The following is a 72,089-nucleotide window of genomic DNA, read 5'->3' as shown; positions in this document are numbered from 1 at the left end:
TGTGACCGCCCCATGACTAAATACTTCAACAAGCTTAAATGGCCCAATCCACCTTGATCTTAGCTTGCCGGGAAACAACTTTAATTTGGAGTTGAAAAGAAGTACAAGTTTCCCAACCTCCAAGTGCTTGGTTTTGATCCTTTGGTCGTGGAATGCCTTAGTTTTCTCTTTATAAATCTTTGCATTCTCATAGGCATCCATCCGAAGCTCCTCTAGCTCACAAAGCTCTAACTTCCGCTCCTCACCACACTTTTCTATGTCAAAATTGAGGGTCTTCAATGCCCAATAAGCCTTATGCTCCAACTCAACCGGTAAATGACAAGCCTTTCCATAAACAAGGCGATATGGAGACATTCCGATAGGTGTTTTGAATGCGGTACGGTAAGCCCATAGAGCATCATCAAGCTTCATTGCCCAATCTTTTCTAGTTGTAGACACCACCTTTTCAAGGATGCTCTTTATCTCCCGGTTAGATATTTCAACTTGGCCATTTGTTTGGGGGTGGTATGGTGTCGAGACTTTGTGCTTAACCCCATACTTCTTCAATAAGGCCGCAAATGACTTGTTCATAAAATGGGAGCCTCCATCACTAATTATTGCTCTAGGTGTGCCAAATCTTGTGAAGATGTGCTCTTTAAGGAACTTGAGCACGACCTTATGGTCATTTACCTTGGTGGCCACGGCCTCAACCCATTTGCTTACATAATCAACTCCCACAAGGATATAGAGATAGCCATATGAACTTGGGAAAGGTCCCATAAAGTCTATGCCCCATACATCAAATATCTCCACTTCAAGCATATAGTTCAAAGGCATTTGGTCTCTTGAGGAAATATTGCCTACCCTTTGACAACGATCACAAGAGCTCACATAAGAATGTGCATCTTTAAATAATGACGGCCACCAAAACCCAGAATTAAGTACTTTTTGGGCCGTTTTCTTTCCTCCATGGTGACCGCCACAAGCTTGATCGTGGCAAAAAGATAAGACACTTTGTATTTCTTCCTCCGGAATGCATCTTCTCACCAATTGATCCTTGCATTGCTTGAATAAGTATGGATCATCCCAAAAGTAGTGTCTTGCTTCTTTAATGAGTCTCCTTCTTGAATGGAAATCAAATGTCTTAGGAAAGCATTTCCCCCCACTTGCCAAGAAGTTAACCAAATGTGCAAACCATGGTAGCTTCTTCTCAACAATGGAAAACAACCTCTCATCCGGAAATGATTCATCCAAAGGCACCCCATTATCTTCACTTTGATGAGTAAGTCGAGAGAGATGATCCGCTACCAAGTTAACCTTGCCGGGCTTGTCGACAATTTCAATGTCAAACTCTTGAAGAAGTAAAATCCACCTCAAAAGTCTTGGCTTGGCATCACTCTTAGACAATAAATACTTGAGTGCGGAATGATCCGTGTGGATAATGACTTTAGACCCCAAGAGATAGCTTCGAAACTTTTCTAAGGCAAATACCACCGCCAATAACTCTTTCTCGGTGGTAGTATAGTTTACTTGGGCATCATTCAAGGTCTTGCTTGCATAGTAGATGGCATGTAAGAGTTTCTCCTTGCGTTGTCCCAACACTGCTCCCAAGGCATAATCACTTGCATCACACATAATTTCAAATGGGAGAGTCCAATCTGGTGAGCAAATAATAGGAGCATTGGTAAGTAACTCCTTTATCCTCTCAAATGCCTTCAAACATGCTTCATCAAATATAAATTGAGTCTCCTTGGCCAATAGATCACAAAGAGGCTTCACTATCTTGGAGAAATCTTTTATAAACCTTCGGTAAAAACCGGCATGCCCAAGAAAGCTTCTTACACCTTTTACATTCACGGGAGGGGGCAACTTCTCAATGATTTCAACCTTTGCTTTATCTACTTCAATCCCCTTCGATGATATTTTGTGGCCAAGAACAATCCCTTCTTGCACCATGAGCTGACATTTCTCCCAATTAAGCACTAGATTCGTCTCTTCACACCTCTTAAGGACAAGGGAGAGATGATCAAGACATTTTTCAAATGAGTTTCCATACACAGAAAAGTCATCCATGAAGACTTCTACAAACTCAAGCAACTCGGCAAGAATGGCCATGACACACCGTTGGAAGGTGGCGGGTGCATTACATAATCCGAAAGGCATTCTTCGGTAAGCAAAAGTTCCATATGGGCATGTGAAAGTTGTCTTCTCTTGATCTTCGGGGGCAATTGGGACTTGATTATATCCACTATAGCCATCAAGGAAACAATAGAATGCTTGTCCTGCAAGCCTTTCCAACATTTGATCAATGAAAGGGAGTGGAAAGTGATCCTTCCTTGTTGCAGCATTCAACTTGCGGTAGTCGACACAAACCCTCCATGTGTTTGCAATTCTTTGTGGAACCATCTCACCCTTGTCATTCTTCACTACCGTCATTCCTCCTTTCTTAGGCACCACTTGTATTGGAGACACCCATTTGGAATCGGAGATAGAATAGATGATTCCATTATCAAGGAGCTTAATAATCTCATTCTTCACCACCTCTAACATGTTGGGGTTCAATCTTCTTTGAGCTTCCCTTCTTGGTTTTGCTTCATCCTCCATGTAAATATGGTGCATGCAAAGAGTGGGACTCAACCCCTTTATGTCACTAATCTTCCATCCAAAAGCACCCTTATGCCTCCGAAGAACATCAAGAAGTAAAGTCTCTTGTTCATGTGACAAGCTTGAAGAGATAATGAGGGGCAAGGTGCGGGAATCATCAACATACTTCAAATGTACGGGAAGAGGCTTCAATTCAATAGGGGCCGAACTCAAAACCGAAGGATTAACATTCATTGAGAGATAATTGATAGTGGCATGCACCTCACAAGTCTCATCTCTTGAATAGTAACCATCTTCTTTTGTGGGCAAAGGCAAAGCAAGATAAGTGTCAAGGTGATCCCCGGCTTCCAAAGTTTTATCCTCACAAAAATCCAACCCAAAGTGTGCTAGTGCCGACTCAAATGCATCATTTGTTGAAGTCTCATGAAAAGTGTGCTCCACCAAGTCATCAATCTTGTCTTCCACTTCAATAGAGTAAACTTTTTGCAACCTCATGGGCTTCTTTAATTCATCAAAGATCTTGAACCCAATTGTGGTGTCATACACGGTCATGGTGAGCAAACCCAATTTCACATCAATCTTTGTCCCCGCTGTGGCCATAAAAGCTCTACCAAAGATAATAGGGAGATCATCTTGGTAAACATCCTCCATGTCAAGAATAACGAAATCGGCTGGTATGACCAACTCGTCAACTTGCACTAACACATCTTCCACAACTCCTCTTGGATACCTCACACTTCTATCGGCTAGTTGGAGAGAAATTTGTATAGGCTTGATGTCGCTCAACCCAAGATCTTTGTAGACACCATATGGCATCAAATTTATGCTAGCCCCCAAATCCATGAGTGCCTTCTCAAATGGTCTCTCACCAATCTTGCACGGAATAGTAAAAGAACCCGGATCTTTGAGCTTGGGCGGTAACCTCCTTTGAAGCACGGCACTAATTCTCTCATTCAAACACACCTTGTCATCATTCTTCAATGTACTCTTATACCGCTTGTGAGTGCACAAGTCCTTGAGAAATTTAGCATAAGTAGGAATGGTCTTGATGGCATCAAGAAGAGGAATATTGACCTCTACCTTCTTGAACACATCAAAACACTCCATGGACTTCTTCTCTTTCTTACTTAAAGCCTTCTCTTGGTATACCGCTTGTGGAAAGGGAAGTGGCGCTTCTTCTTGCATTTCTTCCACACTAGACTTAGATCCACTTGCTCCCATATTGTCATTCTTGGTGTTGGGCTTGCCTTGGCTCTTCAAATACTCCTCACTATACCCCAAGATCACTCCATCATGTCCCAAAGTATCCTCCATGCCTTTGTTCTTCTTTTGAAATCCGGGAGGCACTCTTGACACTTTAGGATTCAACAAAGGTTCTGTTGGTGCATCCACCTCCTTATCGTCATCATTAGGAGCAACCTTATTGTCATATACCTTCCCCCTTCTCAAAGTTCTTATGGCCTTGGCTTGGTTGATTCGTGGATTCTTCTCGGTCATGGAAGGCAATTCTCCTTGCTTCCTTTCTCTCATCTCATTAGCCAATTGCCCCATTTGCGCTTCAAGCTTATGCAATCCTTGAGTAGTGGAGGCCACATCATTTCGAACACTTTGAATAAGCTCATTTTGATTTGCCAAAACCTTGGCAAGCATCTCTTCAAGGCTTGATTTAGGAGCATCCACTTGAGGAGGATGTGGCACTTGAGTATTAGGAGCTTGAAAAGGAGGTCTTGCTTGATAAGGTGGCTTAGGATAAGTATTGCCACCATAACCTCCATTAGTCGCACCTTTGTTTCCTTGAAAGCTTTGGCTCCCACTAGCACCTCCATAGTTGACACTCCCTTGATTGTTGCAATTCATACCTTGGTTCCCACCCCATGAGAAATTAGGGTGGTTTCTCCATCCGGGATTGTAAGTGTTGGAATAAGGGTCATTCTTCGGTCTTGAATATGCCATTTGCTTACATTCTTCAATGATCTCGGGAAAACAATCTCCATGAGGGCAAGATAGAGTATCATGATTCACTCCTTCACAAATTAAACACACTTGTGGCCCTTGAACCTCATTAACCTTCTCACGGCCTCCTTGCTTTCCTTGCTTCAAAAGCATATCAAACTTCTTATTAAGACTTTCTTCTAACCTCTTAAACTCTTGATGCACATCCAAGCTTGATGCCTTGACTTCATATATGCCACCGGTTTTCGGTTGAGTTGCTTCCCTTAGAGATAAATGTGAAGAAGAAGGCTTGCGAACTTGCGGGTTATTATCCCACAATTGAGACCGCTCCGCAAGCTTCTCTAATACTCGATGGGCTTCATCCGCCACTAAGTCCATGAAATCACCATTGCTTGCATTATCAACCTTCCTTCGAGTCTCCGATGTCAAGCCTTGATAAAATAGGCTCATAAGCATATCTTGAGATTGGCCATGATTAGGGCAACCAAGCTCAAGATCTTTGAATCTCTCCCACGTCTCATGAAAGAGCTCATCTTGCTCCTCCTTAAAGGTCATCAACTCGGTTCTTCTTGCATTAGCCTTTTGAGGAGGGAAGTACTTCATAATAAACTTCTTTTGCATATCTTCCCATGAACCAATACTATTGGATGGGAGCTTGTTCAACCACATCTTCGCCTTTTCCTTCAAGGAGCAAGGAAACAACCGGAGCTTGAGCGCTTCTTCCGTCATGCCATTGAGTTTGATATTTGCGCATGCATCCTCAAACTCACTTAAGTGGTGATAAGGATCATTGTTCGGTAACCCATAGAATGTTGGCAAGGTTTGAAGAAAACTAGGCTTGATCTCAAAAGATGATGCACATGGAGGAAGCACTATGCATCTTGAGTGTGTAGAAATTGTAGGCAAGGCACAATCTCGGATAGGTCTTTGCTCTCTCAACTCATCCCTTGGTTCACCATCCGCCATGACTATCTTGTATATTCTTGGACCAAGATTAGGATTCAATTTCCGTGCCTCTTTGTCAAGATTGAACAACCTCTCAAAGGTGGCTAGGTCATTAACCACTAGTTCCGGACTTTCCACATTCTCACTTGAATCACTTGAATCTTCCCCAAACAAACTAGTAGATGCAGAAGCCTTGAACTTTTGTCCAATCCCAATGGGAGTCTCTTGATCGGTGGGCTCTAGAATCGTTTGTAAACCTTTTTCACTCTTAGGAGATAAGGACATGAACACCTAAGGAACAAATTAAAGATCAAGTAAGTAAATAGCAATAAAACAACATGCAAAATATATATAAGAAATTAAAATTGCAACAATAATTATTTAGATTTTTTTTTAGTTTTTTTTTTTTAAAGAATTTACCAAGGTACTTGCAAACAATTTCTAGAAAATTAGAAACCAATCAAAACTTGTAGTGAGAAAAACAAAAAGGATAAGGATTTTCCAAGTTGGCGTAATTCCAACTCAAGTGTAACGAAATTGGCGTAATTCCAATCCAAGTTTGGCGTAGTTCCAAACAAAGTGCGTTTTGGCGTAGTTCCAAAATAGTTTGGCGTAGTTCCAAACAATGCACTAATTAGCTTAACATTCTTCTTTTCGGTAACTCTTTTCGAATTATGACCAGGTAAGCGTAGGCGCGGCTTTGGTAGGTGAGACCACTTAGTACACGGCACAACGCCCGGGATAAAATCCCTATCCACTTACCTAGACATCATAATCCTACTAAGGTGCGCCTATTTGGAAGAGCGATAAACAAATACGTTACAAAAAAAAAATCCAAATCCGATTCACTTAGTAAAATAGAAGAGGAATTCCATCCTTGGGTGTTGTTTACCACTCAACTTTTCGATGAAGAGTGATTAAACTCGACGGTACAAGGATAAAGCCCCTAATCCAATTTACTTTGAAATTTACAAGTTCCAATCAACCTCTAATTCTAAAGAAAGTGAGTACCTTATATTTAAATTTACAAATTTTAACCAACTAGAATGTGAGCTTGCACAAGTAATAAGTAAATAATAATTAGGCAAGATTACTTTTCCATTTTAAACATGCATGCAATTTATTTTCTTCTTACCACAACTACCATTCCACTTATCAAAAGTACTTGTGTCAACTTCAAAAGTAAGGTAGATATTTACAAAAATTAAACATAAAAAAAAAGTAAACTAGAAAAAAAATGGGTTCTCTAGTCCCTTAGAAACCTAATAGGAATTAAGTTTTACCTCAATCCCCGGCAACGGCGCCAAAAACTTGTTGGTTGAATCACTTAAGTATGATTATGTGTATTTATGGGTGAAACTACCTACTCCCAAGTATAGGAGGTCAAGTTTTAGTAAGGGAAAGTGTAGAGTATCGTACCCAAGGGATTGGGGGAAACTCAACTCTAACTAGATTTTCGCAAGAAAAACTAGAAAAACATGCATTCTAACTTTTTACAAGTTCACAACCTTAGCCCTTTGGAAGCTAAGAATCATGGAGATGGTATTAACAAGTGGTAGTGAATCGACTTGGTTGATTTTAGAATTAAGCTAAGTAAACTAATTCTTGCACTAAAACAACAAAGAAAGGTAAATGTAGAGATAGAATCAAAAGAGGAGTAGAGACTTAGGCATTGCACCTAGCCTTACTCATGCACAAATGTAACTCAAGATTAATGCATAACATGTTTGACAAACTTCCCCCTAGTGCTTTGGTGAAGCTACCAAGAAACCAACTAATCATGTAATTTAACAAAGTCTTTTGGAGCCAAATTAAATCACAAAACCTTAGTCCCAATTATATTACCTTATAATACAAGTGGGCTATGTACCACAAGCATAACACCCCCTTAGAGTAATTACACTCATGGAACAAGCATTAAGTTCATGGTAAGAAATTCAAGCAACTTAGTATTTCCCGTAAGAAACACTAAGCCACCACCTAAAGGCTACTCATGCTCACGGATTCAAGAAGTTGTCAAGTTCAAATTCCGATTCATTAATTACCTAAACATGTTTCTAGGTGACAAAACTAGTAACACATTTAGTAAGCATTTTAAGTGTAGAAGCCCATAGATTCAACATGCATCAACATCAATTAAAAGTAAAATGAATTCATTAGCACATGAGTTTGGCTAGGGCTAGCCTAGCCTCAAATCCAACTACTCACAACCCATTAAATACAACACCCTTGAAAATGAAATACATCAAAAGAGAAGTAGAGTAAAGAGAGAAGAGATTACCAAGGGTTTGGTACAAATGATACCAAACCGTACCTCTAAAGGCTTACTACCCACAAAGATGTAATAAGAAAGAAAATGCTTCTAAGTATGGTATTAATGGGTTCTAACAAAAGAAGAACTCCATGAACACCATACTTTATCCACACAATCTAGGAACAAAGAACAAGGGTTGAGAAAGAGTATGAGTAGAGGATAAAGAGAGTGAAGTGACCCAAATCTATGAAACAAGTTTGTGATTGATCAAGGGTGTAAAGGATCTTTAGTTTTTGGTGAAAACTCAAGACACTTTACACTTTTCTTTGCACAACTTGATATCTATGACTTAGGCCTAAGAAAACTATGTTAAAACTATGGAAAATATGAAGTTTTGATGGAGTTTTAGTGTGGTGAAGGAGAATGCACGAATTTGTGAAGAATGAGGGTATTTAAAGGCCTTAAGGTCACAAATGAATGGTGGAGATGTAAGGGGATGAATGGTTAGATATGGTGGACAAATGTAGAAGCACAAATTGTGGATCTTGTTCTTGAAATTGTCTCCTTCATTTGTCTTCTTCTATTTTGAATTTAAATTGTAAATTAAAATTTACAATTCATAATTCACCAATATGCTTCATTGACTTATTGACTTTAACCACCACCATTTCCGGCAACCACCTTCTCATCGCCAGAGTTTAACCGGCATTTTCCGGCGTTGACTTTTCTTTTCTTATGAAATCTCCACATTTGCTCTTTTTAGCTTGAAACTTTCACCCGAATCCATAATGTGCGCTAAATCCACTCTTCTTGACGTGTTTCCGATCATTTGCACATTTTCCTAGCATGAGTAGGAAACGTAAAAAGAAATAAATAAATATACAAAAATATAAAGCAAAAGAATAAGAATAAGGCAAACATTACTAGGTTAATATTAACCTAACAGGAGGCCATTGAACTTTCAGCAACAACAGGCGAACCAGTTAAATATGTTCTACATATTCAAGGTAATCAAATGTATTGATTGTGTGTGTCTTCAGGTAATCAAATGTATTGATTATGTGTGTGTCAGTCACTCTCTATTTAACCTGGAAACTTTGAAACTTTTCTTAAATATGTTATGTATATTTTAGTTGTCAATTGATTATAGTTGGGATTTTTGCAAACAAAATTGTGTTTTTATTCGGCAAGTTAGTACTGTAATAGACAATAACTTGTCTTTTTTTTTGTTATGCAGTGTAGAAATTAACCATGTTCAAGTATCCATTATATATCTAGCAATTGTTCTTTCAAAAGTTCCTTTCTGCAATTATGCTCATATATCGTTGTTCAGCTGAAAATGTTTTTATGAGGTTTCCTTGGTCTTAAGGAAATGCCTTACAAGTTGTGATTTGCTTCCCATGAATGTAAAGGTTTTGGTGAATGTAACGTATTTCAATTTCGTTATTGTGTATTTCATTTCATGGTTTGGAGAAGATAGAAATAATGATAACATCTGCCACCATTATTTCTTAACTATAATAAAAGTTCGTAATTAATCATGACAATGTGAGTAGCTGTCATGATATCTTCATCTTAATTTGAATATCTTGTTTGAAACAAGTAATCTGCTTGTTTTTTAATTTGCAATTCATGAATAGTTGTCAGAAATGAAGGACATTTGTTTTGGTAAGTGTTTATCTGTTAAATCATCAGTGTAAGAAAATAAAAGGAAATTGATGTAAACCTACAACGTCGAATGTGAGTTCTATCGACTTTTTCATGTCATTTCTTTGACACAATTGTGCCGGCAGTTTCATTTCTATTTTACTACCTCATAGAATTCAAGAGACCGTTAGGGCTTTGAGTATGTAATGATGCTGACTTGAGTATGTGATCTTTGTCTTTGAGATGCTGAGTTGGTGAAAGGTGGATTGGTTTAGGTAGAGCTATTGGTGTTGAAGAGCCACATGAGGTTTTGGTGATTAGTTGTACGTTGGAGCTTTTACCGACTATGTATTTATCCTTTTACCGACTATGTATTTATCTTATTTAATCTATTATAGGTCTGAATATTTGTTTGTTAAAATAAGTGGATTTCTTGAGCTAGATTTATGTGAGCTTGTTGTTTGTCATTGTGAAATTTGAATTGTGTAATTGTTACTCTAAATTATAATTAAAAGTTGATCATTTCCTTAAAGCATCAAATTGATTTTATACTTGGATAAGTAATTGTTATAAATATTGATAGAGATATATGAGTATGGTAATATAAATTAGATCAATATTGATGTGTTTTTTTTTAAAAAAATCTATTATAATTACTCACACAAAATAGTGTGGATATAATGCTCAGGACATCACACTGATATCAGTGTGTAATGTAGTATGACACACAGATATCAGTGTGAATAAAATAAATTATTCACACTAAAAACCTGTTAGACAAATTAAGTATGGTAGTGGATATTCATGGGGCTCATGTCAACAATTCGAACAAACTTTAAAATCCGTGCCTAATAGCTATTACCCCCCCCTCCGCTCTAAAGTACACTAATAGATATTTCGTATGCGCACCGTGCTTAATAGCTTTCCAATATTGACATCCGTGTGAAATACCTTAATTTCTCACTGATTAAAATCAGTGTGAGAACTCTTTTTGCTAGTAGTGTACATACTCCTTCTATGTGTCAAAGCATCAGTAAGAGGTCATAGGTCGAAATTCAAAGCTAATATGCAGTAGAGAACTATTATTTGGTAATAACATGCTTTTTAAAATAGCTACAAAATTATAATAGAGAGTTTGCTAATAAAAATGCTCTTAGTTCCTATGGGTAGACTACTTAATTATGACATTATTAGACAAATTGATTACAATTTGGCTAGCTAACCTGAATTAGATCAAATTAATGAACAAACTAAATTTATTCAACATGATTGACCGGTTCATGTTCATATATAAATAGCTCACAATTATCAATATCTAACTGATTATCGATTTGAAATAAAAGTTTCAAGAAGTGTTTTATTTTCAAGAAAAAAAAACTAAAATGTAAAAATGTTGAATTGATCGAAAATTGATTTAAATGGTGACAAATTACAAAATTGGTTTCAAACTTTTAAAAAGAACATGATCACATCTAAATATATTTTCATACTTATATATTCAAATTCTCTGGGATTCTTCTTTCCTTAAAATACTAGTCACTCTTTCAATTTTTAGTAACTCGACAGTTTAGTCATTTATGTTTCAATTTCAACTAATCACTCTTTATACTTTCAAATTTTAAACAATTTGGTCGTTTCGTTAAGCCTCGGTCAAATTACACTGTTAAGTGGTTTTTCCTCCCTTATGTGATGTTTGCCAAGTTAGCACCTTAACGGTGCAATTGGACGGAGACTTAACGGATAACCAAATTGTTTAAAATTTGAAAGTAGAAAGAGTGATAAGTTGAAATTGAAATATAAATGATAAATTGTCGAGTTACAAAAGTTAAAGGAGTGACTAGTATTTGATTTAAAAAAGACGATCAAATAGATGACAAAATTTTGGACCTGACTTAGTGTTAGAGTGGATTAGGCATGGACCTGGCTCATTGAGACTGGCCTCCTAGTGCCGGTTCAGGTTTGACCGTTTGGTGCGTATTGCTCTCACCGCAACAATACTGCGGTCATCCTTGCTATTACCGCGATTCTTCCACATCTAGACTCCCTAATAGGGCTACCATGTATGCACATAAGAAAGTGAATATATTGATTGAAGCAGAATTGAAATCATCATGAAGAAGAGGCATGCCTGATTAAACATTCACGTAATTGAAACTGCTGATGCATTATTGATGATTCCCCTTTAGTTCCCTAATATATTTTATCAGCTAATAATGATGAAAACATCAATAGAAAGGGAAGTGCCAAAACATATCTCATTATAATAGGAATAAGCATAATATGTTACCCTATCTTCCAAGTCCGAACCCAACAACTAATCCGTCTACCATTTATGTTTCTTAATAAACAAGATTCCATTCCAGTACGTTTGTTTATGCATGTGGAGAATAAGTGACATTATTTGATTGCAACAGTCTTTAAATTAGGGTTTGAGTGCTGAATAAATCGGGTGTTAGAGATTTTCTAGATATACACATTAAACACCTTCATTTTGGCTGAAATTTTACAGAGGTGATATACACATTAGAATCTAAATGTTGAACGGTGTAGATGTTGAAATGTGATTAAGAAGTTGGTCAAGTGAGCTATCCCTTTAAAAGACCAAAAAAAGGATCTCTTAGTGGACTTGCCCTATATATATCCTTATCTAGAGTGAAATTTAAACTTTGAAATTACAAAATGAAGTTCATTATTTGACTCATTTTTCGGTCACATTTCTACATCTCCACCGTACATAATTTAAAACACAATGTATAGGTCACTTATGTAAAAGTTTCATCCAATATGATAATCGTTAAGGTGTTGAAACATCACTAAATCACTGAACAAATTAACCGAATTTGTTCAACCTGAACCATTCGTGTAAATCACAATTATGAAAGGTCAAACAAGTATTAAATTGAATGAAACTTTACAAGAGTGATATATACATTACATATATAAATATATGTATAGTTCATGTCTAGAGTGAATGTTAACTTAAAAATTACGAAGTGAAGTTCATTATTTAACTCACTTTAACTTATATGTGATAGACTACTAGATCTATATAAAGTTTATCAAAGTGTAACGTTTGATATTATGTTATATATATATATATATAAGTTCAAGTACAGAGGATCATATATATACACATCTCTCTACTATTATAAAGCCGAGCCAAACAACCTTCACCAATTTGGGTTATTTGTACCCTTTATATTTTAACAATCCACACAAAAGAAAAATATCTTAAGAAAACAAAAACACAAAACAAAATGAAAGAAAATGTGCATCACGTTTATTATTCACTAATAACATTTGCATTGCACGGATATATGAGGTGGTGCAATAGCTGCAGATTTCAATTGGAAACTTTCCATACATATTAGTTTTGTTTTATGTGTAGTAGTGACTTTTTTTTCTTCTATATATGTAATATTTATTATTCTCTCATGCTTCTAAATTCTAATTAACCACATTAAAGGACAATGCTTGATGTTTTAATTGGACAAAACTAGCTACATTTCAATTCTCAAACCTTGTGATGAAATCTCTGGATCTGATAAGAACAACCTGTGTTCTTTACATATATATTAAGATTACAAGATATACGAGTTTCTTGATGGAAAAACTATTCTAGAGATGTTTTTTTTGGAAGTTTCAGGTGCAACAATAACTAGTACATATTACCTAACCAAATAATTAGCTAGCTATGTACTTAATCAATTAAAGTAAGTCACTAGTGTTGTTCTGTTGCTAGGTAAGAAAACATATCTATTATTTTTTCTGATTGAATAATGTGCATTAATGAATATCATATCAACCTTTGCAAACACACACATATATATTTAGATATGATGGACAACATTGAGATGGAATCAAACATTATTATTCAGGCCGAGGTGACCTGTACTCCTCTAATAATGCCAACACTTGCCATGCGGTTGTCACTATTTTCAAAACTAAGTAACCAAATACTAGAACACGTATGTGACAAATAAATAATTTATTTCGCCATTTTACAACAAATATTGCTGCATGTGGCTTAAACCCCGAATCAGTGAGGCTCCATGGTAATGACAGCAGAGCTTGTAATAAAATAACCCCGACGGTCATCGTATATAAACGCAAACAGACCCAGCTACCCAAACCACAGCTTCATCTTCTATAACCATTCAATCCCTTTCGACAATCTCAACAGGCAAAAACCCTAGCTAGTTAGCTACGTCCATTTCCAAACAAGATGTTTGAAGAGATAGACTTGGAGTCAGATTTCGCTTTGTTGGAATCCATTCGCCAGCACCTTCTCGAAGATAACTTCGACACCATTTTTGATCTGGAAGCATCATCGACAACAGCTTCGGACTCTCCTCGTCCTCCAATCTACTGCCGCAGTTTCAGCTTCGGCACCCTTTTCTCGGCAGAAAATTGTAGCGACTTGGCGAAAGTGGAAAGCGACAGCGACGATGTAGTCCTTTCCGGTGTCATGCTTGATGAAGTTACGGCATCAGCAGTGAAAGTGGAGCCTCGAGAGGTGGTAGATGTTGAAGAGAAGGAGAGTGCGGTGGCGCGTGAAACTCACGTGGCATCGTCGGGGAGGCACTTTCGTGGTGTGAGGCGGAGGCCGTGGGGAAAGTACGCTGCGGAGATTAGGGACCCCAAGAAAAACGGCAGCAGAGTTTGGCTTGGGACCTACGAAACGGCGGAGGACGCCGCATTGGCTTATGATCAAGCCGCTTTTAAAATGCGCGGCTCCAAAGCCAAGCTCAACTTCCCTCACCTTATCGGCTCCGGGGGGTCGCAACCGGTTAGAATAACTCCCAAGCGCCGGTCCCCGGAATCATACTCGTCATCTTCGTCTTCCACTTCGGAAAGCTGCTCACCAAAGCCCAAAAAGCAAAAGCCCGGAGTCGGCCTGGTGGCAGCTGAAACTGAGTGCGTTGGCTCGAGCCGAGCGGAAATAGTAGAGACGAGTCAGCTGGCTGTTGTTGATCAGTGGCTTAATGATTTTAATACTACAGAGGTGTCCATGTCCGAAGAAGTAACGATCAGTGGTTATGAATAATGCCGGTTAATTGATTAGAGTTAGTTATTTTCTAATTGTAAAGTTGGGTTTTTTTCCTCACCAACCTTAGTTTTGTTACTTTGTACATGAGATCCGTTCAATGGATGCTGAAATAAAAGGCTGAGTTTACCGTTAATTAAAGTCATCATTAGCGAATTATATTTGCAATTATGTTCTATAGTTTATTTAAATTTAAATAATATAGATCTATCGAATCTCCCAGTATTATAGGTCGATTTTTTAAACAAATTACTCAAAATTACAAGACAACAATTTAGTTTACAAATAACTCAATACTTAATTTGATATAGCAAATAAGGACCAAAATTTATAAATAAGGACCAAATGATGTTATCTGCTACTGTCGATTATAAAAGCTAACTGCTACTGTCGACTATAAAAACTAACTGCTACTGTCGAGTTAAAAACCAGCTGCTACTATCAACTTGGAAGATATATGCTATTGTCGACTTGGAAGACACATGTTGTCGATTTAGAATGTACATCCTACTGTCAACTATAAATCTAACTTCTACTATTGGTTTGGAAGGTACCTGCTACTGTCAACTATAAATCTAGCCGTTACTGTCGATTGAGAAACTAACTGCTACTGTGGTTTTTGATGAGTAAAATTCAAAATTTCAAAATTTCTCAAAATATATGCAATATGTTACTTAAATGAAACCCCATGACATAAGGAAAAAATTTATATATTGGCTAATCTCCAAATTGCCGGTGGTTTGGCCGGAAAACTTAAATTTGTCAGAAAAAACTAAAAAATGAGGAGAGAGAAATTTGTTAGATCTAAGAGTATCATTTGATAATTTTCACGAAACTAATGATATTTTGGATATTTTTACATTAATTAATTAATTAATTTTGTTTTAATTATTCTTTTAATTTAGGCTTATGTCTTAATTTGTATAAGAAATATGAAAAGTTAGTTTTTAATTAATTTAAATATTATTTAGTATCAATAAATAATTTCCCTTTTTTTTTCTAAAGCAAGAGATTTCAAGTAAATGTCCAACCAAAACAATGAAGAATAGCACATATGTGGGTTTCAGAGGTAGCCTATTGGTTGATATAAGATTATTTCTAGTTTGTGGTTGGTTTCTTTTGTAGTAATAGCTATTTTGTAATTTAATAAAATTGGTTATCATCTCTTCTTAAATAAAGAATGAAGAATAGTCATAAACCCCCTCTATAGTTTAGATCGATCTGAAATCATATTTTTTCTTAGAACTTATTGAATGATTCTTGACTCTCTTTTTTTCAGTACTCATTTGTCTTTAATATTTCAGGTTGCTTCTGACGTAGTGGTCTCTTTGTTGAATAGTTAATTAGACTAGAGAAGAAAGTGATAACCCAACAACCAAATGACCGATTAGTATTCAGATTCTATACATCATGAAGCAGAACAAAATGAATTTTAAAACTTGCTAGGACCCACGAACGGTTTCTTTTTTTCTTTTTTCTTAAAGAAATTAATAACAAAAAGGAAGATTACTCGAGAAGCAATATTTAAATTCTATAGCCACATGAATAACGAATCTATAAGTAAACATAATTAAACAATTGCATATCATCATTGCCCGAAGTTGATATGAGAAATCACCCTTGTTGAATTTAGCTATCTAGGTGAATCTACCCTAATAGCTATCAGTCCTATCACCTCAACAGTTTTTTTTTTTTTCAATAATCTCCCTTATATGGTAACTAATTTTTCATGAACCTACCCCGATGGGCCGCCATTAACAGTTATGTATCAAATAATAATTGATCTCGATGTTCATGTTGCATTGCAATGATGGATTACGTACTGAAGCTAGTGAAGTTATTAATTACCCTTGACAAGTCGGTAAAAATTTAGTAAAAACATGTAGATTGTTCTGGGAGAATTACTATTCTACAATTCTGTGTCTCTTAGCTTAATAAATTTCATGTTAGGAGATAGATTAACATCTCCGTAATAGATTAGGACTCCGAATCCTACAGGATTATGGTTTTTTTAATGTCTATATTTAGGCCCCCATATCATTCAATAATATACAATTATTTCATTTTGCATCACGTTATCACGCACTTTGCCTTAAAACCCTGAACTTTTAGAGCCCTAGATTTTTTTTTCTTCTCCACCGCCGGCCGCCTTCATCTCCGGTCTCCAGCATCTTCCCGTCGGCGCTCTTCGTCGGCACAGCCCCTACCCGCCGCCGCCGCAGCCCCCCCCGCTGCTGCCCCCGCAACCTCCTCTGACGGCCATGCAAACCCCTCTGCAGCCCTGCAGCACCTGCACGCAACCACACAGCCCCTGCATCCGCATTTGCTCCGTAAAAACATCTTTTTGCCCCACAAGTCCCTGCATCAAAGCATTCAAAATTGCTCGTCCCGCATATTCACGCAAGAAACGCGAACTTCACAAGCAATGTCTTCGCTCAAGATAAGCTACTCCCGTCTACTACAAACCTTCAAAGGTAAATTTTTCATAAACGTTCCCGCTTTTGAACGTATAGATATATTATATCGAGCGCTATTAGCCTTCTTCTTGTCTTTATTCCGGCCTTTCTTATAACGCCGATGAGACTATAGAGGGATGAGTTTCCCCTCTTGGTCGATGTTTTCTGTGTGACAGTCCTGGGGGAATCACGATTGTTTTGAAAAGAAAGTTAATCGATTTTCGTGTGGTCGCCTTAAGTGCTCCGCTGTTTTGGGTGCGATCGTGAGTATTGCCGTTTGCATCGATTTTTCTTGTGACCATATACGTCACCCCTTCTAATTCCTATTATACTTGAATATAATCGATTTCGTATTCATTTTTGTAGATGTCATCACCATCTCCACCGGAATTTGGCATTTTTGATCTAGAAGGAAATGAATACCACCGCTGGGTTTCCGATATGGAGCTCGATTTCGAGAGCCGAGGGATCGAAGGCATGTTTGCCGACCCTCCTGTTGATTTCCCACCCATGGCTAAGACTCAAACTCTCATCTTTATGAGACGTCACATCCATGCAACTCTCAAGAGGAAATACTTGAACGTAAAAGATCCTAAAGAATTATGGGACAAACTACGCTTACGGTACAACAACGTTCATGATAAATTTCTTACTGAATTGACCATTAGATGGGATAACATACGTCTATTGGACTATAAGAGAGTGGATGATTTCAATCAGGATATGCTATGCTTGCAATCCGATCTTGGCACTGTTGGTGTCATCAAGACCGACCTAGATCTTCTCAATAAGACATTGGACACGTTTCCAATCAACTATGAGGTTTAAGCTCATACGTACGACACTCATGTAGAGGAATGGAAGATCCGGTCTTTCGCCGACTTAATGGCGCTCTTGGCTAAGAAGGAGAGACATTCTGAGATCCACCTCAACAACAACAATAGACCTGTTAGCACTAAAAAGATTTTTACGCCATAGTCTAACTATGGGAAAGCTCCTAAGCAAAAGAATCAGTCAAGGAACGCTCCATACAAGCACCAAAACAACAACTCTCGTGGTGGGAGGCAACAAGGCCGGTCTCGGCCTAGGTCCAATACTTGGACTCGTGATGGTGGCGACGCCGCACCCTCCGGGGGAGGCCGTCCCCATCCCAAACCTCAAGGAGGCCATCCATGTCCCAAACCTCAAGGAGGCCGTGCGCCTCCTCATGCTTCCACTTCCGGTAATGGCAAGTCTCCATGTTTCAAATGTGGCTCATTCAAGCACTTTAATCGCGATTGTCGCGCTAGCAAAGAGATGATCATGGCTTACTCCACTTACAAGAAGTTTCTACAACTCGAATCGAATCATGTGGATGAGGACCCTGAGATCGAGACTCACCACATCTCCATGAAGCCCGAGCCCCTTGCTTCGAAGGCTTAGCCTCCGGCCGCTACCATGGATACTCCCGACTTTGATTAGTCATTTTAGCTTCTTTAGCTTTATAATTTTAAGTATTGTTATGGCCGACCGCCATTGTTATTTTGATTTACTTTGTAATAGTCTTTTGATTTTGTGATTAGAAGTTCCTGTGTGATGTATTAAAGATTGTCATTCAATAAAATTTATCATTTTCTTGCTTACAAGACGATCTCTTTGAGAATTTTATTTACCTTACACTTAGCATGATGATCAACGTGTGCAACTCACGTTTTTGGGTTACATGGGACCCAAATAGCACTACATTGTGAATTTGGAACTTCAAATTTGGAAAACGGACCTCGGAACGTAAAAAACGACGTCGTTTTTCCTTTAGTCATACCCAGTTATTGTTCCGGCGTTTCTGGAATGTTTTCCGGCGTATTTGCCTCATTCCAGCCATTTTCTAGCGTTTCCGCCACCGCCATCCAATTCCTGCCGGTGTCCCCTGTCGGACTTAGAGCTCCGGCCTCCATACCGGTCAGCTCCGGCTGCCGCCGGCCAGTTTTCCGGTAATCGGTGCTGCCAAATTCCGACGATTTTTTCGTTGTTTCTTGTCATTCACCCGGTTTTGAGTCCTTTTGACATGGTTTCCTGGTTAGTTTTCCGGTTTTCTCCAAGTCCGTTATAGGCACTCACCGACACTCTTTGTGTGTGTTTCCACACCATTTTTGGATGGTTTCTACCACCCTAGTTTACTGATTAGTATTTCACTGCTTCAATACCATGATTTCCAACTGTTTAGTTGAAGAATGTAGTACTATTGCCATGTGATACATTCGATGGGATCGCACTTTATTCCGATTCTCTTTCTTACAAAATCCTATGGCGTATTGTATAGAACTGTTCCCGTGTCGCTGACTCTCTTAATTGTCATTTTGTAGATGTCCCGCAGTGAAATCGAATGTCTAGCTGATTGCGGAACCATCCACACTGTCCTATGGCACAAGCAGTTGTTCACGGATCTAGTGTTTTCGACTTCTTCGATGACTACAATGATCGGTTCGAAATCCATCATTCAAGGAAGAGACACTGCTTCTTTCATGTTGCCTAATGGTACGACCTTCAACGTCGTAGACACTCTTTATAAGCCGAAGTCTCCCCGCACCTTAATAAGTTTTAAGGACATACGTGCCAATGGTTTTCACCTCGATACTTATGTTGAGAATGGAGAGGAATATCTTTGTGTTACCTCTGAGAAAGAAGGCAAGCACCGCATCTTAGAGAAGATGAAGAGTCTCGGGAATGGTTTGTATCTTACTACCATTCGAATATTTGAATCATATGTGGTTGAACGCAACTTTTGTGATTCAGACTCTTATATGCTTTGGCATGCCCGTCTCGGGCACCCTGGAAGCGATTGGGCACTCTGATTAGAATTCTTAAGAATTCACATGGTCATCCATTTTTATGTCCCGGAAGCGATTGGAGGATCACCTCACCCGTGCTCCACACGGTGAGGCCGTGCCTACCCGTGCACCGCACAGTGTGGCCGAGCATGCCTCTCTCGACAGCTCCACGGCTTTCATGCCGTTGGTGGCAGCATCCCCTCCTTCACATGAGCTTGTGATGCCTCCCGTGCTTTCTAATGCCTCCATGGCAATTTCTGATGCCCATCGCTCGTTTTGCAAAGCTTGTTCTCTTGCTAAATTTCAAGGAAGTCCTTCTTTTGCTAAGGCTTCGACCGAGAACATTCCATTCTTACAACGTATCCAAGGTGACATTTGTGAATCTATTCAACCAGAATGCAGACATTTTCGATATTTTATGGTATTGGTTGATGCATCGACGCGTTGGTCACACGTCGCTTTGCTATCCACAAAGAATGCTGCGTTTGCTAAGTTATTAGCTGAGATCATCAAACTTCGGGCTCACCACCCCGACTATCCTATCAAATCCATTCGTTTGGATAATGCTGGTGGAGAATTCACCTCCAAAACCTTTGATGATTACTGCATGTCTATTGGGATCGAAGTTGAACATCCCGTTTCTCATGTTCATTCACAGAACGGTCTAGCAGAGGCTACCATCAAGCGTATTTAGCTTGTTGCTCGGGCAATGGTTATGGGTTCTAACTTTCTGGTCTTTGCGTGAGGATATGCAGTGTTGCATGCAACGACACTTATTCGTTTCCGACCTACGGCTAACCAAGCGTTTAGTGCGTACCAGATGGTAACTGGTTCCGAAACCAATATTTCACACTTACGCATTTTTGATTGCATTGTCTATGTGCCTATTACGCTTCCACTGCATACTAAGATGGGTCCTCAGACACGATTATGGCATGGAGATCGTGCACGGTGCCGAGAGCAGAAAACGGTCCCATGTGGCTCCTTCCCCCGATGCAAAGACTCCAAACAACTTGTTAGTTGGTTATGCCGACGCAGGGTACCTCTCTGACCCTCATAAGGCTCGTTCTCAAACCGGTTATGTGTTTACCATTGGGAATACGGAGATATCTTGGAGATCCACAAAGTAAACTCTTGTTGTTACTTTTTCGAATCACGCGGAGATCATCGTTCTCCATGAAGCAGTTAAAGAATGTGTTTGGCTACGATCACTTGTTCGCCATATTCGTGATTCTTTTGGATTTGTCTTTACAACTGATCAACCTACGTGCATTTATGAAGATAATGCTGCTTGCATAGAGCAGAAAAAGTTAGGTTTCATCAAGAGAGACAACACCAAGCATATTTCGCCCAAGTTCTTCTACAACGTTCAACAACAGAAGTTCTTGAATGTTCAGATCAATCAAGTGAGTTTAGAATCTAATATTGCGGATTTGTTCACCAAGTCTTTGCCTAAATCTACTTTTGTGAAACATGTGAAGAGCATTGACATGCGTCGTTTGTCGGAACTTTAGAGTTTGCTAGACTTCAGGGGGAGTCTACATACATGTTAAGATTTTTAAGTAGTTGGTGCGTTGTGTTCTTTTTCCATTCGATCAAGCTTTTGTTTTACCCAAGAGGTTTTTGTTTTACTTGACAAGGTTTTTACCGAGGCAACGTTGTGCGCCATGCAATCTAGGCATGCGATATAAGGGGGAGTGTTTCGGAAGAATTACTATTATACCCTTATGTGTGTCTTAGCCTAATAGGTTTCATGTTAGGAAATAGATTAGCATCTCCGTAATAGATTAAGACTCCGAATCTTACGGGATTGTGGTTTTTGTAATGCCTATATATAGGCTCTCATATTATTCAATAATATATAATTATTTCATCATGCATCATACATGAAATTCTAATATAAATGAATATGATATACATGACACAATAGAAGCAAATAATAAGATAATAGATCCGCATGCAAATATTCCGCATCCCGGGTATCATATTTACATATTATACAATTGTGCTTATATCAGTATTACATATCAAGAAGTTTAGGTATCTTCAATTATATTTCTGCTAATTAAACAGCTAGCGGCCTAGCTTGTCCTCCAAACAAAATTAAAAAAAAAAGAATAAATTGAAAACAGAATTGGTTTTTCGATCATTTTGTTGAACTCGATCCATGGTGACCAAGGTCATGATCACATGATGTATAGGTTGGGGCCGTTTTGAATGCAGACAAACTTGCCTTGAAGAGATGAAGCTGGCTAAATAGGGCCATAAATGTTACATAAGAAAGATATGCGAGTATCACAATGAGCCGAAAGTTTCGAATGACTAACTGAATCGTAAAAGATCAGAGCCAAAAGGTTATCTTCTATTCTACAATGGATAATCCAATTGACATTAAAGAGCTTAGAACAGGCCAAAATTCCATACCTGTTTCTGTTTACACAATGATCCCTATACTGCTATATATAGACAAACTTCCATCTGGTGATATATATATATATATATATATATATACCTTCATTCTGGAATTTCAGAGTGAAGTTCCAATTTTGGCACACTTTTCGGTCAAATTTTTTCACCATAAGCGATTCAATATTTAGGTATGTTATTCAAGATCATCTCTACAAAATTTCACATAATTCGGACATCGTCATGGTATTGAAATTAGATTAAATCAATGAATGAATTAAAATTGTTAAACGTGAACCGTTCGTGTAAATGTCAATTTTGAAAGCTCAAACCATTGTCAAATTGGATGAAACTTTGTAGAGATGATCTTGAATAACATACCTAAATATTGAATCACTTATGGTGAAAACATTTAACCGAAAAGTGTGCCAAAATTGGAACTTCACTCTGTAATTTCAGAGTGAAGCTTCACCCTAGATAGAGACTGTATATATATATATATATATATATATATATATATATATATATATCACCAAGGCCACAAACAAAGAAGCTCCACTAAAGCACTACTAAGGTACTATGTTGCACGGATACGGACACGGCGACACGACAAATCTCAAAAACTCATTTTTCGATACGGTTCTAACACGGTAAATTAAAAATAATTATATTTTTTAATACATAAAATAAATTAACAATACCACTATAAAGTTGTAAAAGCTCCGCCTTTGATACTCCATTACTTCCACTCTCATTGTTAGTTCACATCTAACTACTTCTACTGCAATAATCAATACTCAACAATCTACTGAAACTAGAATACCCGAGATTTCTAATCTTGATAACCGACACATTATGACTAATTAATAGATATTTTCTTTAAATGTCGAAAAATGTAGTTTAATACGTTGATATTAAACTACACGTCGCCAATTGTTCAGAAATGTCTTAGGAATATTTTTCCGACGCTCGAATTCATTTTTACGAATTTCTAATGTTTTACTTTGTTTTAAAAATGTTTTTCAGTTTGAGTTTTTAATTTATGGTTTAAGGGTCAGCCCAACCTCTTCCTCTTAAAATCCATGACCCGAGCCCAAGGTCCTAGCCCATTTTCCTTAATCCCAAGACACACACTCTTCTTCTTCACTTGTGCGACAACTAGCATCGCTCTCACCTCTTCACCACCGAAGGCATCTGTACCCTCTCTAAATCGAGTCGCTACTCAGGTCGGATCCAATCCAGTCGGAGCACCACGATCCCACAACAGCCGCCTTGTGGATCGACACGACGTTCCTGGAACCACGACCAGCAGCCACATATCCACACCCAACAACCACCATAGACATGTCACCCATGATCACCGCCGCCCAGGCCAGAAAGGAACAAGCCAAATCCCAACAGTCACCCTGTTTTCCTCCACCCTTGCACCACAACTCGCCATCGCAAATTAATCCCCAAACTGAAGGAGAATCATCAACCGAGGATGCGATTCAATCGAGATCCAAAGGGATCGACAAGATCTCGTCCGACGACAGAGGGAGGGGCTCGCCGCTGGACAGTAATGCAGTCTTGCATCGGTCAACGTATTGGAAAGAGTATTATCAGATACGCCATGTGCCTCGTCCGATACAAAAAAAACGTGTATCGTGTCGTATCGGCGTGTCCGAATGTGTCGGACACGGCGACACGCCTCTAAGTGCCGTATCCGTGCAACATAGCTACTGTAACTACTCCAAATATACTTTAGAGATATAATCATGACGGGCATTGTGATCTCAATGATTCTTGTGCTAGCCGTGCTTAACCTAATGGTGCATCAAGGGGAGGCAGTAGACTGCAGACAAGTGACGACGTTGTTGATGCCTTGTGATCCATACTTGACTGGCATGGCAGCTGAACCCGTAGGGAAGTGCTGCAGTGGGGTTAGTGAGATCAAGGCACTTACCCCGACCACGGAGGACAGGCAGGGTGCCTGTGAATGTGTTAAGACCGCCGCTGGTCACTTACCCGATATTGATCAGACAGCAGCTGCTGCACTCCCAAGCAAGTGTAAAATAGATATCGGAATTCCAATCTCACCAGATACCAACTGTCAGGAGTAAGCTTCTCATTATTTCACAATCGAATCGAACAAACCCGGCCTAGCATTTCCACAAACATGAGATAACAAATCCAGTCTTTCACTAAGATTTCAGAGCATTCTCAATATTTAATATTATGCCTTGAAGATTAGCTCAGTGGTAGAGCGCGCCCCTGATAATTGCTACGTGCTATATGTTCCTTATATTTCGCCTATGTTACATATACATGCATATAATGCAATGTCGTACTGACCATATATTCAAAGTTTCAAACTTCTTAACTAGTATTCCATTTTCCTTTATTCATGACCAAATGAGATGGAGGATTGATTATCATCGACAACAGGAAATAAAAGCAAGCAAGCGCAGATGCTAGCTAGCTAGCTAGTATTGCTATTTCCTTCAGATAACGCCATTATAGAGTTCGTGCAACAGAAGAAATGATTGTTTATGAAAATAAATGAGATATATCAATTGTATTGTTGTAGGAAATATGAAATTGGTATACTCATTTATTGCATAATCCCTTTATATATGGAGAATATTACAATGGTAATTACATCGTACATTACGATGAAAATAATGGCTAAACGTTACACAATAACTATTGAATGCTAATCACTTAATCACACATAACGTGTTTTTCCTTCAACACTCTCCCTTGTGCCGAGTCAATGGTAAAATGGTGCATAAGTTGTTGCCTCATTAAAAACTTTGTCAAGTATCAAAAACCAAGTGAGAGAAAAAAAAACCTTTATCAAAAGGAAAAAGAGTACAACACACCTACTACAATTGGGAATAACATATATCTGCTAGGCTCCTCCGGATGTCTGTACATCCCCCTGATTTCTACATAAATCATAGGAGTTTTGATAATGTTTCATTTGGTACGTGTTTCTTTACGCATATTTGGTGACAACTTGAATAGTGTTCATTCTCAACATGTTGTTTTCTCTTTCATGTATATGGACTAAATAAGCCTAAATCTTTAGGTATTATTGTTGCATGGGCACATAACTATACAACAAAGAGGTCGAGTCTTGCATATTGTGTTAAGTGCAATAATGATATGTGGAATCTCATTTCCCAACACTTAATCGTCATCTTTCATTTAGATGAAAACAGATTTATCTTTAAAGATTTCGATTAATCATGAGAGTTATAAAAGCCTCATTTTAACCTTTTAGAGTGTTTGAAACCGATTGATGGTTGTTTACCAATATTACAGTTCTGGAGATCCATTTTGAGACTGTGTCTTTCCAAATATCTTTTTCATTCTTGACTTAGGATTCGCAATAGCGACATCTTTTTAGTTCATCAAAAGTTTGTGCAAATTCATATTGAATACACAATGACATAATTCATCTGATCCATATTCGAAATCAAGTATTTACTTCGTGAACGTTTCAATTCCTAATGTAGTGCTACGTGGTCTAGAGCCACTTCTTGGTGAAGGAAGTCTGTTCTAGGACTTTCATGTATATCTCTTAATTTTGATCATCATATAGATATCTTATTACCACGTACATTCATAAGCTGCCTTTGTCTTTTTCAGAAACTACCAAACTGATAAGGTAGTGGAGTGCAATGATATCCATTACGAGAATATTTCTTTATGGTCCATTATAAATGAATATATTCTCATAATCGATTTAGTGTGTTAGTGAGAGACCTTGCGTCATAAGATGAGTCTAAACTCTTTTTCTCATTACGCATCCTAACAAAGACATATGATATGGTTTACACTTGCGGTGTCGGCTTCACCTGCCCAAATACCTATCTCTTTGTTAGTGAACCTTAGTTCATGCTGTATCACTTCTTTCCATTAGGCCAAAATTACTACGTTGGTGTTTCTCTACGAAGTATGGTTCGATATCAAGATTCAATATCCTATGTCCTCATGTGGTTTGTATTTGTAGAGATCTATATAGTTTCAAGGATTTGTTCTAACATATGAGGCGTCCTCCAATGATAATCAAAATCCAGAAAACTCATGAGGTGGATTAGAGATTATATAGGGATCTATGGATCCAGTTGTGCCAAACTCGTCTTCTTCATTCGATCGAGTATTTATCGGACCTAAGGTGGCTTCACCCTCTTTGTTGGAGATCCACGACCTATGACACCATTTATGTTACTTTATGAAGTCACCATATGCCCAATTTCTCTTGGGTGGCGTCATGTCCTCTTCTTAGGACAAACCTTGCAAGCATATTTGTAGTTAATATCTGTGATCTACTCACTTTGTGCAATAGTGGGAATCAAGATGAGACACAGTAGAGAAAAACCATGACAATTCATATCGTTCCAGTTGAACATTCCCTATTCTTATCTCCCCCTAATGACGGAAAGATTATCTCATCAAAGTGATGACATTCCACATATTTAGCAGAAAAAGAGATCGCTTGTCAAGGTTGCAATATGGCGGACTATCTGTATGCTCGTCTCCAATAATAACACTTATTCACATTAATTGGCTTCACCATTATGTGATGTGGCATCGCAATTTGACACATAGGTTAATCTGGTTGGGCTCAAAGATTGTAGATCCGTGTCAATCCTGGTGAGCTCAAGTATTTCAATCCTTCAATGTCATTGATTGCAATTCCGTTTACAATGATGGTGATGGCTGAGCATACATGAATAAGAGGTGTTTGCAAAAAATTACATTACCCTAAACAGAAATATTGGTGCGCATTACCACTATTAAGACTATTAATGTAGTCGTTTTTTGTGAGACCAAGTGGGTTTCTAATTAGCATAAGCAATTGTTTTAATAGTGAATGGTGTTATGACACGTGACCAACGTGTTAACATATCAACAAACACCATAAAGTATTTAATGTGTCCGCAAGTTGGTTGAATCAATCCACATTATTTTCATTGGATTCAATGTATGAACATAATAAGAATGCATGTGTCCTTTTCATAGGATTGTCTCAATCCTAATTTCTTTAAGTGATAGGCTTTGAATGATTAGGTTTACATAAGTAATCACAATGGTCATAATAAACATAATATATAGTTAGTGCATATACTTGTGCATCAAACATTTCTCGGTTCAGCCTGAGGGGAGTGACGAAATATGGGGATGAAATCACATCTTCAATTTCTCCATAAAATTATATTATAATTTTTTTACAGTTCTTTATTTCTTTTGTTCTTGCTTCTATTTATCTAAAACATGAGTGTCTGTATGCAATTTCTTGAATATATAGATACACATGTCACGACTTGGGGTCTCAATGAACATGTCAAAACCCAAATATGTTAGAAAAAAAGTTCATTTTCTTTTTATGTTGTCGGATTCAATTAGCGGTTGCATATAACAGCTAGGTAGACATATAACTTCTGTATTAGTCGGTTACATCTGCAGTCATTAGAGATAGTGCAAAAGAAGTTAATTGTAATCTCAGTTATTCTTTTCACATGAGAAAGTCGTTGACATAAAAATATTTAAAAATGTAGAATGGTTCGATAGCATCTTGTTGGCTCTTGTTACATAAAAATAGAATATAAACCCAACTTCTTTAGAGTAAGGATTAAATACTTGTGACACCCTATACTTTAGGTGTAAAAACAGTTTTGCCCTTCTACTTTCAAATTTAATCTGTATATCCTTTAACTCTTATTTTTTAACAGTTTTGTCCATTCCGTTAGTTAACCGTAAAAAAATTCCGTTAAGCCGTTAAAATATCTAGAATACCCCCAATTCAAATAAGATTTTATTTATTTCTTTTCTTATGCCTTTTTTTTTCTCTTTTGGTTTTTCTTTTTGTTTTTCTTGTTTGTAAATTTAATTCATCATATGTGCTATTAAATATATATAATTGTAATCAATAAAAATTATCAAATTAATTGTAAACATCTTATAACCAATTGGATAATGCCTAAAATGACATGTGAGTGCCAGTACTCAAATCAAGTTAGAAATTTCCTTTATATTATGATGCTCTACAAATATATTTTGATTATTTTCTACAATGCTAAGACAAGAAAGACTTCTACTATCATAACCATACTTTGATGCCAAAATAGTTTCAAATTATTTATTTCTAACTTAATGTTAAGCAATTGTCATTAATTCTCCTCTTACTGCACAAGCAAATTAACAAAATTTCCAACAATGGGTGCTTGGAACTAAACCTCTTGTCGTACGACAAAAATTAGATTATAATTGGAAACAGAGTACAATTAGTAATAAAGTTTTCAAGCAATGCATTTACTATCATTCGCTCTAAGTTTGAGTTTTGAAGCACACCTACGTGAGGAGAGCCATTCCATTTCACTTGTTTTACATATGCTCCAAGTTCTCGCAAGCGTTCAACAAAATTACAGATAACTTAATAGGGAACAAGATCGACATTATCTTGTTTACAATTAATTTGATAATTTGTGTTGATTACAATTATATATATTTGATAGCACATATGATGAATTAAATTTTAAAAAAAGAAAAACCAGAAGAGAATAAAAAAAGGCATAAGAAAAGAAAGAAAAAATCTGATTTGAATTGGGGGTATTCTAGACATTTTAACGGCTTAATGTAATTTTTTGATGATCAACTAATGAAATATTGGACAAATTGTTAAAAAATAAGAGTTAAAGGATATACAAATTAAATTTGAAAGTAGAAGGACACAACTGTTTTTACACCTAAAATATAGAGTGTCACAAGTATTTAATCCTTAGAGTAATTTGATAGAATCGTAAAAACGATATTTCCATACCATAAAGTATGTACATTGTGAATCTCAAAGGATTATAAAATGATAGATCATATTAATATTCTTAGTTATATTCACAGTTATAGTATTATCGTTCTTCATTACTAGTACTATCGGGATCACTTGATGCATTTCTTTGCATTCAATTATTTACGTTATACTAATATTTTGTGAAGTTGCTTTACTTTATGCGATACTTTGTAAAGTCAAAATATTGAAAATCGAACCACGTATATCTTTGATTAATATTCAAAGAATCTCAATTCATTGAGAAAAATTCATACCCTTAGTTATATGTCAACGATTGCATCAAGGTCTTGTCCAATCCAAATATACTTTAATAATAAAATTTTAGGCATAAGAACCATTACAATAATATCTTGGAAAAATAAGGGCAGACATAAAATTAAAGTCTAGAACCTCATAGCTAGATCCTTATCGCTGTTTTGAATTGAAATTATTTTGAAGTCATGTTATTTGACAATGAATATTCTTTTTTGAATCGTCCTACTGTTATTACTCTATATTATCTTTGTAATAGGGCGTTGCATTGCATTGCTCATGCATTACTCTATATACTCGCTCGATCAATCGTTTGTAGCTGCATTTGACACCACTGCCATGTAAATTATAACGATCAAATAACTGTGTTAGTGGCAGATCTAGCATCAAAAATTAGGTGAGCGGCAAAAAATCTATTAAGACTAGTGATAAGTCAATATATATTTCTTACGTACTATACAAAAGAGTTAATAACATCTAGGTGACAACTTTAAGAGATTGATAAATGCAACTAATTAATTTGGCTAGAGAACGCTAATGTACATGTTGTAGAAGTCCAAAATCCATTTATATCATCATCAACTAATATTTTTCCTTTTAATTAGAGGAGTGCTAGGGCGCCATAATATGACACTAAATCTGACGCCGCAATCTTACGTGACTTGCCACGTCACATTGTCATATCAACTATTAAAATTATATAAAAATGTCATTTTAAATAAAAAGACAATCATATGCTTGTTAATCCAACGGTTCTAAATTATTATAATTTTTTTTGTTTTTTTATCATTTCTTCTTTTTCATCACAATAATGTTTCTAAAATACAATTTAAAATTTTGAATTGCAAGGACTATTGCGGTAAGCCTTAGGGTAGCAAGAATTAAGTCTTTCATATCCAGGCCGTCTGAAGAACAATCAGAAAAACAAGAATAAGAATGGGAAGAACCATCCGAGATATGATCATCATAATCATCCTCCATGCGAGGGTTACGTTCTTGTGGTTTTGGCAAGAAAAACTCATGGGACAACTAAAACCTCCACGGTTCTTGTCGTTTTGGAGGGAAAAACTCATGCGGCAATTTAAACCTCCACGATGGACGACAAGCGAAAGCTATTAATTGAGAATAAGCACAAACAAGAAGCATAACGAATCAATGGCTCTGAGTAGTGAGTACCGAGTTGATGTTTAGATCTATAGGTATTTATGGGGAAGCGGATGCTTGCAGAATAGAACTGAAGTCTACTAGGAATCTAGGATTATATTAGATCAAAATCCAATTGTACTTGGATTAGTAACTTGGTAGGGATTACAATACAATTTCTTGTCGCACAAGGTTTCAAAATCTGACTAGTTTTTTCTTTTTTTTATTGAACTACCGTAACATTTCGACACAGTACATTATGACTAGTAGGTCTTGGAGTCCGGCCATTATGAAAAATTAAGGATAGCTATATATCATGTTTGAAGCGTATAATTGTACACCACATACCTGTAGTTAGTTTAGTTGCATAATTGTTGGACGGTAATAGTTGGACCTAATTGTATGTAAATAATATATTGTCACAAGTTTGATCTATAATTAAATAGACATACAAAACCATACTCAATTATACGCTTCAAACATGATATATATAGCTTTCCTTAATTTTTCATAATGGCTGGACTCCAAGACCTAGACGCCAGCTAGCAGAGCCGCAGAGGCACTTTAGTTTGATATGTGCTCATGTACGGTTCATCTGCTTGGGTTTACAAGTTTTGTGTGTGTGTGCTGTCTGCACATGGGTTTGAGCTATTTGAAAATTTGGATGTAATATACCGAGAAAAAGAAGTTAAGGCTGAGTATGAAATTGTTATGGAACAAGACTGAAAGGAGTTTGGTATTGATTAATTTTTGTTTATAGAGATTCAGTACCCAGAAAACATGGTCATAAACAACATGCAATAGCGAACGAAATCAACGAATTGAAGAGAGATGAACAGAAGATTAAGAAAGTAAACCACGACGCAAGAATCACGTATAGTACGTTTTTGGTCTCGCATGCATACAGCTTAAAATAGCTGAAGCACGTAATTAACTACGTACAAGTGTACAACGTAGTCGAATGTGCAACACAGATTCAAATGCTTAATCGAACGTCTTTCAAGTTTCAAAGCTGAAGTCCTTGCGGGTTTTTTCTCGGTGGTACTTTGCATCCGCTTGAATTGAAGCCCTTACGAATCGAAGTTAACAAAGATTCAGACAAGTTGCTCGTACAAACACGGCAATCCTTCCGTCCTGAGTAGTTCACCCATCCGTACAGACAAGGCGAGCAATATACATGTCCACATGAAGTCAGAACCGGCTCCCTTGCCATGTTCATACACACATTGCAGCCAAAATATGAATATGGGTCAAAATATGAACATTGCGGTGGATGAGTCGAACCCTTTAAGGGTGTTTCAACGCAGCTATCAGCATGTACATGAGTGCTAGAGCTCGAAGAGCCAGATGTTTTGGCTTGAGGAGTAGTGGGATTAGCGTTAAGAGACATGAAGAAAGAGGTTCCCTTCAAAAGTGCAAGCCTACGCCTCAGTTACTGTTGTTTACGATGCTCAAGGCGAAGGAAGGAAAGCCATGAATCAGATTTGGAGTCGTGTTGAGAAGTACTAGCAATGCTAGGTTGAACCAGGTGAGAGGACTTGCTAGTAGGAGCACGAAGTGGATGGGGCTCCCAAGAATAAGAGAAATCGGAGACTTCAAAATAGTCCAAATGAACATCATCATCATCATTTTTCATATGCTGGCGATCACCATCACTAGGATGATTGGCCTCCCACGTATAAGAAAAATCTTGATAATCATCATCTTAATTGGGCATCCTATAATCCGTGGTTGGATCGCCGGTATTGGAAGCCATCGGTGACAATACACCAAGAAACCAAATTAAGCAGATCGAAGTATCGAAGAGAAATAGTGAGAGCTTAACTACAGGGGATATTCTTTCACTGTAACCCATGTATTTATACAATTGAATTCCTAGAAAGAATTTGGATAAAATGCAGTTCCAAAGTGCAAATTTTAGCATGCCTAAAATTCCTAGATGGCTTAGGAAGTACTGCACTTGAACCAAATCCTAAAATTTATAGGACTAAAATATCTTACTCCATACCAACTAAGTACCACCGTTTTTTTTTTGAAACACCTTTAGCAGCTTATTATGTGAAAATAATGTATAATTAAGGGCCAGTACGGCAGTATTTGATATAGTTCCAAATTTGGGTGATTTATTACCAAATTATATGCATCTTGTAAATGGGTCGGGTAAAATATTCGGGCCGAAGCTCAATGGATCAGTTCAATTTCCTTCTGGGCTGTCTCTATAAACTCCACCAGAAAGAGAAGAATATCGATTCTTTGCCGCTTCTGGCGCGCACAGTGACTCTTCCTTCCCAAAGTAAGTCCTCTCTAAATTTTCTTAGCATTCATTTCAGTTTTGATTTCCAGCACTTGAAATCCCTGATGGGTTTCGTTTTCAGAACACTTTGTGATGCATTTAAAGCTGTTTGTGAGATCTTAACTCTGATATAATTTGTTGGCATACTGCCCAATCTCCTTGGGTTTTTACCGTTGATGAGAGAAATGTAAGTAAAGAACTTACGAGTAGCTTATTTTTGTTATATAATTAAGCAATTTTAATGCAGTTCCACAAATTGACCCACCATTCTCATGATATATTGCTGGGTTCAGACATCTGAACATCCTGTTCCTGAAACATGAAGTATTTAAAAGTTAAGAATTTTATCTCTTCAGTTATTTAGTTAAGATTGAACTTGACAAGTATTTAGTCTGATTGCTGATTGACTTGTGTTTTTGATTACTGTTGTTGTTGTTCCCTGGTTACTGTCTGAATATGTCATACCATTATTTCTCTGAGCTTAGTAATTTCTAACAAACCTATGGCAAATTTGACAAATGCCAAATTTTTTTTTTACAGTTTATTTGTTCATGGACCGCTGGCGTGGAGTTCTAAAGGTCCCATTGCATTCTCGTCCCGGGACCTGCTACCGTGTTGCAGCATCTCTCAAATTTCCGAAACACTAATAGTGAGTCTGTAAACTCTACTTTCTTATAAACTCTTGCACGTTCTTGGCATGAATGAATGAATGAGTATGTAAACCTTTTGTTTCCGGCAATCAACTTGATTATCCTGAGATGCAAGAGTTCCTGTTCTCTCCTAAAATATGGAATTATATTAATACTGGTTTTCTTTCTGTCAGGACAGATCCTTCCCCCTCAGATTTTTGCATTACTAGTAGTTTACTACATTGCGTCTCCTTTCTAACATTGCAGAATGCCGTCTTTACTGAGTCTAAAAGTTTTCCTCGAGGCAGGTTCCCTCAGCAAATGCCATCTTTTTCGGAGGAGACCGAGTTGCAAACACTGGTAATGAGGTTGTTGATAGGTTATCAGACTTGCAAAATATAGCTGAAATACTGGTTTCAAAGATTGGTAGTTCAGTCAATGCTTGGGTTATTGAAGCTTCTGACTTCAATGGGCCTTTCACTGTGTACAAGGACTTCATACCATCTGTTAGTCAATGGGGAGAGCCAAAGTCATACAACCCTGTTGGATCTCCAGCTTCTGGATCGCTTACTTCTCTCTTGTCAAGCTGCCTGGAAGAGGTAAAATTGTAACCCTATTGGCTCTTAAGAGTTTTAACTGTCTTGAACTCTTGATAATATGAAATTAACTAAAGATATCATTGTGATCTAGTTGAATTCTGGAATATTCTTCTATTTGATTTTTAGACACTCATGCTGCCCTAAGAACAACACTTCTCTGGAAAAGAGTAGTGGTCATGCTTGACAAAATAAGCTCTGGATCATTGTGATCGTTTATGAGGCAGGTTTAAAATTAGGAATTGCACAAAGTCGATGCTATTATTTTTACTTTGATGGTTGATTTAACTTTAATTCTTGTTAACAATAGATGATTCTGGATCCAAATTTGTAATTATGGCAGGTGAGGAGTAACCTAGTGAGACTGAAAGCACTGCCCTCACCAGGAATATCAACATTGCATGTTGCTCAACCTAAGACATTACTTTTCGGTTTTAGCAAGGGCGGAACTGTGCTTAACCAGATAGTTACCGAACTTGGCTTCTCAGATATTGAAACCTCTGAAGGTGAGCTCATGGATGAAAAGAAGATTAATATGGAAGAAGAGCTTCATACCATATCTAGAACAAAGGAAAGTCTTTTGAATAGCATCAGAGAGATACATTACGTGGATGTTGGATTAAATTCACCTGGTTCTTATATCACTGACCATAGTGCGGTTGAGAGAATCTCCAAATGCCTAACACAAGTAGGTACAGGGATCTGTTTTATTATTCATGGAACACCCAGGCAATGGTGTGACAACAAATGTTCGTGGATATGCGATGAAAAAAACAAACTGGTTCAACTGCTTGAAACTGCAGCTCAGAAAAGTGGTGGAAAATTACAGGTCTGTGAGAAATTATATTTTGCTAATATGCCATCTGATTTGCAAATGCATTTTGAAATAATTGAAAAGTTGGATGTCAGATAACCAATATAAAGTACAAACCAGGATTATTGTAACTATGCTATCAAGAATAAAGTAAGTGAAGTGTGTGCGATTATGTAGTGATTGTTTTTGAGAGTTATATTATGACGAGCAGTGATTATCAAACAAATGAATGTTTTTAATTAGTTGTAGTACTTCTATCCATGTAAATCATTATCAGGGCTTAGCCAAGAATTTTTTAAGTATGGCAATTACATAAAATTGTTATGGAAGACAAAAAATCTTCACCCTATCGATTTCTTTCATATAAGACCTGTTGCATATCATAGGACATGTTTTATGTAGCCTACATTATTTTAGCCTTAAATGTGCTGAGCCAAATCTTCTTCATAGAAAACCTACTTTAGTTGATTTAGTATTTAGACCGGGAAAATCGTACAATTTCTGAAACTGTGTTCTATGGATTGAATCCGCAGTCAATTCTATTTCCAATGGGTTGCTCAGTATTTATGTAAATGATAGTAGAATGACCTTTATTTGTTCTTTGAGTTTTCTGCGGCAAAGTATCTAGAAACTAGGATATTTTTGCATATGCTTCAACTGTATGAGGCCATACTCGGCTATCTTTTAGACCTTGAGGATGATAGAAGGAATACAGCAGCTTCCAATTGGAGTGTTAGGAGTGTTTTGTTTAAGCTGTGTGTGTTTTCGTGAGTGTTGATTGATAGTTTATTATTATGTAATGGCTCATACAGACGTTCCTTAGTTATATATATTTCTCCTACATTCTTTTAATCCAAACTACGTTTCCTTCCTTTTGCAATTTGTCTGTTAGAGAATGTCAAAGCTTTTAAATTTCTCCAATATAGTTTGGTGCATCATGCCTTGTTAGTGAAAACTTTAGAGGCTCGATTATGTTTGATAATCTTATCTGTTGGACAACTTAGAATCTCGTCATACCGGAAAATTTTAAGCTTCTAAATTTCTGCAATGAATAAGTGGCATTGCATCCAGCTATCCCGGCTAGTTTTGTGGTTGTCCTGAAGAATTTACATTCAAAGTTGTGCATGGATGATGGTTGTTTTCTGTTTGTTCTGCAATGGTGATAGTGATGATTAAATTTGTTTGACTTATCAGCTAGGAAGGTAGTGATCAAAGGACAATACGCAGTCGATCAGCTGGCCTGTACGGTTGTACCTTCTAATGTGTGTTAATCAAACACCCTTCAGGAGATTGAAGAGCCAAATAGCCAGAACAAATCAAATAATAAACATATAGAATGTGACTGGGGTACTTCAGAGTTTTTATCTTTTACTTTTGATGACACTGCAACTCTTTTACCTCGTCCCACCGAGATTTGAAGTTTTGAACCCATCATCGTAGCTTATAATATGAAGCGTGAATTGTAAGATGGAAGAGTGTAATTTTCACTCCGAAAATTAAACTAAGTAAAATTTCACAGAACGAGACGGATCAATACCTATGACTACTAGGACGGTAGAACGTTTAAGGTTCTTATAGGGGGGTAAAAACTGAAAACGATGAGACCAAAGTGCAGCTACAAATGGCGGCAAAGTTAAACATCCATTTTGAATATACAAATGAAAACGGAGCGTCGGTTGCCGCCGAGAAGAGAATACCCTTCTGCAGTTCTGCTGGCATTGCCGGCTGAGAAGGCGTGCATGTCATCTTCCTTATGGATTTGTTTCGATCATTTCTTTATTGGATTTGTTCTCGGGCACAATCCAAAACCAGGGCCATTGCTGCCTTTATATATATGTGTCGCCATTTCTGCAGTTCTGGGAAGAGTACTGGTATTGCACTCCACAGTGTTTGAGCTTATTGCCTCAACGAGAGCTGGAAGGATAACGACTGATCAGTGGTCACGGTGGGTTTTGGAGGATTGAGGCAGCTTCATGTTGTAGGTGAGTTCCGTTCTTGACTTCTTGGTTAGTTAGTTAGTTACTGGTATGACAATTGTGATTATGTTTCAAACTTTCGATTGCATTTTTGTTATCTTTTGAGTTATTTTCTTTTCTGGATTATGGAAATGATGGAATGGATGACAGATTCCATATAGACTAATAGGTAGAGAGTTGAGGCCGGAGAATATCGAAAATGGTTGTGAAGTCGGTTGAACTTGATGTGATCAACAAGGAATCTGTTGACTTGGTATGTGTAGTCTAGTACAGCTATAGGCTTATAGCCTTGATTAGTTTGCTCAAGTTAAGTCTTCCTCGCCAGTCTTGTTTTGATACTAGTTGGGGTTGATTTATGCAGGAGAATGTTTCTTTGGAGGAAGTTTTTGACCATCTTAAATGCACTAAAGATGGTTTAAGTTCTGATGAAGTTAAAGAGCGGTTGGAATAATTTGGTTACAATAAGCTCGAAGAAAAGAAGGTACGAAAAAACAAATGTTAAGCATGATGCTGTGTACCTTGGTTATCGTTACTCTTACTCCTTGATTGTTTTACTTTCTTTTTATATATAGGAAAGCAAAGTTTTGAAGTTTTTGGGGTTTATGTGGAATCCTGTATCCTGGGTCATGGAAGCTGCAGCTATCATAGCTATTGTTTTTACCCATGGAGGGGTAAGTTAACAAATATAAACCTTGCTATTTTCGTTTCCTTTCCTATAGAATTGAGAATATCAAGTGCAAAAAAAAAAAATTTAATAATAATAAAGGTAATCATTCTCATGTTATGACTAAACAGAGAAAAAGAAATATGGTGTAGTGAATTGCAGATCCTAGATGGTGGCACAAATTATTATTATTATTATATATTTTTTCAGAAAAAAGAGGCTGATTATCATGATTTTGGTGGCATCATCGTCCTACTTATCATCAACTCTACCATCACTTCTATAGAGGAAAACAATGCAGGCAATGCTGCTGCAGCTCTTATGGCTCGGTTGGCTCCAAAAGCAAAGGTCTTTATCTGTAGAGTCTACTTTTGTATAAGTTAGTCGACTACAGCTTTACCTGCCATCTATTATTTTATTTACTGTTGAATTTATATCCTATGTTAACCTAATAACCTTACATGGGTCATTTACTGATCAACACTCCTCACGTAGATCTAATTGAATAACTGACAATATGTTATAACATCCAGTAAGAAACAATGAATTTAACTCTGGTTTTATTGTCTTCTTATGATTTCCTACCAGGTCTTGCGTGATGGAAAATGGAGCGTAGAAGATGCTGCCATATTGGTTCCTGGAGACATAATTAGCATCATACTTGGAGATTTTGTTCCAGCTGATGCACGTCTTCTTCTTGAAGGAGATCCTCTGAATATTGATCAGGTATCTCGTTATATGATGAGTACTTATGTCATTGGCATGTTAATTATGGTGTTGAGAAAACTCTATTCATAATTCAGTCACGAATCTACCACTGTGATTCGTTCTGCATTTGTTCAATTGCTGTTGGGATGGTTATTGAAATCATGGTAATATACGGAATTCATGGGAGGGAGTACCGTAGTGGTATTTATAACCTACTTGTTCTCCTAATTGGTGGAATCCCTATTGCTATGCCAACTGTCTTTCCGTAACAATGGCAATTGGTTCACATTGCTTGTCCCAGCAGGTTTGCGAAGTTACTTTGGAGATTGATTTGGAGATGAATGTAATATCTGAAGAACTAGTAGCATCAAGTCGTGAATGCAATACACACTAATGCAACATCAAAATAATGGCAGTTTAATTTATGCAGGGTGCCATAACCAAGAAAATGACCGCCATTGAAGAAATGGCTGGAATGCATGTGCTGTGCAGTGATAAAACAGGGACACGCTTAACAAGCTCACAGTAGACAAAAATATGATCGAGGTTATACTCTTGTCCATTAATCTCATTTTAGTGTTTTACCATTTACCGAGTACTGAGTCACTTCACTGAAACATTCCTATCTGGTAAGTCAGTCACATCACATGAAGTTGTAAAACTGTAGCTGGTTTGGCCTTCATCTGAGAGAAATGCTCCAAGAGCTACATATCCTACAGACTTCTAAATATGGTGCTGTCAAACTTTCTATGTAGTAACGTTTCTTAGGTAATGAGCGAGCGAATAAGGAAGTGTATTGGTAATGCTAAAACCCCAGTATGAATACAAATTTAAAGAAATGTCAGCTAACTTGTCTTCCCAGTACATAAATGCAACTTATGCTGTTTTCTTTATCTAAGTTCATCATATACTAATTTTTAATTATTTTGGTTGGGAAGGTCTTTGCCAAAGGTGTTGACAAGGATCAGGTTATACTTATGGCTGCAAGAGCATCAAGGTTTGAGAATCAAGATGCTATTGATACTGCTATTGTCTTGATACTTTCAGACCCTAAAGAGGTACTTACTGATCATTCTTTCTAAACCATTCCATCTTGTGTTTTGATCAAATTATGTAGTGATTTTTATTTAAACTTTTATGTCAACTAGGCACGAGCTGGAATTAAAGAAATTCACTTTCTTCCTTTCAATCCAACTGATAAAAGGACTGCGCTTACATATATTGATGGTGCCGGTAAAATGCACAGTCAGTAAAGGTGCACCAGAACAGGTGAATATAATCATAAACATGTATCAAGTACTCCTGTAAGGCGTTCCACAATTTTTGAATCTAATCAAGCATATCCTTGTAGATTATTAATTTGGCCCATAATAAAACACAAATTGAAAAGAAGGTACACAAGATGATTGACAACTTTGCAGAACGTGGACTATGATCCCTTGGTGTTGCTCGCCAGGTAATTATTTTCTTATGAAATTTACATTTTCTAGTAGGCATATTTTGTTTAGATTCTTAATACGGAGAAGATGATATTCTCCAGGAAGTGCCTGCAGGAACAAAAGACAGTCCAGGTGGGCCCTGGGAATTCATTGGCCTTCTCCCTCTCTTTGACCCTCCTCGCCATGATAGTGTTGAAACAATAAGAAGAGCTCTGGAACTTGGTGTCAGTGTTAAAATGATCACAGGTACACGACTGGATTTTTCTGCTTTTACTGGTCTCTATTTGTCATATGGGTGCAGTCTCACCAGCTTTCTATGCACACCAGAGGCTTGCATGGTAACTTGTTTTATGTGGTTTTTATTTGATATTGTTAAGCTCCATTCTTAAATTATATTCTGGTAGATGATTCTTATAGGTGTAAAGGAACGAGGAAATAAAATGAAATTCTTACTATTTTGTTATACTGTAAGCAAAAATGAAACTTTCTATCTACAAGATATGTTACCTTCATGCATCGACATTGTAGGCAACCAATTGGCAATTGGTAAAGAAACAGGAAGGCGACTTGGGATGGGGACAAACATGTATCCTTCTTCAGCTCTGCTTGGTGAAAGTAAGGATTGGGGATCTTGCTAATATTCCCATTGATGAACTCATTGAGAAGGCTGATGGTTTTGCTGGTGTCTTTCCTGGTTAGTCTTGTTCTTTCATTATTCAATCCCTCAGGCTTGGATTTTTTTCCCAATTTCTGATGATAACTGTATCCTTCAGAGCATAAATATGAGATTGTGAAACGATTGCAAGCTTGAAAGCATATCTGTGGAATGACTGGTGATGGAGTGAATGATGCTGCCCGTAGTGCTTCTGATATAGTTTTAACAGAACCTGGATTGAGTGTAATCATTAGCTCTGTGCTAACAAGCCATGCTATATTCTAAAGAATGAAAAACTATACGGTAATCTAAGAACTGCTAGCTACAAGATCCGAACATGATTTAGTTAAAATCATTAGCTGTGCTGCAATTTACAACAAATCTTTAGTAACATATTTTTGAAATTGATTTTTGTCCTTCTCAGATATATGCTGTCTCAATCACCATACGTATTGTGGTAAGCTTCTTTTTTATGACAAAATCTTCTGTATAAAATTTCTGGAACGTCTGTTGTCATATGGATTTGTATATTTACAGCTAGGGTTTATGTTGCTGGCTGTCTTCTGGAAATTTGACTTCCCTCCTTTCATGGTTCTTGTGATTGCTGTTCTTAATGATGGTTAGCTACTTAGCTTTACTATTCCCTTTGCGTTCATTTGATAGGATTTTCATGACATCCATCCTTTTGTAACCGAACCCTGTCTTTTAGTTGCCAACATCACCTAACATGTTGCTTAATTTCTTTTAGGTACTATCATGACGATATCTAAAGATAGAGTCAAGCCATCTCCATTTCCTGACAGTTGGAAGCTCAGTGAAATTTTTGTAACTGGGGTTGCCCTTGGTAGTTACTCGGCACTGATGACTGTTATATTCTTCTGGGCAGCCTATCAAACTGATTTCTTTCACGTAAGTAGTCTCCCTAAACTATTCCTTTCTGTTTTGAAGAATTTGTGAACTTTTTGTTGTTGGCTGACAAAATGGAGGGTGCCCTTTCAGACTAATGCAGAGAGCCACTGAAGCCTTAATTTTAATATATGTTTTTGTTTGTCTAGACTGCCTAGACATAGTTTGGATCATCCTCTGCCATATTGGTTGGATATTTTTAAGTTTTGTAGTACTATATTGACCTATGACCCTGGCGTTCTCCCTTGCAGAAACATTTTGGTGTGGAAAACTTTAATCAACATAAGCTTGATATGAAAAAGCCTTCTATTTCTACTCCGGTAAAAGAAAAGTTGTCTTCTACCTTGTATCTCCAAATCAGCACCATCAGCCAGGCTTTAGTATTTGTTACTCGCTCCAGGGGATGGTCGTTCACAGAAAGACCAGGCCTTTTGCTTGTAGTAGCCTTCATCATTGCTCAACTGGTACTAGATTTCAGTGAACTTTATGCTTCAAAAATAAAAAGTTATGGTATTAGATATTTAGATACTCTCAATGACGAGACTCGCTTATGCTCTACATGACTTTGCAGATTGCTACAGTATTATCTCCCACCGCTACCTTGAAATTTACAAATATAAGAAGTATGTTGGACTGGTGTTATTTGGCTATTCATCATTGTCACTTACATGCTACTTGATCCTATCAAATTTGCTGTGGGCTACGCACTCAGTGGACGGGCATGGTGCTTAGTAGTAGACCAAAGAGTGCGTAAATCTTACTTTATCCAGATTAGACAGTGATACGTTTCTTAGTAATTTAGTGCAAAATGACCATGAATGAATAACCTTAAAAAACTTTAAAAAAATTATGACACAAAAACTACTACTGGTGTTCCAATATCCCTGGTTATCCTCAATATTCTGTTTACCTTAAAATTCAAACCTTATTTGTATCAATTTATGCTGTTTACCAGACTGCATTTACTAGCAAAAAGGATTTCGGAAAGGAATCTCGCGAGGCTGCATGGACAGCTGAACAGCGAACATTACATGGATTGCGATCTGTTGATCACGGTAAAATATTTTCGGAGAAGAGCACTTTTAGGGACATTAATCTGATGGCAGAAGAAGCTAAAAGGCGCGCAGAGATTGCGAGGTTAGTCTTTACGATGTTAATGGTAGAAGTTTTGTTTTCCCTCATTTCTTCAGTTTTACAGTTCTGGTTACTTTGCAATGTGATATTTGCACAGGTTAAGGGAGCTCAACACTCTCAAAGGCAAGGTGGAATCTTTTGCGAGGCTGAAGGGTTTAGATATTGATGCCATGAACCAAAACTACAGTCTAACTTTGTATTATCCTTAATTCCTTATATACCTGTACATATATCTTTCTTCTGTTTTTGTCATCATATATATACTTACCATGAACTAGCAGGATTGGAGTAAAATTAAATGTATTTCATTTACTTCGATCATGATGTTACTTTTATATGACAAGTCAGATTGAATTATTTCTCCTATGTATGATGTCATGATGTTCGGAAGAAAGTGTCCAAACTTTATTGATACTGCATTACAAATTCATATCTTACACAAATCTAAGTAACACAAGTATACAACGCAAGCAAAATTAAAATGCAAGATAGTACTCATCTTCTGCACCTTCTCATCCTTCTCACAAGCTTGGTCAGCATTCCAACAGTCTCGATGAACTGCTCATCCCATTTTGCGATCGCAACGTCTGCTAGAACTACTCCCACCACCAACCCACTCCCTAAACCTGCCAAAGCAAATATCCAGTCCACTTTAATTCCAGAGCCCTCAGGATCTGATATTGAAGGTGGAAGCAGAATCCCCTCAGGATTCTCACATTTCTTTGGCAATGGATCTCCACATAATCCGGGATTTCCCTCAAATGAAGTGATGTCAAATGTTGAGAATTGATTTCCACCTGGTATATGACCTGTGAGATTGTTGTGACAGACATTGAACTTTGCCAAGAACCAAAGCTGTGAGAGTTGCTGAGGAATCTGTCCTGAGAGTTGGTTGTGCGAAAGGTCCAATGATTCAAGCAGTGTCAAGTTGCCGAACGATGACGGAATGCGGCCGGTGAAAGAGTTATTGGAAATATTAAGCGAGCGAAGCCCCTTAAGTTTCCCAATGAACTCAGGAATGTTCCCTTCAAATCTGTTGCTGGAGATATGGATGGCTACGAAGTCCTCTTGAATCTTTGGATAGTGTATCTCAATGCCCTTGTTTGTTATTGTGATGGAACACTGTAAGTAATAGCTATAACTATCAGGAAAACTTCTCTTATGTGAGAGAGAGATACCTCTGATGGCATAACTAGAGAAGATGTATTCAGCTGGAAACTCGCCTCTAAATCTATTGTAAGACAGATCAAGAATCTGCAACTGGGGAAACTGAACAATATTCTTCTTAGGCTGCCCGATCGCACCATAGAACCCATTATGGCTCATTGCCAATATTTTCAACTTCTGAAGACTTCCCAACCAGATAGGGAAAACATCATCGAATTGGTTGTTTGACAGAACAAGAAACTCGAGTGTTGCGCAATTCGCCAATGACCTTGGTAATTGCCCCTCCAAGTGGTTATGACTAACATCAAACATGCTCAGACTGCTGCCTCTGTTGGTGAATGTTTCAGGAAGAATGCCATGAAATGAGTTGTTTGCAAGATTGAGATGTTCCAGAGCATCACTAAAGTTTCCGACACATTGTGGTAACATGCCACTGAATTTGTTGCTTGACAAGTCGAGGTAACGAAGATGACTCAGATTGCAAATCCATGGGGAAACATTTCCAGTCAAATAGTTGTTTCCGAGGTTTAGAATTTCAATTCTCGCATTCCCTAGGCATTGCGGAAGAAGACCACTCAATTATTTATTCGACAAATCAAGGTGGAACAAAGAACTCATATTGCAAATCCATGGCACATGACCGGAATTTTGAGAAAGGCTTCTTAACGTTTCTCCATTGGCAAACATATCTTCATTGAAAGATAGATCGATATAATATTACTTAGACAGTTGTGAAATTTCAGATGGCACATGACCAGAAAAGCCTGATTAAGAGAGGTTGAGATACCTGAGCTTTGGGAAGTTACTAATAGTAGTCGGAATATGAGAGGAATTGAAATCATTGTCAGCAAGGTTGAGCCTCTCAAGATGAATAAGGCGGAAGAGGGAGCTGCTGGAGTTGATAGAGCCATAGAGACAACTGCTACAAAGATCAACGCCAATCACTTGACCAGAAGCTATCTTTATAGAGATGAATCAGATGATAGCCCCATAATTTATCTTTGATTGGTGAAATCAAGATAAAACGGAAGGTGGTATTTATAGAGTATGCAACCAAGAGAAATTATGTAATTATGAGGTACGAAATAGCTTCTTCTTCTTTTTAGTTTAAGTTGACTACGATTCTTTCGTCAAGCCATAAATTGCAAGACTCCTCCGTATAAGTTAAGTTGGAAGTCTAAGTCCTCCGACAGTCCGACTTGTGAGATGGGGTAAATGAAATTAGTTATAATATGAACGCATTTCCGTACTAAGAGAACTATGTCTGCACTCTGAGTATTTCAGACCGATCGTTGAACACACTAGCTTTCATGAAGAATAAGTAATCAAGATCAGTGGTTGGAGCTAAATCAAGCAATCAAGATGCACAAGACTTACTAAAGAACCATTGTGTGGTTCGAGTTAGTTCACAACTCTTTACGTTTGAGGTTAAGAAAAAAGACATTGATTAGGATTATATGATGGACTATAGACCAAATTGCAGCGTCTAATTCTCTTATCTTCATGCAACTTAATTTCAGAGAGCCTCCGTCTGACTGTCACTATAGGCTTACATCATTTCACTTGGTCTTCATCATATCACTTGGTCTTAATTGCTTTGATTCAACATCTTTTGATCTTTCCACATTGTGATTTCCTTTTTTTTTTTTAGTCTATGAAATTGACAATTCCAAACTAGCGGGTCTAGTTGCATAACTCTTTTCTACGCAAATGAGAAGTTCTAACTCATCAACTCAAGGACGAGTAATTGTTCAGTAATTTACGAAAATAGTATGTTGATGATTTGTTTGTCCCCAATTGGCTAATTCTGTTGGTAAATGCAATTCTTTCATGTTTAGGTACAGATGCAACGAGAAAAGTTTAAGCCGAACAATATAACCTTTTTGGGTCTTCGGTCTGCTTGTAATCATTGTGGTCTAGTAGAGGAAGGAAAATTTTGGTTTAGGAAAATGGAATACTTTGGGCTCATTCCACAGATTGAGCATTATGGTGGTATGGTAGATCTTTTAGGAAGGGCAGTGTGCTCGGAGGAAGCTGAGAAGTTGATCAAGAGCATGGCTTACGATGTCCATGGATTAATTTTTAGTTCCTTTCTTTTTGCATGTGGGTATTATGAGGATGTCACAAGAGCCAACAAAATTCTAGAGCCAGCCATCAAACTGGAGCCATGGAATGCTGGAAATTATGTCATGCATGTTGATAAACTTGTTTGCGAGAAAAAGAAAGTGGAGAAATGCAGACAATATGAAAAGTTTGATGTGGAAGAATCAAGCTAATAAAGAGGTTGACAATTGTCTAAATATCACATATCGACATCATATCAGTTTTGAAAAAAGAAGAAGATATATCGGGAATATGTCGGATTTTCTAATTTTCAATTAAATTTAACATATTTATCAATTTTACTATAAAAAGTACCAAATAAAAATACACAAATAGTTTCAAATAATGAAAAGAAGTGTCTAAATAAGAATTGAGGCAAACATGTAGTGGTTTGACTTCACATATAAAGATGAAGGTTTGGCGTGATGACACTTTTGCTTTCCTTGATTAAGATTTTGGCATTCGAATATGAAGTTTTTGCGTTCTAAGAAAATGAAGTTTTTCATTGATTTAAGACGCAACTCGTCGTAATTATAAGTTTAGATATTTTTGTAATAACCCGAATTTTTAGAAACTAAATGTCGAGTATTTTCAAAGTTTGTGAAATTAATTCAAGACGACAATTGGAGCTTTGCGACATTTCGAAACGAAAACGGAAACGTTCTCGGATCGTTTAATTAGAAAACGTAACGTTACCGCAACGTATAGATCGACTTTTATTCCGTCGCTCGGTTACAAAAACTTCCTTCACGAAAGTCGTAGAGCTCATCGATACGAGTTCGTGGACACGTCACGCGTTCGAATCGGACGTTGGACGCGAAAGTTATTAACGTCGGAAGTTCGTTTCCGATTTTGGAAATAGTATAAAAAGAAGTAGAGGAGATTAAAAATCAGAAAATCAGTTTTTTTCCAAAAATCCGCTCGGGTACTGTTCACCAGAGCTCGGGTACTGTTCACCCGACCCAAAAACCTTCTCCGGCCGATTTCTCCACCATCCGACATCGCCTCGTGTCGTGCCACCTATCAAACTGACGGGCTCGACGATCTCCATCTTTTGGGCTATGCCTTGCACTCCGGCGACAACCACACACGGTGTGGCAACCGCCGGAAGTTACTGCTGTGTCGGCGCCGCCTCCTCCGGCCACCATAGCTCGAGATTCTTGGGGGGTTTTGCTTGTCTCAGTCCCAGCAACATTCCCACAAAAGGAATCGAGCCAAATCGAAGTGTAAGTACCCGAATCAAAATTTCAATTTCTAGGGTTTGTGAATAGTGCCGAATTTATGTTATTCGTTGTTTGGATTGTTTAGGCTCGGATTTAGACCTTGGTATCAACTAGGAAGTTGTTGGAAATGTTGTTTAGGTTGTGGTGGTGAAATTTGGTGATGATTGGTGGCGGTCGGTGAACAGTCACGCCGCATGAATAGTAAATGTGAATAGTGACGACGCATGAATAGTAACTGTGAATAGTGATCTGTAACTGTGAATAGTGATCTGTAATAGTACCTGTGAATAGTAATCTGTAACAGTAAATGTGAACAGTGGCATGGTAAAACAGTACTGTGAACAGTGTTTTGGCAAAACATTGACTGTAAACAGTGATTTAGTAAAAACAGTGATTAGTAAACATGAACAGTGTTCCCGTGAAAAATGTTTTATGAACAATATTTAGTTGTGCTGAACTCGCCACCTATTATTTTAAGTATCATTTTCTAAGCATTTATCGTGCTATTAGGTGACTGACGAAACGAGTGAGGAAATTACTTTCAGGGTCGTGGAAGTTGCACGCAGGAAAGAGGGTGAGTAAAATCTCACTTATTTACGAATCTACCTTGCGGAGATTCAAGATTTTGCAAAATATTAATGAATGAAATACGACATGTATATGATATAATGGATTATATATATATTGTACAAATGGTAAATATGTACATATATATATAGTTTGCTATATTATATACTGTTAGGATTTCATTTGTGAATATGATCACAGTGGTGATGAGAATTATATATTGAGCATGTGATGCGATTTGTACAAATAATGAGTAGATTATTGTACGTGGTTTTAACGTTGAGAATTGTTAAAACGTTTTGTCTTCGGACGTGTTTATGAAATATGACATGTATATAATAAAGTGGATTATATATATATTGTATAAATGGTAAATATGTACATATATATATAGTTTGCTATATTATATACTGTTAGGATTTCGTTTGTGAATATGATCACAGTGGTGATGAGAATTATATACTGAGAATGTTGATGCAATTCGTACAAATAATGAGTAGATTATTGTACGCGTTTATGTCTTCGGACCAGTCTTCGGACGTGTGTGGCATGTCAGAACCTAGCCTTTGGCCGGGCGAAAGTTACGATACAGTTAGAGCTCTAGTCTGTCTGCCAGACATGGGTAGCGAGGAGGTTGCCCGAAGTCGGACGTTGGGTAGCGAGGAGGTTACCCAATGTCGTGCGTTGGATAGCGAGGAGTTGCCCAATGCCGGCGGTGTACGACGTGAGGGGTAACAGAGGTGTACCAGCGCTCATTAGTACCCGTATTATAAATGCATTTGGGTAAACAGAGGGGTTGCCCAATTGCTCATGAGTACTTTCATTTTCATATTTTCGGGACAACCAGATGGGCCGTCCTTTTACTCATGGGTGCATTTATATTTGTTGATTTGTGGATTTCCGTATATATTGATATGCGTGTTATGTTTTTATTTTACTCATACGAGCTGTAAAGCTTACCGGGTTTGTGTTTACAATCCCGGTGCACCAATTCGATGGTGTAGTGGATAACTCCGCAGGTGTGGATTAGCGGGAATTGACGGACTACTGTGAGAACTTGAAGTTATTTATTTCCAGCTGGAGCGAGGATTTTGTGTGACTATCTTGTGAGGTTGTTGTGAGGATTATACATTTCTATTTGTTATAATGTTGAATTATAATTTGGTTTGTAATAATTGGTTTGACTGAGTTGTATTTTGAACTCAGAGATGATCCGCTGTGGCATTTGAAATGATTTCGATTCGTTGAGATTGTTTGGTGTTTAACGACTTTGAAATTTTGAGTTTTTATGCTTGAAATTTTGGGGTCGTTACAGTTGGTATCAGAGCCTAAGTGCGTATTTGGCGATTATCAATATCATCTGGGAGCGATGATCCGACTGCAGGCGGGCACCCATCACATGCTCCTCGGTATTGATATGTCGCCGGGTACGCGAGAGTGTTAGGAGCCATACCTTATGGTTTGGTCATGTAGGGAGTATTGTGATGATACTCCGATGATTCACTTTCTTCTGAAATTTCATGATTGATATCAGTTGGATCTATTTTGTCGAATTCGAGACTTCACATATATGACTGAGTGTTAATTGTTGAATGGTGATGAATTTGGAAAATGGCCGTGGACAGGGCCGAGGACGGACGAGAGGTCGAGGCCGAGTTATGTCTGTAGGCCGAGTCCGCAATGTGGAGAACCTTTATGAGGAGGCTGCTCCATTGGAAAGACAAGTTGATCTTGTTGCTATCGTTAGAGACGATAGTCGTGTGTTGAGGTTGATCAAGGACATGAGTGAGCTGCTAGTGCTATCATTTCATGACGCTTGGATCATATGGTAGCGGACCATTGGATCGGAGTATTGGGACTTACTTGGTGATGATTGAGTACTCTGAGTTAGAGAAGAGGATGATAGCCACATTCATTTATTGATAGTTGGCAGTGGAGGGGTTAGGATTGATTCCTACGCCTATGAGAAACTCTTTATGTGTCACTTCGCTTTTGGAGTGTTCCTCGAAATTGGAGACAATGAAAGGCTTGTCCTATTGTGATTGGAAGTAGAGAGTTCTCTGCTTATTTGATAGTGATTCCGGACCACACTATGATGTGATCTGAGGAATTAATTGGTTGAGGCCGCAGTACGCGGTGATTGATTGTGTTGACATGATGAGTTCTTTCATAGACCCAGGAAACCAGAGTTTCGTATATGTGCCTCGAGTCGGATAATGCCATGATAGCTAGAGTCTTGGCAAATGTGGAGTATGTGGATCTGGAAGTAGCTATCACAGACATTGTTTTACTATTCGAGTATAGTGAGGTGTTTCAGGAGATACTGAGTTTACCTTCTTCGAGAGGTGTTGATTTCTTTATTGATGATGTGCCTGGTATAGCATCTGTATCAAAGGCGCCTTATGGGATTGGGAAAGAACGAGTTTAAAAAATTGAAAGAGCAGATAGATGACATATTAGACCTAGGGTTCATCAAACCTAGTGTCTCGCCTTGAGTTGTGCCGGTGTTATTCGTGAATAAGAAAGAAGTCTCATGCGGTTGAGTGTGAATTATAGGGGAATGATTAAGGTGACCATCAAGATTATGTATCATTTACCTAGGATTGATGATGTGTGTGATACGTCCTTAAGGTGGTGATACAATTATTAAATAGAGATTCACATTACGTCGTTGTTGCGTTCCAACTCGTTTTGTTTCGGACATTGACAATTGAAGTTACACATTGTTCTTGGCTGAGCAAGAAATCTAATGTGTTAGAGAAATTTCATTTTGACGTCACGAATTAATTATTTTGCTAGATGAGCATTTAATTGAGAACGCTGATCTTTCAGGATTTAATTATTTTGGTGTTGGGGATTGGAACTTCACAATGCCACAGGTCCAAATGAGACGCAATGGCGGTGAAGTAACTCTATTGAAGGTAAAGTATGAGATGACCTTAGCTTAGTGGTGTTTTAATGAATTGGTCGTGACAAGTACCTTCTAACTGGTAAAGAAATGGTTGAGGACTAAATTTTCTTTTCAAGTGCAAGTGGCGTTAGTGTTGGAGACTTAGAGGTTCTTTTCTCTCTGTGCATCAGATTGTTTATTGTTGGATAAGGCGAAGTTGACTGAAGTGTTCAACAAGGGATAAATTTTATGATAAAGAGTAATCAATTATATTACTGCTTGCAGAGAAGTTATTTTGGCCGAATGCGTTGGCCATGAGGGTTCTTAATGAAAGTAAAGAAACAACTGTTTAGAGTGGTGGTATAGCGATCATTTTGGGTTAGTTTTGAGGATATGATGGACCTAATATCGGGTTCTGTTGAAGTAGTTACTAAACTTATTAGTACTACAACGGTGGGAGGAACCAATATTTTAGATGATGCACTGAGGCATTTGTGTGGGACCGTATGTCATGCATTTGAGGCATGTATGAACTAGGGGGTAAAGTATATCTCAGTTGTGGTCGTGTTGGATTTTGCGCTGTAAAGTTCACCTAATTTTCATGTTCCACCGTTGGGAGATAAATACCTTCTTTGTTTGAACCCCAAATTGTGGCATACCACTCATGGAAGCAGGAAGCTGTAATTAATTTTCGACGGTAAGTTTTGGTGAGTGTGATGGGATGCGTGATGCGTCACTCTTGTGGTGGCGGTAGAGGTTCTCTACTGCCTTGTGCGTATATTAGTCGATTCTCTGGGGAATTATTTGAGAGTAATTCTTAATCCAAGGTGGTGTTCTGTGGTGGTTGTGAACTCAATGAGTTAAGATTTCTTTATCGTGTTGCCGATACAAATATGGTACTTGAGTGGGTATCATGCACGACAACTTTTTATGGTTATAATAAGATGATCATGAAAGGAGATTATTTTGTTGATTGGAAGGAATGGTAGGTTCGTTATTCTAGCGATGCATTGTGGTGAAGTCATGAACGTATTGTTGTGATAAAGCACGTTTATTTGGAAACCACTATGTGTGATGAAAGTAGTAGGCATGTGTTAATCATTGATTTGACTCATGTTAGATGTTGAGAGTTTTGACCATGCTTAGTGGTAGGAGCTAACTCATGACGTGAGGATAGTCTGTTAAATCGCAAGAGAGTGGTGAACTAGACAAAAGAGGGCGTCGACGCCTCCATGCTGAAAACATCATTATGTTTCGGGAGGATGATTATATTTTGAGTAGCTCACATGCGACTATTATTGTTAGGACATGTGACAGATTGTCTGATGGAGGAAGTTTGAGGTAACGGAAGATAGGTTGAGAGCTTGTATGCTGGATTTTAAGGTAGCTGTGAAATCATTTGAGATTGATTGAGTTCGCCTACAACGACAGTTACCATTCCAGCATCGGCATGGTACCCTATGAGGCACTTAAGGTAGACCATGTCGATCACCTATCTGTTGGGCCAAAGTTGGGTGTAGTGAGATTTGGCAAGAAAGAAAAGTTGGCCGAGGTATGTTGGGCCTTTGAGATTCTCGAGAAGGTGGGAAAACTAGCCTTGCCTACTAGCATGTCGGACGTTCACAACGTCTTCTACATTTCCATGTTGAGGAAGTATGAACCTGATGTGTCGCATATGTGATCGATCATAACACAATTGAAGTGATTTGTCTATGGGAAAGAATGACTTGCTGTTTTGGTGAAGGATGTTTGAGGTAGTATTTTGGTAGAGTTTTGACTCTTGAATGTAAATGAGAAGTGATTTTATTTAAGAGGTGAAGCCTTGTATATATAGAGGAAAGAGAGAGCAAGTTCCTATAATCAATGTCATGCTTTATTCCCTAAATCATGCCATGTTTTATTCCATAAATCATGTCATGTTTTATTCCCTAAATCATGTCATGTTTTATTCCCTAAATCAAGCCATGTTTTGTGTCTTTAATGATCATCTTCTACTTAATTGTTGCATGACTTGGCTCCATCTCTTTTTCTTTAATTATTTCTTCAATCCAATCTTAAAATAAGAAAATAAAATCATAAGTAAGAGATAATTAGTTTCGAAACCTAACAATGATTCCTAGTCAAACTAGGACTCAAGACCAATTATGCGTTTTAACTCATGTAAGCACAAAAATGCATCAAATACCGCCCAAGACTCTTACTAAAAATATGATTGCATCGAAAGGACATCATACTGAGTTTAGACAAGCAGTTGTGCCAAAGAACTCTCAAATTCTATGGAGGAGAGAAAGATCTAGAAGAGAAACATGCCACCACACTTATAGAGTCACTTTCCAACCATAAATGGAACCAACCTCTAGCAATAGCAATCTCAATTGCCAGAATAACAACACAAAACTCGGAGAAAAAGAAAAATTACATCCAAGAGACTGACAAAATCCCCCTAGGAAACCACCACAAGAATTACGGAAAACACCCACATAGGCTGCAGGACCTGGATTACCTTTAGCCAAACCATCAGTGTTAACTTTAATCCAAGGAAAGATTGGTGTCTTCCTTAAAACATGATAAATTTTTGGAGCCTTACACCGGTTGGGAAGAACACCCAGAGAGGCCAATAAACGGGCATCAAGAATACTTTTAAAATGACCAGAAACATAAGAGCTAATTTGACGAATTCAAGCCATAATTGAGCAACACAACTTAAAACAAATAGGGCGATGATTGTCAAACCTTAGTCTATTACGAGCCTTCCATAAAGTCGTGAAAGTACACATGCCTGCCGCTAGCTACAAATTATAAAGCTGAGAGGAGAAAGTTTATGACAATAGCTTACCCAAAAATCAATCAGAGAGGCAGAAGCTATGAAGCACGGACACGCGGACAAGGGTCCATATTGCGTGTCCGACACGGACACGCTCGGACACGCGAACTCAATTTGGACACGGCCCGGACACGCGAGTGTCCGAATTGGACACGCGAGTATTCAAATTGGACACGCGGACACGCACCAACTCATAATAAAAGTGAAAGTGCTTATGGTGAGAATCGAAGCTTGGTCATCCAAGGCACCCAAAAACTCCTCAACCATTTCAACAGATTCAGTTTTTGTTATATTTATGCACACTTTAATATATATAAGGAGAGAAACTCATGATAAAAATAAAAATGCTTGTGGTGGGATTCGAACCTTGGTCATCCAAATGATCCAACAAATCCTCAACCATTCTAACAGATTCAGTTTTTATTATATTGATGCACACTTTAATATATATACACATCTAAATACTTTCAAAATTTTAAATTATTTTTTTAATAAATATATATATATATTAAAATAATTTTAATTGACGTGTCCACCACGTGTCCGTGTTTAAAAAAAATTTTATATGCCGTGTCTACGTATCGAATCGTGTCCAATACGGACACTCGTGTCCGTGTCCGTGCTACATAGGGCAGAAGTAGGAGAAGAAGTGCCAAACTGAACTGCTAGCCACATTCAGACACATGGAGAAAAAGAGCAATGTAAAAATAAGTGCAAAGAAGTCTCCACAAATCCATATTAGATGCCCACTCTTTCACAGGGAGATGATGCCTCATAAAATCATATCCACTAGAAAAACACAACTCACCAGAGGAAGATGGTTCACAAATAAGCATATCATGCTCTTTAGAGAGAGGAATTGGCATATCAGAAATATGCTTAGCCAATACTAGAAAAGTGTGTGAAAAGAATGGAGGAAGCTGCCATGAATTATTGGAAATAAAATCAGCCACTTAAAGATTGCTAAAAAGAGACCAATTAGAGATACCCAAAGTCTCTAGCATAGGAGCCTCAAGCCATTTATCCTTCCAAATTTCATCCCCAATTAACCAGCGACAATTTTGCTTAAAGTGAGAAGCAATTGACCACAAATCTGACCAAATTGAAGATTTACGATAACTGAGCTTGCAATTAGACAAAATATGATATCTATTTCACACATAAGCACCCCATTGAGAACAAAAGGAATAAGAATTTCATGCCTTACGAACAACAGCTGAATTCAAAGATGATAAATTACGAATACCAAGGCCACCTTCTTGTTGTGAGACACATACTGTGATGACCTAGTCTTGAGTATACCATATTAGAAACTTATTTATGTATTCTTTTGGTAATTTTTTTGTTGAAAAATAAATTTTTGTCTCTATTGTATTGTCTGGGTTATTGACCATTGTTAAATATATTGACCATTGTTTTTATATTTACTTATCGGGTTTGAGTATATGCATCCAGCCTCTTATTCAGTTCTAAACACGTTGCTTACTATTTCTTTTTCACATCTTTTTCCTATTTTTCTCGAACCAACCCATTGAAGGGTGAAAAACACCCTTATCTCTTTTATTTTCTTTTTCGTTACAAAGGGGACATAAAAGGCCCAGAAACAAAAAATACAGAGACTAAATATTAAAGCAGACTCATGTGTGCCTACATCTAGCAACACTGGCCATATCGTCTAAGAAAGCATGCGCATTATGTGCAGGGGGATCAACAAACTCAATCAACCCCAACTCATGATAAATACTTTTTTGGCCAAGATATCAGCAACCATGTTACACTCTCTAAAAATATGAGAGAGCTTTATATTCTGTAGTGTGGAAATCATAGAAGCACAACTAGCAACCAGGGACTCAAGAGGATGCATAAAAGTGTTATCCCTTTGCATAAGTTGGATAAGAATGGTAGAGTCAGACTCAATTTCCACATTTCCACGTAATGTTTGGCAATGAGTTTTAGACAAAAAAATAAGCTCCAAGCCTAAGCATCTAAAATTTCCCCACTCCCCAAGTTCATTTGAAAACCATAAATCCAATGCCCATGCTGATCTCTAATCACCCCTCCAACCAATTTTCCCAGAGTTAGAAGTTGTGGTGCCATTAATATTCAACTTGTACCAACCAGCAGAAGGCTGAGACCAGGAAAGAATATTATAACTATAAAAAGAACTAACTTTAGCCTTGCTTAGAGAGCAGCTCCACTCTTCAACATAATCCCATATGATTTTAGTAGTGTAAACAAGCATGATAAAGGAGGTATCAAAAATACACTTGTTTCTCCACTTCCATATAAACCAGCAAACAAAGACAAAATATTGCACCACCGAATGTTATTCTTGATTTTTAAATGGCAGTGAAGCTGAGCCACCAACCAACCATTCAAATCAAGAGAAAAAGAATTAGCAATTGAAACAGGAGGACTCATACCATTCTAAATAGTCTTTGATATGCAACAGTCTCTAAAAAAGTGAAGGAGACTTTCATCTGTAGAGTTACAAATAGGACATGTAGCACTTATACGCCATTTATCTCAAAAAGAGAGTTGTAAGTAGACTTGACAGAGAAACAACCATTAGAAGTATGCCCCCAAATAAGTCGGTTAGCATTATCATCACAAAAACCAGTTGGAACATTAACAATTTGAAGAACAACATAAGGAGGCAGCACAGAGTTTAAAAGCTGAATATTCCACCCATAATCACACCAGAATTTACAAACCAGAGCATTATGATTAATAGGAGCATAAGAAAGAGCACAGTCAATAAGAGGTAGAGAACCAACTCATACATCATGCCATAAATTAATCTTTTTACCATTTTCCACTCTCTAGTTAAGATTTTTCTTAAATAAATGAGCACCATGAGAAATACTCTCCAAACTAAAGACCAATCAGAAGGAGCACAAAAATCATGATCTGTGATGTCCATAGTCTTTAAGTATTTCTCCTGAAACATATTATCCCACAGACCAGCATCCTTTTGCAGAAATCTCTAACTGACCTTAGCCAACATAGTTTGATTCATCTAAGAAGTTTTCTTAATACCAAAGCCTCCAATGGACTTAGGTTGACAAACAGTATCCCAATTGACTAAGTGAACTTTCTTCTTAGCCTCAGTGTTCCCCCATAGGAAATCTCGATTTAACTTATTCATCTTCTCACAAAAACTGATGGGAAATCTAGTAATCTGCATGACATAAATCGGGATAGCAGAAGTAAGAGATTGGATCAAAGTGAGTCTACCAACAAGGCTAAGAGTCTTACTTTTCCAACTAGCTAATATACCTTTAGCTTTATCAAATAAACCATCATAAGTATGTTTGTTGATTCGAGAAGGAACTAGAGGCATACCAAGATACTTTCCCAAATCAGCAGTCAAGATGGAGCCACAAGTCCTACTAATATCATTAGCAAGGCTTCTATCAGTGTTGGGAGAGCAAAATATAAGAGATTTCCCATAACTAATAGTTTGGCCAGACAAAGAGCAGAAGGTATTAAGAATGCCCTTTAAAATAGAAACTTGTCTAGAGGAAGCCTCAGCAAACAACATCAAATCATATGCAAAAAAGAGATGAGAAATTCTCGGCCCAAATTGAGAAGCTTTAACAACTTTCCAACTCCCAGAATCAACAACAGACTTAATTAACTTCTCCATGCACAACACAAAAAGGTAGGGAGAGAGAGGATCCCCCTGCTTAATTCCTCTTTGAGCCTTAAAAGAGTCAGTGAGTTCACCATTAAAGCAGATTTGAAAAATAGTAGAGGAAACACAACTCATGATCTATTTGATTAGAATATAGGGAAGCTTAATTTCACAAAGAACCTGCTCAATAAAACTCCAACTAAGTCTATCATAAACTTTAGATAAGTCCACCTTCCAAGCTAAGAAACCCATAATTCCCTTAGACTTCTTGAACTTGAACAACATCTCCTGAGCTATCATGACATTATCTGAAATGTGTCATCCAGGGACATAACTAACCTGGTTAGGACTTATAAGTTTCATCATAAGAAGTCTCAACTTTGCCACAATGAGTTTAGAGATGACCTTATAGATGGTGGAACAGAGACTCATTGGCCTGAAATTAACCATGTGTTAAGGACCATTACCTTTGAGAATTAGAGAGATAATGGTATGATCAAGACCAGAAGGGATGCAACCAGAAATGAAAGCATTGCAAACAATGGAGTAAATATCACCAGAATACAACTGCCAATGATGCTGATAAACGCTTGCAGGAAACCCATCATAGTCAGGGGCCTTAAGAGGACCAATAAAGAAGATATCGTCCTTAACATCCAATAGAGAAATAGGATTAGAAAGTTTATTCCGATCCTCCTACTCAAGATCAGGAAAAAGGTTCCCAATATTGAACCTGTTATCATCAAGAGAATTCATAGAGAAAAGATCAGTGAAAAAATCAATAGCAATATTTTTCATGGAAGAAGCAACAGTGGTATAGATTCCATTGCTATCAAATAAGCCCTCAATTTTGTTCATTCTTCGTCTGACGAGGGTAGTAATATGAAATTTTTTTGTGTTTCTGTCCCCACCCTACAACCAGCAGTCCCTGGACTTCTACCTCCAGAACAGATTTTCTTGATTCAAAATTTGCTCATACTCATGGATAAGCTCAGTTTCAAGATTAACAAGAAAATAGTTACTGAATCTATCACAAGCCTTTTGGATTCCACCAGTTCTAGCAAGCAATTTCTTTTTATATTGAAACAAATGACCAAAGACATCTCTATTCCATTTCATCAGGGCAACTGAAAGAGAACACATATTGGAATGGAAATCACCAGACAAGCTATTCCAAGTTGAAGAAATAAACGCAACATATTTTTCTGCATGAGAAAACCACATAGCTTGAAACTGAAAAAGACAAGCATCACGGTTGACAAAATTATTAGACCTCAACTGTAACAAAATGAGACAGTGATCAGATCTAGTTTTAGGAAGATGTTGAACATATGCTTCACTAAAAACAGCTCTCCAAGAAACATTACAAAAAACTATGTCAAATCTTTCTTTAATTCTATTGTTACTCCAAGTAAACTGAAAACCAATGAACCCCATATCCACAATAGCATTTCTATTGATCCAATCTCTCAAGCCACCAAATCTACCAGTTAGAGAGCCACTACTTTTATCAGCACATGAAGCAAGCTCATTGAAATCACCTTTCAGAATCCAAGGAACATCACGATTGGCAATAAGTTGTTCCAAATACACCCAAAGAGAAGCTCGAGAGGTATGATTAGGACAGGCATAAATCACTGTAAGCATCCATTTAAGTTTACTAGGGAGTTGAACAAACACTATAATAGACTGAAAATTATCATCAACAAAATCAATATGCACCTTGTTTTTATTCTACACTAGCCAAAGCCCACCAGAAAAACCTCTAGCTTCAACCACTCTATAATAAGTGAAACCATTTTTTCTAAAGCAAACCAAGCTTTATTGAAAGAAACTCTAGGCTCACAAATAGCCAAAATATCAATAGAATGAATTTCACAAGATCAACAATAGCTAATTTACTCACTTCTTGCACCTCTAGCATTTCAAAATAACGACTTAATCATTGGAAAAATAGGAAGGAGGGAGGAAACCCCAATTAAGTATCAATCATATCTTCCCTAGAAAGAAAAGACAGATTATCATCACAATTGAATTTGCCATTTTTAGCAAAAACATCTTCAATAAAGGAGTAGAGTCCACAACAAGAGAAGTATCCTTACCAGTTTCAACAATAAGCTCCTCAGGAGGTGGGTGCCCAAAATTAGTATTAAATCCACTACTCAAACCACCAAAACTCGCACTCTCAAAGAGAAGTTCCTTAAGGGTATGAGTTTTTTTTTATGATGATTCGTTCTTCACTTTTTGGAGCAATTTTCCAGATATTGTGCCACTAGGTTCACCCACATGTGAAACATCATGTATAGGAACTTTAGACTGCAACTTGACTTTTGATGGAGAAGACTTGGAAGCAAGGTGATTAGCCAAATGAGTGGCCTTCAAACTCTCAGAAGATTGATTATTCTTAGTAGGACTTGATGGTAATTTATTTTTCTTCTCCTGGCAATTATTCCATAATTTCACAATAGTTGGTGCTACAGTAGGAACAAAGTCAGAATCAGTCATTTTGGAGTCATTAGCATCAACATCTTTATAATTATCCTTCTGCAACATAGCAAATAGAGAACCACCATAGACAGCCTTCTTACTACCAGAGTTCTCATTAGACTTCTTGTTCTTATAAGACATAAGCATCCAAAGCCCCCATATCACCTTTTAAAACACCTCCAGATATTGGATTAGTAGCCTCATGATGAAAACTCAAATTAGGCTCAGAATGATCTACATTATTCATCACATAATCCTTTGAAACAGAACCAGCATTAGGAGAAGTTGCAAGGACAAAATCATTTTTCAGAGTGGGACATTTGTCATTAGCATGGCCGAAGCAGCCACACTCAAAACAGATAGGAGATATACCCTCATATACCACATTATAAGCAATGGATTCAACCTCAACAAAAGGCCTTAATGGCTTACTTAAATCAACCTCAATACAAACTCTTGTAAAGTTTCCCCTGGACTGGCCTAAAGTCAGTTTATCCACCTTAACAACATTACCTAGTGTTTTACCAATTTTCTCAAGAATAAAGTCCTTAATAAACTGAACAGACAAACCAAAAAATCAAACCCACAATGCCATTTTTTACCTATAGAATCACAGAGAGGACTGAAGTCAGGCTTCCATTTATGAACAACAAGAGTTTGACCAGCTAAGATCCAAGGACACTCACACAAAGCTTAATTCATATCATCTTCTAAATTGAACTTAACAATATAAAAGTCATTAGGGAGATCAATAAGTCGCCAGCCTCCTCTTACCTGCCATTTCCTGCGAAGTCCACGAAGCATGAAGTTATAAGAGTTGGTGGAATTTGGTTTTCCCATGAGGTTGACAATCACAGTACAACACCACTCATAATCAATCTTGTTATGAACTTTCTCAGAGAATGATACATTTTGCCCATACTTTCTGACAGCGTAGCTACAATCAACATCAGAAAAATCAAATTCCTCAATCATGGTTTGATGAAAACGGTCGATAGGATTCTTGAGAGTGCTCGCATAAGAAGGAGCGGTAGAGGAGGGGTGGGGTGTTGAAGGGCTGAGGCCAACTCCTCCATTCTTAGATCATCATGATCAGACTTGCAGTCACCCCCATGCTTAGTGCGTTTGCGTGGGTCTGGAGTTTCAAACCCTTATCTTTTTTATGTTAAGCCTTGTTCTGGAAAAGGAGACCCTTCTCCACTAACCCAAAGAACCTTGAGTGAAAATTTTCAATAAGCTATCGTAAAATCTACTCAGAGAAATCTTCTTTATCAATCTAGTCAAGCCTCTATTACTGTAAGTAAATACTCTTGACCTTCAAGAATCATTCCTTGTCTAATTTACTTTTGAACTTGTGGGTTTCATGATTTGTATCTCAAATCCCTTTATCAGGTGGTTGGATTGCTATAATTTAGAGAGGGTGCTTGCGTTTTGGGTTTGTCAATTTCTCTTGGTTTGCTTAGTTGTTGATATCCAAAGATTGAGGTAGGGAGATTGAGGTTGGGAAAAACTAAATTCTTCTTTGAAAATTGATTCTAAGCCGTTGCCCATATTTGGATATGATTAATAGATATCTCTCTTGAATTTCATCTGGCTATATATTTAACTATTGGGTTTGAGTTTTGATCAGTTTTTTATGTGGTAATCATTTTTAGGTTGACATCTAGGTGATTTGTATTTTATTGAATCAATGATTACCAGTAAATCTTATTTCTTCATTTATGGTCGTTGGTTATGCTGTGGAATTTTGTCAATCGCTAGAACTATTCAAATGAATTGGAGAACCAACATTCAATTATGGTTCTCTTATGTTAAAGCATGTATAGTAAACTTTGCTTGTTTTCTTTCTTATAATTCCCTTGTTCTTGGACTCAACCTCTCAGCAAGCCTTTCCACTTAAACAAGTCACTATTTTGATTCGTTTCATTTGGTTTAAAGAATTCCTTGTTAATTATAAACTTCTTATTGATTTCTTACTATCTTAATAAAGTAGTAGGTTTCTCCATTTCCTACATTTGTATTCATGATCTATTACCTTCAATTGGATTTAACTTTTGCTGAAACTTAGTAAAGAATATATTATTGTTTGTTCTTTACAAATAAAGTATGGCAAAAAAGATTATACGATTATCTCAAGTTTTGTTTGTTGAAGAGATCATGTTCTTCTTCTTTATGTTACCTTCCGATTAAGTTCTTCTCCCAACCAAGATTGGTGTTGATGTTTGTTTCTCCTCCAGTTGCCTAGTGATCAGTCAAAATATTATCTTTAGTGTTGGCCTTGAGGTCATCAGAATCTATTTTCTGAATTTTTTGAGAGGTCTTTTTGTTAATGATATTCTACTAATGACCAAGACTATAAGTTCTTCTTTACTCCACAATGTTTTATTCCCTTCTTGCGTTTAAATGTTCCTGGTCAAAGGCATGTGTATATTTCTATCCTACTTAAGCACTGTTTGAGATTTCAATGGATATATTTTTAAGTGATGTATTTGAGTTAAAGTCATGTTTCCTGACATAAATATGCTTATTACTAAAATACTGCCTCCCATCAGAATTTTACCTTACTATAAGAAATGACATTCCAACTTATTGAAAATCCTTGATTGATTTGGTTTGGTGAAACCAAGGGTTTCTCAGATTAATTTGGAATGGGTTTATTTGTTTTATTTGGTTAGACCATGGGATAGTTTAAGAAGGGATTGTGTCTCCCTAGGGTTAAAGGCCCAAAACCTGATCAGGATCCACTTGTATGGGGTGCGCTCGGTGGCCATAATGTGAGCTAGGGTCCTAACTGGAAAAATGAAGGGGTTTCAAGGATTTCCCCTAAGTTTTTAAGCTGGTGCTGCAAGTTGCAAATGATATAATGGTTTTAGTTTTTGAAAATAAGTTGAAGAGACTTCCATATCTCTATTGCTTCCACTGGATTTATTATGAGCTTCACCTTACTTTTACATGTGATCATTTATTAAAGGATCAGTTTACATTCACTTTCTATCATGTTCTGTTGATTATTAGTTTGGCCAACTTCATTGGCTACTGTAGCTATTTCAGATATCTTGAACATCTCTGTTTATCTTACAGCTACAGTATTATCTTAATTTCACCCAAAGGACATATTTGAAACTATATTTATCTCCATACGTATTTCAAGTGCTCACTCCCCTGTGTTTTTCTTTGTTTTCAGAAAAGAGGTGTGGTTCTATTTCTAATATTCTTGAGTTGTCTTAAATTGGTGGTCGAAGTCTTGCTTGTGGACTATATGTTGCTACTGTTTTTTTTATTGTACTGAGTACGTGTTGCTACCCTGATTAATTGTTGCTCAGCACAGATTTTGGTCAATAGGGCATATTTTGATGTGTACAGTGTACTCATGTAAAGTTAGAGGTTAAATTTCCAGGGCAGACATGTTGTTTCTTACTGTCAAAATGGTGAATTTTTGTAAGGGGACTGTAACCGCATGCTTGCACATATTGAAGGAATTTGTGTTCTTTCTTCAAGCTAATTTTAGCATACTTATCTCTCAGTTTTGATTACTTGAGCCAACCAGAAGTTGTCCTAGCTTTGCTATGGTTTTAGTTTTCCATTCCTTTGGCTCACCACAACTACCTTCAACTGCTATAATTATATAGTAATTGTTATATTCCTTTTTGTTCCAACTCATTTGTCGTTAAACTTGATTATCTTTTTCAGTTTCCTGAAACTATAGAATTCATTTACTCTTGAACTAAAGAGCAAATTTCGGGGTCTTGAAAAGAAAATGCTTTACAGTGGTTTCCAAATTTCATCCACCATATTAGTCATAATTTGACTCGGGTTGTGACACATACCTGAGTCCAAGGCACAATAACGATCTTTTGGGTCCCCATATTACCAGAACAGATAAAATTACGAGCCTATAACGTTAATTTTTTGATAAGATAGACCGGCCACTAATACACAGAAAAACTATGAAGCAACATACTCTGAAAAATTGATTTCACCAATTGAGTTCGATCAGCCATAGAGAGAAGTCGCCCCTGCCAACCCATAAGTCTCGATTTTGATTTATCAGCAATAACTTGAAAATGACATCTTCGATGCTTGCCACAAAATATTGGAACTCCCAAATAAATAAAAGGCAGCCTACCTGCACGAAAGCCTAATATACGTTGAACGGACAGATGCCAATGTTGATACTTGGCACCAAGGTAAAAAGTACTTTTCTAAGCATTTATATACTGCCGAGAAACAAAACTGTAATGATAAAAGAACTTTCACAAATGGATAAGAGAATGTATATTCCCACGGCAGAAAACAACAAGATCATCAGCATATAAAACATGAGAAGGCGAGGAACATTTCCGACGAAAAGATATTGGCTTTATTCAACCAGTTCGGAGCAGCATAGATAAACCATGGGTAAGAGCTTCTTCGGCAAGACAAAATAACAATGGAGAAAAAAGATCCCCTTGCCCCACACCTCGAGAGCAAGAGAAAAAGCCTTGTGGAGAACCATTTATTAAAATTTATAACCTTGCCGATAGAAGAATAGTATTGATCCATTTGATAAAAATACTAGAGAACCCAAAATTTTGTAGAACCCGAATTAAAAAGTCTCAATTCAACGTGTCAAATGCTTTGGTAATGTCCACTTTAATTCCCACATTACCACCATAGGCCTTACGATCAAGAAAATTGAAACATTCTGACACTACCAATACAATTAGAAATTTTCCTACCTGGAAGAAAAGCAAACTGTTCAGGAGAAATTATCCGAGTAGCAATTGGTCCCAAACGAGTAGCTAAAATCTTTGGAATGATCTTGAATATAAAATTGGCTAAAGAAATCGGACGAAAATTGAGTGATCTTACGAGCATCCTGAACTTTTGGAATAAGCACCAAGAAATTACTATACATATTTGGAAGCAGCCAATTTTGCTCAAAAAATTGTTTCACACAATACACAATATCACAACCGACAACATCCCAATAAGCATGATAAAAAGAACCTGGAAACACATCGGGGCCTGGGGAAATAGAAGCATCCATAGCAAAGATAACATTTTTAATTTCTTCAATAGTGGGAGTTTTTGTAAGCAAATCATTTTCTATATCAGTTACCAAAGAAGGAATAACATAGCATACTTCATTTATGTTCTGAGCTAGAGCTGAAGAAGAATGCAACTTTTGATAAAACCCTACTACATGAGCAGCAATATTTGTGGGCTGAAGAAGAATGCAACTTTTGATAAAACCCTACTACATGAGCAGCAATATTTGTGGGCTAAAAAATAATTCGCTCCCCATCATGAATAGAAGACATTCGGGCACTAGCAGAGCATAAATTAGCATAGGCATGGAAAAAGGAAGTAATGCGATCCCCATCAGTGAGCCATTTGACTCAGCTCTATCCTTCTAGAAACATTCTTCCATCTTAGCCGCATTTAAAACACGAGATTTTGCCTCAACCTCATCTTTAAACTTTTGATCAGTCATACCATGGGTAGCAATGTCTTGTTGTACACTAGATAAAACTTCACGAGCCTTAATAACATTCTCAAGCTCCAAGTAATTGCTTGTAAGTTGTGTCTCTAAACTTCTACTAGTGCGTCCACAACATATCTCGAGAAAATGCTCTGATATTTATCTTAGACGGTGGCAAGTGGCATTTACCGCGTAATGCTCATATTACAGCAGTAGTGAAAGTCCACGCACCGTAACTCTAAAACGAACCATAACGATATAGAAAATTGACGTGCCACTACCCTAACTCTAGCTACAATCGTAGAGCAGGTATACACGACTCATCTCTACCTCAAGCAATAAAGGTACAACACTCTACATGTCATAAATCTGTCTCTAACACTTGTGGTAGAGCTAATCTAACCACTATAACTCTTAAAAATAGGGTTCAAAATAAAAGTAGATTAGTGCTGTTAGCTTAGAAAGACAACCCCAAAATAAAACCAATGATCTGCAAAAGATCTCACAATAGAAGTGAGCTCTCAGGTGCACAACCGAGGCCACAAATGACAAACTCAAACCCAACAAGGGTTTCCGAAGTAATTGGAGGAACATACATACATATGGATATCTGCCAACTCGAGGCTATACTCAACCTCCCTGATTCATTGGGACTTTCTACATAGTTTCCCATAGAGACAATCAGGACTTAAAACGATCTCATATACCGTGTTCAACTAACACATAGGGGTCCTACAAGATAACTCGTAGAAAGCATCAAATGTTGCTAAATCAAACGGGTGTCACAACTGGACACCATGACAAGCGATAGTCCATGCAATTGGACTACCTCGTCTAAGTACCACCGGGGAAAAGCATCCGATGTACAAGCAAGAAAATAGGCATGTCACTAGTAGAGACGATCACGAACCAGTCCACGCACGATCTAAACAAGCGGCTCGCTAAGTCCAACAAGTCGTCAGCGCGCTTAGAGATCCGAAGGGTAACAAAACGAAGTCGAAACATCAATACAGCGTACGAATGATTGTCTCCTCTTAATACTGCTCACGTTCTCATAGCCATAGATATGCTAGGCGCAAATCGGTCTTCAAGGAAAGACACTCTTCCAAGTAGAGTCCACCAAAGCAACTTGTCGCTAGGACAAGTTTTCCCATTTTCAAACACTTGTTGAAACCCATTGAATTACGCCTCTTCATCCTCTGCACTCCTATCTCATTTTCGCTTCCTCTCCCCTCTATTAATTCTTCTGGAAGTAAGATGTTACCGCATCATGACAAGGGTTTCGTAAGAGATGATGAGTTGATCAAGACGAACAAGGTGCCAGAAAGCCGGTATGGCGACGTCGATGGGCGGCGGCGGTAGCTCGTTAAACATGCAGCTCCGGCGAGATATTAATCCCGATCGCTATGCTGTGTTGAACAACTGATTGAATCTGCAAGATCTCTTTTCGCAAGATATTAATCTCAAGTTGCTCCGGTGGTATCAGCTTAATTTCCATGACCCGTTCTTGTGTGTGATTAATATCGCAAAATTTCTATTGTTTATTAGACGGATATGCTCAAAGCCAAAAAATGAAACGATGACAACGAGTCACATGACTAAAACTGATACTGAAAACATGAATAATTTTTAAAGCTTTGGTTTTTGTGAGATTTGTCTATGGTGCAGCGCTGCATACCATACATACCGAATCGGACGGTGGATAGAGAGTGTCTTGAAATGCACGTGGGGTATGTGGGGTGTATGGACGGTAGATTAAGGGCGCTGCACGCATGCAGCGCTGCACCTTAGAATTTTCCGTTTTTATGGACTAAAATCCGTGGACGAATGATAAAAGTGGACACAAATTCTTTAGTGCGCCAATGATAAATATCAGAGGATTCTTCCGTGTAAGTTAATCTTGTTGGAAGCAGGGGCGGATTCAAGGCATAGCTTGGGGGGGCTTAAGCCCACCCAAAATTTTTGGGGTTTAAAAAAAACTAGGTATATATAATTATTTTTGTGGTATTTATATTTATTCTCAGCCAAATTTTTCCTAATTATACTAATTCTACACCTCTGGCCTTTGTTATTTCCCACAACCATCCCTTCTTGACGCAGTTCACATCGTGTTCGTTATTGAACGTGAAGAGAAAGTGATATTCTCAACATCGTTTTGGTTCTATTATGTCTTCTAGTTTCTGATTGATATATATATATATATTGTAAAATAATTTTATTCTTCTTAAATAATCAAAATTTCGTAAGTAAAAACTCTTTTAATTATCTTCCCTCTATCTATTGATTTTGAAATTGTAAGTACAAGTTATTGAGGTTCAATCTAATCAATTTGAAAAGAAAAAATTAGTGTGTTTTCTAATGTCTTTGGTTTTCATAATATTCTTTTATTTGCATTCACGCCTATTTTTAATTAAAAAACTCATTAACATTTACAGTTTACATAGTTGTAGCAGTAAAAAAGTTTTTTGACTTCGGCCAAATTTAAAGCCCACCCCATGTCTAAACCCTGGATCCGCCACTGGTTGGAAGTCCAAGTCCTCCGACTTATCAAATGGTGTTGGAGCTAAATCAAGCAATGAAGATATACAAGAGTAATTGGTTCAAAAGAAATTTAATGTTTTTTAAGTTTTGAAGTCGTGAGAAAAGACATTGATTAGGATATACGGTGGAAGCCCCAATGACATGCAACAAAATTGCAACCTCTAATTTCTCTTTTATTTCCTTGCAACTTTTAAAGAACATCCGTCAGACCATCACTATAAGCTTACACATTGCGAAGTTTTTTATTTGTTTTTATTTATTTTTATAGTCTAGGAATTAATTGACAATTCTAAACTAGTGGATTTTTTGCATAAATGTTGTCTAAGCAAATGAGTGCTACGTTTACTAATTTGGAATGAAACTCATCAAGAATGACATTCATTAAGAATGAGAAACGTAATGGATTTAGATTTGGAGATTTTTCAATTATATTGAACTGTTTATTTACAACATAGAATTAGAACATACATAATACTAATTATGATTGATGTTGTTTACTAATCCTGTGATATACTCATATATATATATATATATATATATATATATATATATATATCTATGAAGTCACTTATTTTCTCTACTAATCAATAGTGCTACTGTTACAAACCCGAAATTCGAATGATAAAAATTCGAATTCGAAGCCATGAAAACTCTAAAACAATCTCAAATATAATGAAATCATCTTATCATAACAGTGTATCGAAACTGAGTCCACAACATGACTCAGTCGACTTGAATAATACACAACCAATGGAAATGTAAAATTCACTCAATCCTCACCACAAACAGCATAAAGAAATATTCGACAATCTTTAGAGAAAGCCCTCTAATTCTGCTACTCCACACTTGCATAACTATCCCTTACACCATCGTATAGGTGCACCGGGATTGTAAACACAAACTCAATAAGCTTTGCAGCTCGTATGAGTAAACTAACAGTATAACACACATAATATATAAGAGAAAAATACTGAAAACATTTAATTATAAATGTACTCATAAGTCACAGGACGGCCCATCTGGATGTCCAATAATATCTGAAAATATAAGTGTTCATGAGACATTGGGCAACCCATCTGTTTACCCAACTTACATTTATAATACGGGTACTCATGAAACCCAGGTACTCATCTCTTACCCCTCATGCAGTACGCCGTCAGACACTGGGCAACCCATATGTTACCCAATATTACAAAAATATGGGTACTCATAAGCAGGTAACCCATATGTTACCCCTCATGCAGTACACCTAGAGCTCTAATTGAATCGTAACTGTCACCCGGCCAAGGATTGGTTCCGATACTGCCAACACGTCCGAAGACAGAAAAACACGTCTGAAGACAGAAAACGTTTTAATAAAACTCAATGTTAAAACCACGTACAATAACGATCCACCCATATTATTGTACTACAACAAGCGACTCTTACTCAAAGAAAATAAATATAGTTGCCACAGTATAATTCATTTGAAAATAAGAACGTAACAGTATATAATATAGCAACTCATATATATGTATCGTATTTACCATCTATACACATACACAACCCATATATTATATACATCTCATAGTTCGATCTTTTTAAGAAAACATAAATATGAGTCACCGCCAAGGGTAGACTCGTCATAGTGAGATTTACTCACATTCACCATAATCCATAATCACTAAACCTTTTTAAAATCATTTATTAAAATAGCGTTTCACTTATCCATGAACCGTAGATGATCAAGTTCACATAATTTAAACCAAAATATATTTTTAAAATAATTTTTATAAACTAGTGATGCAACAACTATGATGACAACTCAAACTAAATTCAATAATTATAATACTACTTCGATCATGATGATCATTTTGAGGTTTACTCATCTTAATTCCCACGTGCAACTTCCACGACACTGAAAGCAATTTCCTCACTCATTTCGTCGGTCACCTAATAGCATGATAAAATGCTTAGAAAACGATACGTAAAATATCAGGTGACGATTTCAGTACAGTTAAATGTTGTTCATAAAACATTGTTCACAGAGCACTGTTCATGTTTTTACTGTTTTACTAAATATTGTTCGACTTTACTGTTTCATAGAACATTGTTCACATTTACTATTCATGAACCATGCCCATCGTAACTGTTTAAGAACACTGTTCACCGTACTGTTTATGTGGCGCCACTGTTCACCGGCCGCCATCAATGACCACGACATTTCACCACCACAATCTAAATGAAATTCCTAACAACTTCCTAGTTCACCACAAAATCTAATTCTGAACTTAAACACTTCAATTTAACAAAAACCGAAAAGCCCCAATTTAAAACCTAGAATTTATTTTCTTCGATTCTCCTAGGACACAACGATTTGGGTTAAATAATTTGGAGGGTTTGTAGTATGGAAGGAGACCTTCAAAATGGGACAAGGATCTTACCGATTAGTTGCTGGAGGAAGGAGATCCAACGAGTTTAAGTTCGGCGAAATATACATTTTTGGGGGAACTTCCGGGTTTCATCGCTCCCAAATGACAGCGAGATAGCGGGTGGCGCTGCCACCAATCGACAAGGGACGCAACAACCTTTCAAACGTGACTGGTGCGCCGCTCTATGGTGGCCGGATGGCGGAGATCAGGCGGCCCAAAGTCAGCTGCTTGGGGAGAGAAAAATATGGGATTTTTCGGGTGTGAAAAGTACCCCATGACCAGTACCGATCCTAATTTCTGATTTTTCTCCCATTTTTCTTTTTAATTCCCTTATTTATACTATTTTCCAAAAATGTCTAAATACTTTTTGATTCGTAACATCTTCATACGAACTCTGATTTAGGCATGTCGCGTGTGTACGAATTCGTATTAACGAACTCTACGACTTCCATTAAAAGAAATTTTCTAAGAAACCCAATGAGTCAAAAAGTAAGCTCTTAGACTCGTCAAATTGAACGCTCCCGAACAATTAATCTTTCGAATCCTTTCGTTTTCATCCTCGTGAAATAAAATTGGACAATGACCAACTTAATAATATCAGGAAATTCATTGGAAATTAGATATGAATTTTCGAGGTATTACAGCTACTGTGCTACACGCCTACACCAATTTTTACCATCAAAACAACATATAAATGTCACTACACCAATTTTCTTTTCCTTTAATACCCAATAGGATAAATCAAATTCCAACTAAATTTCACTTATCGATCATAAAGTTTATAAATAAAAGAACAAAATGGAGAATATTATTAAAGAAAAAGAAAAACTGACCTAAAGTAATTCCGTAGAATATATGTGATTGTTTATTTGCGGGTTTGAACAATACTATATAAATATATATATACAGATATATACAGTCACTATTCAGAGTGAAGCTTCACTCTGAAATTATAGAGTGAAGTTCCAATTTTGACACACTTTTCGGTCAATTGTTTTCACCATAAGCGATTCAATATTTAGGTATGCTATTCAAGATCATCTCTACAAAGTTTCATCTGTTTGAGCTTTCAAAATTGAGATTTATACTAACGGTTCACGTTGAACAGTTTTAATTCATTCATTGATTTAATCTAATTTCAATACATTAACGATGTCCGAATTAGATGAAATTTTGTAGAGATGATCTTGAATAGCATACCTAAATATTGAATCGCTTATGGTGAAAAAAATTGACCGAAAAGTGCGTCAAAATTGGAACTTCACTCTGGATATGGACTGTATATGTATATATATATATATCTCAATCCGGAAATATTCTCAATTAAATTATGATAGTTTAGATAACAAAAATTAATACCCAAACTGATTGAGAAATTGATTCTGATATCCACTTCCCCCTTTGGATATCAAGTTAGGGGTTTTGACAGAAATCGACTCTTAATGAGAAGTGAAACCCACATTCATTTCATTATAAGTTTCCTATGTGTTAGTAAACTACAAAATTCTCTTATCCCGTAATCAATTATTCAATTCTTAATTTCATTCCACGTTAGAAAATGTGATAGAGAAGTTCTCAATTCTCACTGTTCTAGTTGTTCAGTTATGTACAAAAAGTAATATGTTGATTATATGTTTGTCCTCCACTTCCGTTGGTAAATGCAACTAGTTTATGCCTTTTAATAACTGCAAATTGGCAATTACTGTTACAGATTCCATCTTTTCTACCATTTGTTCCTTCTCTGGGATTCAAATGTATACGGTTAACTATAGAGTATGGGTAGATTTGTCATTTCATTTATATTGTTCTATTTTCCCTATATAATCTGTGATGTACTCTATTCCAAAATATAGTGAAATACAAGATGTAGTCCTCAGTCTTTTGCTGCGTTTCTTTTACAATTCTGCTCTTTATTTTGTACAATAGAGTATGGGGAACATATGGTATTTTTTCTGATTTGGCACTACTATTACTTGGTCCATGGAATCTATTTCTGAATTTGGATTGCTCTGCCTTGCTGCATCAGTTTTCCATTTTTCTTTACATCAAAGTTGAAGTCGCAGTCAAAATGACGCAGATATATTTTCTTTTGTTTTTGGACTGGTTCAATGGGTCGATGGCCAAGTCCCAGAATGGATTGTATGTCTCTATATAATGGTTGTGTTTATTTTGAGAGATGTTTTCCTATGATCTATCAATGAAATCAGCGTCTGCTCTAATTGCAATTGATGGGGGCAGTAGTAGAAGAGGAGATATAGGGGTGATGAAGTGTGCTCACATGGGTTTAGTTCGTCATCAAACTCTTGTCAGCGTTACTCTGTGGCTCGATTCTCATGTGCCTCAACCCCTACTTACATCAGGTTCTTCTCTAATTTGGTAATCTCTTCCCAATTTTATGCTTCTAGTACTTGAATTGTGGAATTGGAGGTGCAATGATGTCAATTTCAGTTTGATGCTGTGATTTCCTTTGCTAGTTGGTATATATAATTGGGAGAGATTTTCAGTTTTTCTGTATTGATTGCAAAGTGATGAATTTCGGTGACATACGGTTGATTGCTGTTGTTTGTGTTTTCCTACTACCAAATTGTTATTTTCTGGCTTCTGTATAACAAAAACTAATGATGTGCTAT

General features: G+C 37.2%; 5 protein-coding genes and 1 pseudogene across 8 annotated transcripts; 5 read left to right on the top strand and 1 right to left on the bottom strand.

Moving 5' to 3' along the window:
- The first annotated feature begins 13,450 nt into the window (after window positions 1–13,450).
- Window positions 13,451–14,563, top strand: LOC126801886 (ethylene-responsive transcription factor 1-like). The gene has a single exon (XM_050529366.1). The coding sequence runs from the start codon at window positions 13,608–13,610 to the stop codon at window positions 14,427–14,429; it is 822 nt and encodes a 273-aa protein (XP_050385323.1). The 5' UTR covers window positions 13,451–13,607; the 3' UTR covers window positions 14,430–14,563.
- Window positions 14,564–23,855: 9,292 nt separating this feature from the next.
- LOC126803569 (non-specific lipid-transfer protein A-like) lies at window positions 23,856–24,200 on the top strand. The gene has a single exon (XM_050531353.1). It carries the CDS (start codon window positions 23,856–23,858, stop codon window positions 24,198–24,200), a length of 345 nt encoding a protein of 114 aa, XP_050387310.1.
- Window positions 24,201–33,167: 8,967 nt separating this feature from the next.
- Window positions 33,168–35,622, top strand: LOC126801884 (uncharacterized). 3 transcript variants are annotated; one of them, XM_050529362.1, is made up of 4 exons: window positions 33,168–33,337; window positions 33,448–33,613; window positions 33,745–33,852; window positions 34,193–35,622. In XM_050529362.1, the coding sequence occupies exons 1-4, from the start codon at window positions 33,330–33,332 to the stop codon at window positions 34,760–34,762; spliced, it is 852 nt and encodes a 283-aa protein (XP_050385319.1). In that variant the 5' UTR covers window positions 33,168–33,329; the 3' UTR covers window positions 34,763–35,622. The 3 variants fall into 3 exon arrangements, with proteins under 3 accessions (XP_050385319.1, XP_050385320.1, XP_050385318.1); XM_050529363.1 differs by having other exon boundaries at window positions 33,169–33,337; window positions 33,453–33,613; XM_050529361.1 differs by having other exon boundaries at window positions 33,223–33,613.
- Window positions 34,581–42,501, top strand: LOC126801876 (plasma membrane ATPase 1-like; annotated as a pseudogene).
- A 25-nt stretch (window positions 42,502–42,526) lies between these two features.
- Window positions 42,527–44,308, bottom strand: LOC126801881 (receptor like protein 26-like). Of its 2 annotated transcripts, none has more exons than XM_050529359.1 (2): window positions 44,100–44,308; window positions 42,527–43,863 (listed from the first exon to the last, which is right to left on the bottom strand). In XM_050529359.1, exons 1-2 carry the CDS (start codon window positions 44,221–44,223, stop codon window positions 42,641–42,643), a joined length of 1,347 nt encoding a protein of 448 aa, XP_050385316.1. In that variant the 5' UTR covers window positions 44,224–44,308; the 3' UTR covers window positions 42,527–42,640. The 2 variants fall into 2 exon arrangements, 1 of the variants encoding a protein (XP_050385316.1); XR_007672885.1 differs by having other exon boundaries at window positions 43,738–44,001; window positions 44,100–44,239.
- Window positions 44,309–45,022: 714 nt separating this feature from the next.
- On the top strand, window positions 45,023–45,588 carry LOC126803568 (pentatricopeptide repeat-containing protein At2g44880-like). Its single transcript, XM_050531352.1, has 2 exons — window positions 45,023–45,055; window positions 45,151–45,588. The coding sequence occupies exons 1-2, from the start codon at window positions 45,023–45,025 to the stop codon at window positions 45,586–45,588; spliced, it is 471 nt and encodes a 156-aa protein (XP_050387309.1).
- Window positions 45,589–72,089: the final 26,501 nt, after the last annotated feature.

The sequence above is a fragment of the Argentina anserina genome, chromosome 7, assembly GCF_933775445.1.
Source record: "Argentina anserina chromosome 7, drPotAnse1.1, whole genome shotgun sequence".
NCBI classification, from domain to species: Eukaryota; Viridiplantae; Streptophyta; class Magnoliopsida; order Rosales; family Rosaceae; genus Argentina; species Argentina anserina.
The sequence above is the reverse complement of the archived record's forward strand: the minus strand, read 5'-3'. Positions and strand labels throughout refer to the sequence as shown.

Coding starts and splice junctions, on each gene's coding strand:
- LOC126801884 (XM_050529361.1), top strand. CDS start 33,383: ATGCAAGAGTTCCTGTTCTCTCCTAAAATATGGAATTATATTAATACT. Junction 33,614..33,744: donor AGACCGAGTTGCAAACACTG/GTAATGAGGTTG, acceptor ACTGTGTACAAG/GACTTCATACCATCTGTTAG. Junction 33,853..34,192: donor TGTCAAGCTGCCTGGAAGAG/GTAAAATTGTAA, acceptor TAATTATGGCAG/GTGAGGAGTAACCTAGTGAG.
- LOC126803569 (XM_050531353.1), top strand. CDS start 23,856: ATGACGGGCATTGTGATCTCAATGATTCTTGTGCTAGCCGTGCTTAAC.
- LOC126803568 (XM_050531352.1), top strand. CDS start 45,023: ATGAGAAGTTCTAACTCATCAACTCAAGGACGA. Junction 45,056..45,150: donor ACTCATCAACTCAAGGACGA/GTAATTGTTCAG, acceptor TTTCATGTTTAG/GTACAGATGCAACGAGAAAA.
- LOC126801881 (XM_050529359.1), bottom strand. CDS start 44,223: ATGGCTCTATCAACTCCAGCAGCTCCCTCTTCCGCCTTATTCATCTTG. Junction 43,864..44,099: donor AGTAACTTCCCAAAGCTCAG/GTATCTCAACCT, acceptor CGCAATGCCTAG/GGAATGCGAGAATTGAAATT.
- LOC126801886 (XM_050529366.1), top strand. CDS start 13,608: ATGTTTGAAGAGATAGACTTGGAGTCAGATTTCGCTTTGTTGGAATCC.